Raw genomic sequence first — 68880 nt, 5'->3', positions numbered from 1 at the left:
TCCCCTGCCACCCCCCCACCCCCCCAGGGATCAGACCCGCATTTCCTACATCTCCTTCATTGGCAGGCAAATTCTTTACCATTGAGCAACCTGGGAATTCCCATGACATAAATCATACTTTTTTTTTTTTAGCTGAGTCTCCAAAGGCAATTGAAATTAAAACAAAAATAAACAAATGGGACCCAATTAAACATACAAGCTTTTGCACAATAAAGGAAATCATAGACCAAAATGGAAAGACAACCTACAGAATGGGAGAAAATATTTGCAAACGGTTTAACAGACATGGGCTCAATTTCCAAAACATACAAATAGCTTATACAACTCAACAACACAAAACAGACAACCCAATTGAAAAATGAGCACAAGACCTAATTAAACATTTCTCCAAAGAAGAAATACAAAGGTACATGAAAAGACGCTCAACATCCTTAATTATTAGAAAAACGCAAATCAAAACTGCAATGAGGTACCACCTCACACCAGAATGGCGATCATAAAAGTCTGCAAATAACAAATGCTGAAGACAATGTGGAAAAAAAGGAACTCTCTTAACACTGTTGGTGGGAGTATAAATCGGTGCAGCTGCTACAGAAAGCAATATGGAGGTTCCTCAGAAAACTACAAATAGAACCACTACTATATGACCCAGCGATTCTACCCTGGGCATATAACCAGACTACACTCTAATTCAGAAAGATCCATGCTGTTCAGTCAGTTCAGTTCAGTTCAGTTCAGTCGCTCACTCGTGTCCGACTCTTTTCGACCCCATGAATCCCAGCACGCCAGGCCTCCCTGTCCATCACCAACTCCCGGAGTTCACTCAGACTCACGTCCATCGAGTCAGTGATGCCATCCAGCCATCTCATCCTCTGTCGTCCCCTTCTCCTCCTGCCCCCAATCCCTCCCAGCATCAGAGTCTTTTCCAATGAGTCAACTCTTCGCATGAGGTGGCCAAAGTACTGGAGTTTCAGCTTTAGCATCATTCCTTCCAAAGAAATCCCAGGGCTGATCTCCTTCAGAATGGACTGGTTGGATCTCCTTGCAGTCCGTGCTGTTCAGAGCAGCACTATTCACAGAAGCCAAGACATGGGAACCACCTAAATGCCCATCAACAGAAGAGTGGACAGAGAAGACGCGGTGCACACATGCAGTGGAGTACCACTCAGTGATGGAATGAGTGGACAGAGAAGACGCGGTGCACACATGCAGTGGAGTACCACTCAGTGATGGAATGAATGAAACAATGCCATTTGCAGCAATGTTGCATCTAGTGGATGCAACTAGAGATTATCATACTGAGTAAAGTAAGTCAGAAAAAGACAAATACCGTATTGTATCTCTTATATGTGGAATCTAAAATATGATACAAATAAACCTATCTATGAAACAGAAAGAGTCTCATAGGGAATAGACTTGTGGTTGCCGAAGGAGAGGTGTTTGGGGGAGGGCTGGAGTGGGAGGCGGGGGCTAGCGGATGTAAGGCATTATATAGAGAATAGATAAACAGCAAGGTCCTATTGCACAGCACCAAGAACTATATCCAGTATCCTGTGACAAACCATAATGAAAAATTATTTAGACGAACATATATGTACATATATACATATACACATATATATATACACAAAACTGAATCAGTTTGCTGTACAGCAGAAAGTAATACAACATTGTAAATCAACTATGCTAAGTAGTTTCAGTTGTACCCAACTGAACTATGGACTGTAGCCTTCCAGTCTCCTCTGTCCATGGGATTCTCCAGGCAGGAATACTGGAGTGGGTTGCCTTGCCCTCCTCCAGAGGAGCTTCCTAACCCAGGGATCGAACCTGCATCTCTTATGTTGTCTCCCTGCTTCTCCAAGAACGTTGGCAGGCAGGTTCTTTACCGCCAGCACCTCCTGGTAGCTAGCTCATGGACGCTACAGACATGGCGGTGGTGGTGCCTGGATGACTGCAGTGTGGGGAATACCGAGGGAGAGGAATGGGCACAGACTTAGATGGCAAGCATCCAGGGGACGCACACAGTGACAATGCCGTGTCATTTCCGAGTTGGCACACCTCCTCTCTGTGAATCAGTAACCACACATGAAATGACTGACACACCCTGCTTCCATCCCCGCAGCCCTCATGGTACATGAGCCAGGACTCAGCGTCCCCGCAGAGCCTGGCCCCAAGCCCTGTCACAGAGCTTGCTGCCCTCTGTCTCCCAGACACTCACTACCTTGGAATCTGACACGTCCCCAGCATCTCCGCAGTCATCAAAACCCAGCACCCAGCCAGGGTCCTGGGAAAGCTTGAGACATCACAAGGACTCTGTGGGGTCTAGAGATCCAGCAATCTTTTCCTCTCCTTCATGAAAGTCAGTGAGAAGTGGGAGGAGGCAGGGATGGAGGGTGGTCTGGGGCTGGTGATATCCACTCACTCATTTCTTCCTTCAACAAGTGCATTTAGAACCCTGACTATGAGCCACTGGTCCAAGCACTGAGGAAGAGATGGTGAACTCACTGACAAGGTCTTCAAGCTGCTGAGGCTCACAGTCCTGTGGGGAAGACACTCAGTGAGTAAACAATGAGCATAACACCATGGAAGACAGCAAGACAGAGTGAGGTGGCAGGTAGGGAAGGCCTGGCTGCGGAGGGGAAGTCTCAGCAGAAGTGAGGAAACAAGCCACAAGCTCGATATGTGTATCAGGCAAACTCAGACACAGGAATTGTCAGGTGCAAAGGCCCTGTGCTGGGAACTTGGTTGGTACATTCAAGGCACAGCAAGGAGGTCGTGTGGCTGAAGCAGAGAGAGGAAAGAGAGAGTCGGGGACAGATGTTCGTGTAGGCAGGGGCTGCTTTGCATGGAGTCTTGTGGGCTCTGGTGAGGACTTGGGCTTTGGTTGAGGTAAGAAGCTAGAGAGGGTTTGAAGTGAAGGAGTGATGTGGTTGACTTGCACTGTAAAAGGATCATTCTGGCTGCAGTGTTGAGTAGTCGGGGAACCAAAAGTAGAAGCAAGGGAGCAGCTGGAGAATGCTAGCAAGGGATAAATGAGGCAAGTAGATATATATGCTTTGGGGTAAGAGGTATTGATGGCGGGCTGGGTGGATCATGGCACCAACTGTCAAAATGGGGGATCCCTCTGTGAAAATGTAACTCAGCACAGAAGAGTCATGTCTTCAGCTATTTGGGTGTCTCAAGCCACACACACACACACAGATATATACACACACAAACATATAGACACACACACATACACACAGCAGTAACAGCAGAGTCTCTCCCTATGAAGCCTAAAGATACATTGATAATATAAAATCTCCACTCAGGACATTTACTCAAATTGAAGCAAAAACAGAGACTAATATTTAGATGGCCACAATTTGCTCTTGAGGCAAATGAGTCAATCAACTCAATCTTCAGAGCAACAGTTGAAACCAGAATCAATCCTGATAGGTAGCATGGCATGTTCAATTTAGTTTCAACACCTCTAGCACCTGCCATGGGAGAAGGCAATGGCACCCCACTCCAGTACTCTTGCCTGGAAAATACCATGGGCGGAGGAGCCTGGTAGGCTGCAGTCCATGGGGTCGCTGAGAGTCGGAAACGACTGAGTGACTTTACTTTTACTTTTCACTTTCATGCATTAGGCTTCCCTGGTGGCTCAGATGGTAAAGCGTCTGCCTGCAATGTGGGAGACCCGGGTTCGATTCCTGGGTCGGGAAGATCCCTTGGAGAAGGAAATGGCAATCCACTCCAGCACTCTTGCCTGGAAAATCCCATGACAGAGGGGCCTGATAGGCTACAGTCCATGGGGTCACAAAGAGTTGGACACGACTGAGCGACTTCACTTTCCTTTCACTTTCATGCATTGGAGAAGGAAATGGCAACCCACTCCAGTGTTCTTGCCTGGAGAATCCCAGGGACGGGGGAGCCTGGTGGGCTGCCATCTATGGGGTTGCGCAGAGTCGGACACGACTGAAGCGACTTAGCAGCAGCAGCAGCAGCAGCAGCAGCAGGACCTGCCGTCCTCCAATCTCTAGTATTCTTATCCCTCCCGACCCTCTTGTCAATCAAAAAAGACCTTCAGAGAAGGAAGAGGCAAAAATTCTGTCTACAGTGTAAATGACTGATAAGACAAAGTATTGCTCATACTGGGAACATTTGCACTTTGGATGTAATAAATGCCTTAAGCCACAAGAACAAAGTCTAGTGTTCTTCTGCCTTTGTGATTATATTCTATCAACAGCCACCTGTCTCACAAAAGTTGTCCTAATCTTTCATTCACCGTAGTTGGAAGATCCTTGACTGTTTAAGCACAAGAGCATTTTGTCAAAGGGATATTTTTTTTTCCAAAATAATATTTTTTTATATATTACTTTAAAACCCATTAAGCTTCTAACTTTTAAAATTCTCAAGTTAACAAACTCAATGTGCATCTTCAATCCATCCTTGAACCTCATCCCATCCTCATCCCCCATTCTTTCCTTCAGTCCATTTACGATCCACTGTGTCAGACTTGCCAGGTCAAAATGGCCCTTGAGTCAAACGTTCTGCTTTACTTCAAGTTGGTTGACTTGCAAGGATGAGGCTGTTCTGGCTCACTACATGGTGATGACTGATGAGAGCTTGTGACTGCCAGTGGGGCGCTCCTTGCCCTTGACCACCCTGTCTACCAGCAGCCGTTTCTTGAGGCTTGGGTACTTGCTATGTCAACTGATGAGTTGTTTTTACCTTGGAGAGGGTCTACAAATGGGTTTCAAGAGTCAGTGAACCCCTGAAATCATATAATCTAGATTTGGTGAGTACCTAAATACAAAGGGGAGCAAAGAAATCCAACAGCCACCAAATGTGAGAAATTAGGAGACAGATGGGCCCGTGGGCTGGACAGCTGGTGTTTGTCAAGTGGAGTAAAACTGAAGCTTTGTTCTCATCCAGACACTCCAAGGACAAAGCTTGTGGCAGAAGCTGAGCTCTGTTGAAGTAAAGAGATAAGGGGCCCACTCCTGAGGTCAAGGAAGACTTCCCTGTCTGCACATGTGCAAGAAGGCTCCTTGGGGGTCAAAAAGGGAGGGGTGCCAAGGCATAATAAGTGCAGACACACCCTCACAGGCCTCAATGGTGGGATCCATCTTGGCAAAAAGTTGAACACGCATCTTGGGGAGGGCCCGAGGAACAGTCGGGAGTGAAAAAAGAAATAAGATAACTAGCCGAAGGTAAATGAAGCCCCAGAAGAGCTGCCCTATACAAGTGATTTAAATCACCTCTTTATTACCCAGCTCCTTGTTAGAGAGGACACCCTTGCTCTCAGGTGTGTATTTCTGCTTTGCTTCTGTCTTAAATAAACAAACCGCTTCTCTGTGTGCTCTCCCACCTGTTATGCTGGATCTCTAACAGTAAACTTTGTATCTGTTTTTACAGTGTTTGCCTCCTTGAAACATTCTTGCTTTCAGCGGGGGTAAGGGTCATGGGAACTTTGCTTCTAGATTCTAGCCCCTGCTGGTCTAGTAGCTAGGATTTCTGATTTTCACCCAAGCTACCCAGATTCATACTGTTCATGGGTTCTCAAAGCAAGAATTCTGAAGTGGTTTGCCATTCCCATCATCCAGGATGAGATGGTTGGATGACATCACCGACTTGATGGACATGAGTTTGAGCAAGCTCCGGGAGTTGGTGAAGGACAGGGAAGCCTGATGTGCTGCAGTCCATGGGGTTGCAGAGTCGGGTACAACTGAGTGACTGAACTAACTGACTGACCCAGATTCAATTCCTGGGCAGGGAACTAAGATCTCTCTTTAGGACCGTTCACCGCTGTCTCTCTGAGATCAAAATCATCAGTTTAGATGGGTACTCAGATATTTCAGGTAAAAAACAAAAAACAGTCAACTTTTGAGTATGCCACCTAATATCTGCCCTCACTAGATACACCGTGTTCGGGCCTCATCCTTCTGTTAGGTTTTTTTCGTCGCTATGGGCAACTGGATCATGTAGCCCAAATATTAAGTGAATTTCTTAACACAAATGATGCACTTTGGAGGTAACCTTTGAGGACTAAACAGAGAAGGACTAAGCTGGGTTAATTCTGGGCAGAGAGAAGCACGTGTTTTGTGAAGCCATTCCTGCCTTCTGGAAGGTGACCCTTTTATTCCCGCTCTACTTTGCACCAAGATTCCAAGAACCAGGTCTAAAAGGAGAATGTGGATTCTGGCTTCCATGTTCAGGTGACTTTGAGTTTGGGAGAAGACCCAGAAAGAGCCATGGGAAGTGCAGAAAGTGGGAACTGCTCCTGCTTACCTGGCCAGCTAAGATGTCCTACTACGGTTAAGACCGAAATCGCTCAGCAGCCACACGTTTCAAATTGAGGTAACTCCCCGCTACCTTAAAGGTCAGGACAGCCGCTGTGCTGACAGAGGCCTCCTCTCCCTGGCAGTCTACCCCACAGCTCTTGAGTCATCACGTCTGGATGACTAGGCTGACAAAAACAAGGTTTCAGGGGCTGAGTAGAATTGGTGGGAAGCAGGGCGGTAGGGCAGAGTGGCGGAGAGGAAAGCACTGCCCCTGGAGTCCAAGGACCTGGACTCCAGCCCCTGCCCTGTGAACTTGGGTGGGCCTGCCACGTTGATCTCTTGGCTGTCAGATGCAATCAGATAATGCAAGACATGGTGCATGAACTTCCCAGGAAGTGGAAGGTGCTCAGTGAGATGGATTGTGCAGGACTCTAACTGAGGCAGAAGTCTTGGCCTTAGACCAGGCTATGATCCTCCTGGTTCCTCACAGGAAAGTGTCTTCATAGCTTGTCTTATGGAAACCAGGTTGGTCCCCTGATCTGTAGAGATTTGCATCCCTAACCATTTATTCTACAGATGTTTCTACAGAGCTATGCTGAAGCCCAATGAGGCACCGGCTTGCATCTAGAAGTCACTTCTGCATATCCTGGGAACACAGAAATGGTTGGCTGCCAGAGGTAGAATGCAAACTGTCTGGGTCTGTCCTAAGCTGGGAAGTGGGGATGGATCCAGGAAAGGGAAGGAAGGAGGCGGGGCGGGTGGCCGGGGCGGAGGAGGGGGGTGGGGGGGAAGGGGGGGAGGGTTGTCGACACAGTTCTCCGTCTTGTCACTAGGTGGCAGCACCAACACAGGACTGCTGTCCAGATCCCGTAACCTGGGACTTGAGAAATTCCATCATGGGCACTCAAGCTTGGTAAACAGCTCCAGCTTTGGAGGCAACAAGGGCAGGTTTGAGTCCCATATCTGCCCTTAGCTGTGTGACCTTGAGCAAACCATTTAAGCTCTTTTGAGTCTGTTTCTTTACCCATAATAATAGTCCCTACAATAAGGTAAATGCTTGATAAGTGGCAGACACTGATGTCCCTGCCCTCGGTGAGAAGATTAAACAGCATAGTTCCCTTATTCTTTTATCACTCTTATTTTGTGCCTTTTCCCCCCTCTTTCAAGAGCACCCCTGATGCTTATTTCAAATGAGCATGTAGGTAAACACTGGGCTGGGGGAAGGCAGGGGAAGGTCCACTGTGACTTTCCTAGAACAGACTCAGCTTTTCCCCTTCCTTCCCTCTACCCTTTCTCTTCATTATCTTTCTTCTACCTTGGGATTTTTATATTTTACTTACAAATGTATGTTAACCGCTTGCTCTGGGCAACTGTAAAGCCCTGGGCTAGCTGGGACCAGTAGGGGTTGGATGTGCAAAGGGAGCAGAGAGGACAATTTTTTTTTTTTACTACTTCTCAAAGCATGCAGGATCTTAGTTCCCTGACTGGGGATCAAACCCACATCCCCCTGCCTTGGAAGCATGGAGTCCTAGCCACTGGATCGCCAGGGAAGTCCCGGATGGGAACAGAATTATATACACTGAAGACAGAGTCCTCCTTCAGAAGTGTTCCCAGTCCTGTAGGCACTGAACCAATCCCTAGGTGGTGGGCACCCAGCGCAGCTGAACTAATTATTAAAATATTTACATCGTTGCAAGTCAGTAATCCCTGCCCTAGTGCCGTTCCTTGCTGCAGAGCAGAGAAGGCTCCACTGTGCTCCAGCACCAATGTCCATGCTGATTGGCCGGTGCCTGGCCTGAATTTTGAATATTGCCCCTAAGCAGGTTGGTTGGACTCCACACAGAATGAACTACGGAGGATGGAGAATGCAGCCTGGCGGCTGAGCTGCCAAGTCCCATCCCGGTCATAGTTTTAAAATCAGAGACTGGGGTTCTCACCAGAGGCAGTGATGGGTCTGAATTCAGGTCAGGCACACCAGAAGCTGGTGCAGTGCTGGCTGAACGCCCATTTCTCATGGAGCACAGGGGCATCCCAGAACCCTCTCAGAAAATGATCTATTCCTATTGGCCCCTGAGAATTAAGATCCAGTACTTGCTGCCTTCCTGGGAAACCCAGGTATGAGACATCATTCCTGAGTTTACGGTTCCTTAATAGAAGCTGACTTTAGCTGATTTAGGGGCTTGGATGATAAAGAATTCACCTGCAATTCAGGAGACCCGCATTTGATTCCTGGGTGGGAAAGACTCCCTAGAGGAGGCTATGGCTACCCACTCCTGTATTCTTGCCTGGAGAATCCCATAGACAGAGGAGCCTGGTGGGCCACGGTCCATAGGGTCACAAAAGAGTAGGCACAACTGAAGCGACTTAGCATGCATGCACTAGTTGATTTTTAGGAGAAAGTGAATTTGTTGAAAGGAGATTGTGTGGCTCATAAAATCCAAAGGAAGGCTGAAGAAAAGACTCAGAATAAGGCAGGATTCAGGTCAGTTCTCCAACACAGAACTCTCTAGTCAGGGTTCACAGTGGAAGTGGAGAGCTAAGCACTCACTGTCTTTTGGGTCTTCCTTTGTTCTACTCAAAAGTCATTCCCAGGACACAGTCTGATTGGTCCAGCCTGGGTCACACCATTGCACCTGGCCAAATAAGGCAAGGCGCCTGATTGATAGCTCTACACGTGGGAAAGAAGCAATGCTTTAAGAGGAAATTAGGGTAATTTACCAAAGGAAGGAGGCATGGATTCTGGGTGGTGAAAAATGACCCTGCTAATCACCTGCCTCTCAATCCTATGTCACAGTTCAAGTGACACCCTGTCTTCAGCTCCCAGGGGTTAGATCCAGGCAGAACTAGATCCCCATACTAATGGTACTTTAAACTTCTAGAGGCCACCAGATCAAGCCAGTCAGCCTGGGTTCCTACAGCCTTGTTCTTCCTACCTCCCTGGGGATAAACAATAGGCCAACATCTGAGGGGGCCATAAGGAATTTTTACCTGAAGTAGACAAACTTTAAGACTATCAGAACTCCTTCCTTCCCTCCCTCCTTCCTTTTTCCCTTCCTTCATTTGTCAAACAAATAATAAGGGTCTCCTGTGCTGGGTACTAGGGACACGGAAGAAACTAAGATAGAGACAGTCTCTACTTTTGCTTATGGGCTCTGAATGGCCTATGTAGACAGCCATTCGCCTGTCCACCATTAGTCACCACTGGTGGCTTTGTCCATGATATGGACTTGTCTTCATCATTATCTCTCAGGAGACACCAACGTGGCTATCATGTTTGAGGCTCCAATGGAAGATGCTGCCTGGGGATGTGTCCTCTTTCTTTCTGTCAGAGGACTGGTTTATAGAGAGGGGGTATATGTGTGAGTGTGTCTGTGTGAGTGTGTCTGTGTGTGTATCTGTGTGTCTGTGTGTGTGTCTGTGTGTGTGTCTGTGTGTGTATGTGTGTGTGTGTCTGTGTGTGTGTGTCTGTGTGTGTGTCTGTGTGTATGTGTCTGTGTGTGTGTGTGTGTCTGTGTGTGTGTAAGTCTGTGTGTGTGTCTGTGTGTATGTGTCTGTGTCTGTGTGTGTGTGTGTCTGTGTGTGTGTCTGTGTGTGTGTCTGTCTGTGTGTGTCTATGTGTGTCTGTGTGTCTGTGTGTGTCTGTGTAAGGGATGAGGGGATGGAGAGCCAGCTGAGCAGGGAGGCAGGCCGACTTCCCCTGTATATTATCATGGACTTTGAGGAGCAAAACAGAAACCGAGGAGGGTTGACAGGGCAAATGTCCTTTTGGAGAGTCCTGCTCAGGAGGCCAGCTTGCTTTTGCTTTGATCCTGGTCTTTGGCCCTGTCTGACGGATGACATCTAAATACAAGACAGAGAGCTAGACGGCGGTGTGCCTCAAGAGACACAGCTCACCTATGCTTCCTGTGGCCCCATCTGGGGCTCCTGTCCCCAGTTTCTACCGACTCTACAGGAATGAGTCCCTTCTCTTGATTCCTTTTCTTTAAAGATCTGACTTGTGCTCACTCTCCATATGTTAGTTGAATGGAATTTTGTTGCTTGCATTCTATTGTCAGAATAAGAATTGTCTTGGATTCAGTACAGTGCAATCACTCAGTTGTGTCCAACTCTTTGTGACCCCATGGACTGCAACACACTAGGCCTCCCTGTCCATCACCAACTCCTGGAGCTTACTCAAACTCATATCCATCGAGTCAGTGATGCCATCCAACCATCTCATCCTCTGTCATCCCCTTCTCCTTCTACCTTCAATGTTTTGGATTATACAGTCCTAAAAGGCAGGCACTGTGTGAGCTGAGGGGTAGAGGATGTAAGGTGTCCAGGATCCCATCAAAGATTTGAGTCTTCACTTTAAAAGTCATCTGGAATAACTTTGACCCTCTAATCATGCCCTGTGCCAGCGGGCAGTTGATAAGCAATTGATGTGAATAATACTGACTTCACTCAGAGAAGATGCACCAATAGGGATGGGCAGGACCTGCTGCTGATGAGACAACCTAATTTCACTGTTCCAATAGCACAGCTATGAACAGCTGATCTCCAAAGTTGATCACTGACTGCACATAGCAAGATGGTTCCGAAAGTTTAGCGTCAGTATCTTAAAATGCCTCGAGATGGGGAAATGAGATATGTTGCTTTTCACTTTTCAGAATTGGATGCGTCTCTAGAGAAAGTAGAAAGGGAAAATTTCAGAGATGCTACTGGGCTTCTAAACTTTGGTATTTATACTATATATTTGCTGGTTTTGAAATTTTAAATCTATTGATTTTATATAAATATAGATATATTCAGTTTTGGCCAGCACAGAAGTTTTATTCATCTCTCTCTTACCCCTTTATTCTTGTGTTCAATGCATATTAAAAAGTAACGACATAGAAAACAGAGCAAATATTTATTAATACATAACACGTACATAACAATACACCCTAACTATCCTCCTGGTGGCTCAGATATAAAGCATCTGCCTGCAGTGCAGGAGACCTGGGTTCAATCCTTGGGTTGGGAAGATCCCCTGGAGAAGGGAATGGCAACCCACTCCAGTACTCTTGCCTGGAAAATCCCATGGAAGAGGAACCTAGTGGGCTACAGTCCATGGGGTCACAAAGAGTCGGGCACCACTGAGCGACTTCACAACATGTACATTAATGAATCGTGTTTCTTAATTGACTGTAGTTTTTAGCATATTTCTTTAGATCATTTCACTTTTTATGAAAGTATATTAATTTGTAATGGAAGATGTATATCATCATAAAAAGTGGAAAACCACTAAACTTATTGAAATAAATATACACTGACTAAATAGGTTTTACTTGAGTATCATCTAAATCATCCTGCATTCTAAGCAGGCACTGTGGCGATTGAGTGGAACTTTGAAAAATGGATAGAATTTTAAAAAGCTAAGGTGGCATAATAAAGTGAGGCATCTATGCCATTTAGATCAGATTCACCTCATGCTACTTAAATCAGAAAGGATAAGGAATCTTATTAAAAATGAGGATTCCTGGGTGCCACTTCCAGACTTACTGAAGAGATAATAGCTAGATGAGCAAAGGCTTGATGAAAGGGAAGTTTGAGATGTGGACAAGGACATGAACGAGGACTGTGAACAGCCTGGCCGATCCACAGGGTTTGCTTCCAAGAGACGAGAGGTGGACAGGAGTGTCAGGGTGGGTTAGTAGGCCGTCCTGGACAAAGCGAGGGTTCTGCAGTTAGGTGAGAGGGGAGAATGGCCTTGAGAGGTCAATCATCAGTCTCTGCCACTGTTCCTAACCTTGGTCTTTCATCAGGAATCCTCCAGAAGAAGCCAGACAAACATCCTAAGCATCAGTGAAATTTGTCTCTGTAAATTTCTCCTCTTAAGAGGCAGCTCTTTAGCTCTGCCTGCTGGTAGATTCTTTAAACCAGAATCAACTTTTTATTCCATTTCCTCGAAGTAGATTAACTCAAATCACATATCAAGCAGTTGAGAAACAACATTTTCAGGAGGAAGGGACTTCTCTGGCAGTCCATTGGTTAAGACTTTGCCTTCCAACGCAGAGGGTGAGGGTTCAATCCCTGGTCAAGGGGCTAAGATCCCACAAGCCTTGCAGCCAAAAAAACAAAACACAAAACGGAAGCAATATAGTAACAAATTCAATAAAGACTTTAAAAATAGTCCACGTCAAAAAATGTTTTTAAAAAAAGATTTTCAAGAGGAATATGTCTCTATTCCTTTCCAGTCCCCTGGTATGCACAATAGTAGCCAGTCATCCACATGGTGAGGATTCCATTACATACATACTGGCTACCAAGTCTAAAATGCACCACTGGGCATCGTTCCCTCAGCCTAGGAACCTTGGATACCTCTTAAAATGCTAATCCCCTGAGACAGAGGTAAAGATGACTTCGTCTGTCCCACCTTAGCGTTGGTCTTAGTTCACGTAGCCTTCGTTTTCCCCCTTAGAATTCCTGGGCCGCTTGGGAGCACTGACTCCCGTGAGGCAGAAGGAGGCCAGGGCAGCACAGAGAGCCGGCCTGTCTGTCCCAGAGAGAAATGGAGTCCCCAGCCGGCTGGGGAAACTGCATGCGAAGCTGCAGCTGCAGCTGGGACACTGACTGGAGGTATGAATAAACACTGCTGGGAAGTTTGGGTCCAGCAGATGGCAACCCCGTGACCTCTGAGCTGACTTTACCTCCCTCTCTCTCCCCACCCACGCTTCTCAGCCCGAAGACCAAAATTCTGGCTTTCCTGTAATTTGTTTTGACACGATCTCAGGGAAGAGCGCTGCAAGCAAGAGACGAACACTGAGGACAACAGGAACCCTCTGTCAAACCGACAGACGACGACGTGCCCATTTCTTGCTGCATAGGGCATTCACCTCGCCGGGGCATTCCGCGGAGACATGGTTAACCCAGATCAGACTGACACGTTGGCAGGCCTCTGCAGGGCCACCCTCAGACCTGGGCAAAAGAGGTCCCTGCTCTGGACTCGCCCCATTATGGGAACTCCCCTCCTCCTGCTATACCCCTTCTCATGGGGCCCTGAGTCCTGAGGACTGAAGGGATGTGCCTACCCAGAGCCCTCTGTCCCTTTAGACCATGCTCCATATTCTCAGCACGTTGGAATCCCCTGTCAGTGTCCCTAGCTGTCTTCCAGCAGCTGTAACCTTCTTCCCCGGATAACTCTTCACCAGAGTAGATCAGACCCTGGTAGGTGCCCCCCTGGACCTGAGGGGGTGGCCCACGGATGGCTTCTATGGAGGAGGGGTGTGGGTGGACCGGTCTCGTAGGCTGGTTATGTCCACCGCCATCCACATGAGGCCTCTGTGGAGGAGCCGGAGGAGGGATGAGAAGAGAACTGGTTGCAGCCTCAGGGCTGTTTCTCCCTGTGCTGCCTTGCGCTAATACGAAGTTCTGCAGCATCGCAGGCCTTTATATTCAAACCCTATCTTCCAGGTTGTGAGGAAGGTCCATTTATCAAGGCAAGACAAAAGAGCGTATTTTGTCTAACACAGTTAACATATTTTATAAGTTTGATACCAGTAAATCTTTAGCCATAGGGTACGTGGCCTCTGTACTTTTGCTACAAGCCCTGCAAATATGAGAGGCAAACCTCCTCCACACACACATTTTGTTTGATCGGCAGAGGGTTTTAAAAACTGGAGGAATTCATGTAGAAATTCTGATTTGGGGCTTTTCTTGGAGAATTGGAAGCTCTGGCCACACTGGCCCTGAATTCCAGGGCAGCATGGAATGGTTTGCTGTTTACAGCTGTTTGCTTTCAGCAGGTAAGTGCTCATTGTTCAGCCTGCCACATTCCCAGCCACTCCCAGTTGTCCTGCGTCCAGTGAGTTTCATGTACTTACAGTGCCTCCCTGGGCCCTGGAGGGATTTATATGTGACTGGTCCACCCACCTGAGGGACTATCTCTGTCATGGGTAGGAGGCTGAGACAGAGCCTGGATGGTGGGACATCCGAAGTCAGGGCACTGGAAGTTGAGACCTCTCTGTAGCTGCCCCTCCAATTTCCCTGTGTGGCAATGAAGTCAGCTTTGACACTCACCCTAGCCTTCTGTGGTCTCTGTCAGACTGATCAGAAAGGAGAAGTGGAACTTCCCAGGCTCATTAGAAAGTAGCGAATGAAAGGGGAAGAGAAGTCCTTGCCGAGAGACAGGAGCGGCACACGTGAGCCCTGCATTTCTGGTTATGGCTCTGAGTGTCATTCGGAAGGTGCCCAGCACTGGTCATGTGCCTCCTGCGGGGGGTTTCTGGGGGGAAATCACAGAGCTAGAGCAGGGGTGGGGACAACATCTCTGATTGGAGGGAGGCCCAAGAGAGATCTGGTCCAGGAAGGGCTAGCTGGAAAGTTCTGCTTCCTGAGACTGAGAGAGAAAAATCAAATTCTAGTCAATGCAAGCCATATCTCAAGGGGCCATTGGCGGCTTTGCTTTGCCTGTTAACACAGGTGTGGGAAGGAGCTACCCAAAGCATCAGAGCTACCAGAAACCAAGCCCTGAAGGAAATGGAGGAGAGTTCCTTCTTGCCATAGCCCCTCATCCCAGGCTACACCAAGTTCGTGCACTGGAAGGGGAGTCTCATTTACCAAGTTCTGCTGGGACACCAAAGGTTAGAATGCAGGATTCTGCAAGCAATGCCAATCCTTGGGAGAGGTCTTCCGGCCTGTCTCCAACAAGCTCCAAGCCCCCTTCCCGCATGCCGGGCCTCCATGGGGAATCGACTTCAGGGATGAGAGCTGAATGGTGGCAATGTGCTTTCAGAGGCCCTTGGGCTGCACATCTCCCATAGTTAGGCCACAGGGAGGTCAAGTGGCCACGTGCTAGGACGCAGCACTTCCAGGCCTCTGCAGAGTTTAGTAGTCACACTAGTACAACACTAGCATAATCCCAGCGGGTAGGAAAGACGGGCAGGGAAGGTCCCTGAAACCTTGCCTCAAGTCAACCAGAGCTGTCAGCGGACAGGCCCACGAGATGCTGGCACAGGGGAGCAAGCTTATTCCTCCCTTCCCCCCATGCTCGCTGCATCCCAAGACAGCTACCAGCAGGGAGGCCACAGGCAGCGGCTCTGAAGGACCACGGGGTGGGCTGCGGAGGCTGCTAAGGGGCTGCATCTGACACCTTCCATGCCAGTCCCTGTCATTTTGGGCCCCAGCTGGCTCATCAGGGGCCATGTGTGTGTGTCTGGGTTGGGGGCGGGGTGTGGTGGTAGAGACAGGTCCTGCCATGGCTCTTGGGCAGTGGTATGGGTAAGGCCAGAGGGCACTTGGCCTGGGGATTTCTGAGGAGCAAGTGGACATCCGAGCAGGAAAACCAGAGCACACTGGTTTCAGCTCTGCCAAAATTTGTGAGTTCATAGCCCTGAAGATAATCCTATGTTATCTGAGCCACATAACAGGACTGATGCTGAAGCTGAAGCTCCAATACTTTGGCCAACTGATACAAACAACCGACTCATTGGAAAAGACCCCAATGCTGGGAAAGATTGAAGGCAGGAGGAGAAGGGGATGACAGAGGATGAGATGGTTGGATGGCACCACCGACTTGATGGACATGAGTTTGAGTGAGTTCTGGGAGTTGGTGATGGACAAGGAGGCCTGGCGTGCTGCAGTCCATGGGGCCGCAAAGAGTTAGACACGACTGAGTGACAACTAATCTGAGCCGCTGCTGCCCTCAAACTGTGGAGCCTTGAGGAGACAGCAAAGCTGTGTGTGCGCTATCCCAGCTTCCCAGGGGAGGTGGAGTCCTCAGCAGGACACTGGTGCCTGTGTCTCTGAACCACGGGTTGCCCCGCAGAGAGGAAAGCCTTGCCTTCCTGTGAGGTGCTCCTTGAGTTACTAGTGCTCCTGGCGTGGGGCCAGGCATGCAGCAGTCCCCAGGGCTGGCCGTATGGACGGGGCTGACTCTGCGCAGTCCTGTGAGAGGTGAGTACCAGCCTGAATGACCATCCCACTCCACCGCACCAGCCGTTCTCTCCTGCAGAAAATGACCCTAGAACCGTTTAGAACTGACAATCTAGAAAGCATCATACAATGAGGCATGGAAAGTGGGAGATCACATAGAGGCGATTTGGGGAGGGAAATGATGGAGATGCCTAGAGGGGAAATTGAAGATGCTTTGAGAAAACCCAGCTTCCCAAGTAGATGAACAAGCCGTGGGAAAGAGCCGAATGAGCAGAGTCTCCAGACCTTTAAGGGCTCCTGAGTCCAAGAACCAAAAAAATGACAGAACTTTAGGTTTCAAGCCCTTGCCAGATTGGTTTCTTTTAAGACATTTATTTAGAAAAATAACCCTGCCCTACCCTGCTCCCTCTGGATCACGAGACTTGGGCGTCATGCTTGACCCATCACTGGGTCGGGCCTCCCAGCCAGTTGAAGGTCCAGGCCCCTGGCGGCGTGTGGCCATGCTGCAGGCGCTGCACACACATCCAGCTGCCGCGCGTTCCCGTCCCCGGGCTCTTGATCCTGGGGTCCGGCCTCGGCCTCTGGCTTTCTGGGCGGCGAGAGGGCGCTGACGGAGGACAGCTGTCTGTGTGCTCCTCCCGAAACCCCGGGAGCAGCTGAAGACGCAGGCTCTGCTCTCTGCTCGCCCTCCCTTGGGGGAGCTCAGGGCTGGAAGCGCGGGGAGCTGACGTGAGGCTGGTGGAAGGCGTGGGTGCTGTACACCACCTCGGGGGGCGAGGGCGCGCCGGGGGCCAGCACAGAGCACAGGGGCTCGTGGCTGCTCAGCACCGAAGTGAAGTACTTCATCTCTTCCGTGAGCTGCTTGATCTCCTTCCGCAGCGCCGCGTTCTGCTTCTCCAAGTCTTCACTCTCCTGTGAGCAGAAAGGATGGACATTGCAGGTTACTCTCAGGGCGCAGGGGAAGATTGGGGGGCGTGGAGGAGGCAATGGGAGTTCCGCATTAGATTTCCACTAGTACGGCCAGGCAGGGCATCGGTGACTTTTTCTGCACATGCAAGTGTGTGCACGCGTGCGTGTGTATTTGCACGTGTCATGTGTGTGGATGGGTGCGGTGCTGTGTGCTGTGCTTAGTCCTGTGCTGTGCTCAGTCGCACCCGACTCTTGGCGACCCATGGACTGCAGCCCCTCAGGCTCCTCTGTCCATGGAGATTCTCCAGGAGAGAATACTGGAGTGGGTTACCATGCCCTGCTCCAGGGGATCTTCCCAACCCAGGGATCGAACCCAGGTCTCCAGTGTTGCAGGCAGATTCTTTACCATCTGAGCCACCAGGGAAGCCCATGCATCTGCATAAATACATGTATATTTGTACATGTATATGCATAGCTGTTTAGATCAAACCATATGAAATTGCTGATATTTATTTTGACCTCGGAAAATGGCTGTTGCATTTGGTCCCAACTAACAGAGATGTGTGTGTGTGTGTGTTTGTGTGTGTGTGTGTGTGTGAAGGCATGTGTGAATTGCATTAGTGTGCTCCTTTGCGTGCAGGTACATGCATAGGTCTCCATAAGTGTATATGAGAGTTGAGAGTGGCAAGTGCATGTCCAGGCCAGTGCATGACCAGCTAGAGCTGGAAAAAATGGAAAACAGTTTGTGAGACTGACTTATACCAATTTCACTCTTTTCTGCTCTGTTACACTGGTGTGTTTGCCTAAGGTTCCCAGCATTTGCATTTAGTCTTATGAATGGAGTCCTTGGTTAACTGTCTACTTCACCCAGATTCTAGAACGTTTGGGGTCTTCTAAATGATAAATGGTCAATCTCCAGCAGAGTTCTCTCTCCGGCAGCTTGTCCTGTGGAACTCTGGGTGTGACCCAGCACCTGTGCTTTGTTTCCAGAAACATCTTTACCCCTTGCTTCAGGGAACCATCAGATACATGCTAATCAGAAAACCTCAGGACACCCTGGTGGTCCAGTGGTTAAGAATCCGCCCTCCAATACAGGGAATGTGAATTCAGTCCCTGGTTGGAAAACTAAGATGCTGCAGAACCCCTAAGTCTGCATGCCGCAACTAGAGAAGCCTGTGCGCTGCAACTAGAGAGAAGCCCACATATGCCAAAACAAAGACTCAGCGCAGCCACAGAAATTTTAAAAAGAAAGACTCAGGGTAAAGAGCTCTGACTACCGATCACATCATTAATTAATCAACAATTACACCCTGGTAATTAGCATTTACTGGAAAACAATCCCACCTTCAGAAAACCAGGGGAATTGCATTTCCAATGTGATTTTAATGTTCACATTCTTTGACTCAGATAGATCGTCTTTGCTAATCATTGGTACCCACAGAGGAAGAAAAAATGGCACTGGAGATGCAAATAAATTACATTTCTGTTCAAAAAGTGACCTAATATTTGGATTCTAGGTCTTATTTTTCTTGTTCTGTTTCACTTAGCTTGTTTTCCAAGCTTGCCATGACATTAGAACTAATCTGAGGGCCTGATAAAAATATAGTGCCAGGCACTTCCTGAAATCTAGAGGTTTGAACTCAGTGAGTTTGGGATTTGGGGTTTGAATTCTGGGAATCTGAATTTTTAACAAATGCCCCAGATTATTCTAATCACCAAACAAGTTTGAAAACAATAGCTAGTAATGTTAAATGTGATAATAAATGTGTTCTAACTATCCAAGCACTTATTAAGTGCCTGGCATGGAGTATGAACTCAAGTGCTTATTGATTGGCCGCCTGATGACATCGACCGATGGATCAGAAGTTGACTCAGAATTACAGTAGGCAGTGAGCAGATGTGTGATAACTTGACATTTAAAATTTGCTTTAGAAAACCAGCTTCAGGTTAATGAGAGAGTTAGTTACTCTGCCGACTGCCCTAAGCCCTGCAAATGGGAGTTCTTTTGAAGTGGTAAGGAGAACGTGGCCTTATCCATCAAGGCAGCTTCCGGCGGTTTGTACAGGACAGACGCTAGCGTGCTCAACCTCAGCCTGGCATTTCCTGTGTGTGGCCCGGGGCTAGAAAATGTGTCCAGGTTGATACAAAGGAAAACCCCATCTCTAAAACAGGGTGGGGAGATGGGATACCAAGAGCCACGATGGTAGAGACAGGGGCACTGGCTGCTGCTTCTGCAAGGTGTGACCGGCTCATTCATCTCACCATTTGGTTATTTCCGGGCACATCCCAGAGAGAGGGCATCCCCTCTCTTTACCAAAAGGTAAGATAAAGCAACACATGAGACTGGGGGGCGTTGGCAAGACGGGAACTGGGGGCCGGGAGTCCTGGCCCCTTCCTCTAGCCCTTTTCCTCGCCCCCTCTGAGAGTTTCCACTGGTGACAACATTTACTGTAAGTTCTGTGCTCCGAAGAGCCTGGGCAAACCCCGAGGCAGAAGGGAGGGGCGGGGTAGGCGGGCCGCAGGGACCAACCGCTCTGACCTGCTCTCCGCCCAGAGGCCAGCCGGCTTTCGGGAAGTGACAGCGGGCTCTTCCTCCCTAAGCCAGCCCTGCTGAGCTCCAGCTTTGTCCTTTCCTTCTCCCTGCCCCCTGGGAGATCCCAGAGCTCTAGGGGAGTGTTCAAAACCACCATGGCCTCTAACTAGAAAACAACCAGCTGCGACAAGAAACTCGTCTTTACCTTGGGAAGCAAGACTGTTTCCTGCCAGGGCCCCAGAGAAACCTGCACTGCCAGCCCAGGGGCCCTGCAGCCAGCCAGACACTTCGCAGAGGAAGAGCCTGGCTTCCCTCGCAGAAGCAAGCGGCTGATCTAGGGCTCTCATCCCCACCTACCCCTGCCCGGCCTAGGTCCACTCTGACCCTCCCTGGGTCCCAGCATGCCCTGCAAAGGGTTCACACAGGGACACTGGCTGAGGGACACCTGGGAGCAGCTCTCCACCCAGAAGTACCATGATCACAGCCCCCCTAACTTCCCCCTGAATTCCCAACAGGGCCTGGAAACCAAGAACTCAGCAAGGGAAAAAGGAAAGTAACATTTAGAAAGTAAATTTTAGTTTCTAATGTATGTGTCTTCTCCTAATGTGGGGGGGCAGGGCTGCCCTTGGGCTTCCACATAACCTGCTTTTTACTTTTGGGAATACATTTAGATCCTTTAGGCTCCTTGCAATAACCCTTTGAGGTAGCTATGTAAGGCCAGCCCTTATCATTGTCTCCATTTTACAGATGAGGCCAACTGAGACTCTGGGAGAAACCTATTGCACAAACCCCCTACTCCCATCCCTAAAGGAGTACAGGCTGGTGGCAGCAGCTGCTGAAACAAAGAGCTATAGATTCACCTAGAGACACTTATTTTCTAACTATCCCTTCCCCCACCCCACCCCTGACCCCCGACACCCATAAATTGGTTCTCTAAGTCTGTGAATCCGTTTATGTTTTGTAAATAAATTCATTCGTATAATCGACATGTACACACTGCTATATTTAAAATGGATAACCAACAAGGCCCTACCATATAGCACAAGGAACTCTGCTCAGTGTTATGAGGCAGCCTGGATGGGAGGGGAGTTTGGGGGAGAATGGATACAAGTATATATACAAGTATATGTATGGCTGAGTCCCTTTGCGTCCACCTGAAACTATCAACTAAACATTATTTATCAGCTCTAGTCCAATACAAAATAAAAAGTAAAAAAATAAAAATAAAAAGACATATTTTTCTTGGAGGTCCAGAAAGTTTGAGTGGGTGACTGATCCAAAGGCCCAGAACCAGGCAGATACAGAGCAGGGCTGGGCTCTCGGCTTCTCCATCTTCAGTCCTGTGCTCCTTTTAGCCCACCCACTGCTTCTCCTGAGAGACTTGACGACTCAGGATCTCTGGAGTCACTAAGATCACTAGCCTTCTAAGAGAAAACTGGGTCTTGGTTTGGTGATCCTTCAAGACAACACAAGAACCCTGAGTCGGTCATACTCTTCCAAACACAGAGCTGATCATCACCTCCTGCCCTGAGCTGGGATGGAGTCTAATGTGCAGCTACTCTATGAGAGGGTTGACTTGGGGCCAGACCATCCCCAGACCACAGCGTGGTCTGGAATACATGGCAACGGGGGTCGGGGGGTGGGGGGCTCCATCAGGTAACAGTGGACAGGGGTCTTGGTCCTGGCTCTGGCTGGGTGACTCTCGGTGACATCCTTTTCCTCTCTGAGCCGCAGTTGCCTCACTTTAAACTAGGAAGACTGGACCAACACAGTGATTCTCAATCTTGGTCACACACTAGGATCAGTGGGATCCCTGGAAAGTTTTACTGATGCCTGATTCTGATTTAATCAGGCTGGGGTGCACCTGGGCATTGAGTTGTTAAGGGCTCCCCAGGGGAGTCTAATGTGCAGTGAATGTTGAAAACCACAGGATTAGAAGCCCAAACCCTCTCTAACTTTCAAATATTTCAGATTTTAAATTGACTACCTGTGTATTAGCCAACTAGAGCCTCTAACTGTTTGGAAAGAGTAGTTGTGTGTTGGAACCAGAGGTATGTAGGCTCAATGTATATGAGATAGGTAGTAGAAACCAAAAATTTAAAAGACTAATCCAGTTTGAATTAATAATGACTAACATTTTTTGGGCGATACCATGTGCCAAGTACATTACAGTTACCATTACATTTAATCTTTGCAACAACCCTATGTGGTAGATACTGTTACTAGCCACATTGCACAGAAGAGGGAAATCTAAGGTAGAGAGAAGTTTAGTAACTTGTTCAAGGTCACACAGCTTGTCAGCTGTAGCACCAGTACTTGAACTGAGACTGTCTGCCTTCTGAGCCTGTGCCCACCATCCCCTGTTGCCTTTGAAGTCTGTTTAAATCTTATGATATCTGGTAATTATCTCCTGTGAGGCCTCAGCCTGGTTGACTTTCCTATTTCATCTTCCCTCTCTTCCCGCCTCATGCAAATTGAGATGCTAATGTTCACAATTCACCCTCACCTGTGAGGTTACTTGGTGCCGCCCTTACCATGAACCACAAGCAGTTTGGGGGTGGCTAAGGAGGAGGCTTCTTGGGGGTGTGGGAACATTCTGGGAAATTCCCTAGTGGAGGGGCCAAGCAGGGGGTCACTGTAGAGTGCATCAATGATGGGGAATCCCCAGGCAGGTCCCTTCCCCACAGGGAAGCCAGTTGGGACTGAGGCTAAGGACTAACTCTAACCCAAGGCTCTAGCGGGGACTCTCCAGGCCTCCTTTGCAGGGCTTGGAGCGTCTTCCTGCCAGGTCTGGTTTAGTGCCTTGACCTTCTCCTTGAGTTTTCTAATCACACTTTCCAGAAGGGTGAAAATAGTCCCTGTGTTTTTCTCCTCAACAGAACCTACAGTTATTGGTAGGGTGACCTTTCAGCTCCCACCCACACTTCAATACGAGAGTGGTGTGTGAAGCTCACACCCAGCTCTTGGTTCAATCCCCAGCAGTCTGCAACCCCCCCACCCTCCCAGGCAGAACTAGGCTGGAGCCCACCATTCCTGGAGAAGTCCATGAACGGAGAGATAGGGCACGTCCCAAGCCATAGTGGGATCTGTGCTATGTCTCCCACCAATCCTGGGAAAATAGCCCCACTCCTGTTCCTCACCTGAGGAGGAGAGAAGAATCACTAAACCACAGGTCTTTGCACTGAATTCTGGAGAAATCTATACTTTTGAGCCTTAAAGCTGAAGCTCCAGGACTGTGAGCACCTGGTCATCCAGTGATACTTAACCACATCAGCCACGCCCCTCAGGGCCCTGCCCTCTCTTCTGTTCCTTGGCTTTCAGGACCATGACTTCATTGATCTCATATATGAGAAACACTATAAGATGGCTCACTCAACGTCTATCCAAACTCCTTATCCCTGCTTTCCTCTAGAGAGGCTAGGAAAAGAATTCCTCAATTACCCAGCTTCCCCTGCAGCTAGATAGGACCATGTGACAGATTCTGACCAATGAGACATAAGCAGAAATACAGGGAGGGAGAGGATGAAGCTTCGCTTCCCCGGGGATAAAAGGGAAAGCCTCACCAGAAAAACGCTAACCTCTCTGGACACAGATTGATGCCTGGAGATTCAGGAGCCATCTTGCAGCCTTGAGGATGAGACCCCCCCATCCTGAGAATGACTGCCCAAGAGAGAGAAGGAGGTTGGTTCTTTGATGACATTCTTGTACTATCCCTGGTCTGTCTACTTCTGAACTTCTTATTTGAGAAAAATCTAAAATACAAATGACTTGTTGATGCCTCTGCTGGATAGTTTTTCTATAACTCCTGACTGATACCTCAAGTTAGAAAGGATATCGTCCAGTTTTGAAAAACAAACTAATAATTTCCATCAACATCAAGGTCTGAACTGTTTTCTTTGGTTTTGTTTTAAGCTCCAGGTCTCTGGGACAGAGTGTCTGGGTATCTACTCACAAATTGCCCCAGATTCACTCCACACATTCTACCACATGCATCAGACAGGCTTCTAAATGTCACCACTCCCTGATTCTCAGCCCTGGCTGCACACTGCAGTTTCCTGGAGAGCTTTTTTTTTTTTTTTTTAAATCTTGATTCCTGGATTTTACCACTGAGAGGTTCTAATTTAGTTGTTCCAGACTGGGTTCAGGCATCAAGATTAAAGAAGTACTTGCCAGGTGAGCTTAATGAACAACCAGCTTGAGACGTATGTTCATAGTAGATTCTTCTTGAAAATAATAAAACAATATAAATATATACAGTTTGATGTTAAATTTATGATATCATATTTATATATTTACTTATATTTTGTTTTATTAAATGTATTTATTGTGTAACATAGTATAAATAATATAAAGAACTTTAAAGAAGGAAGAGGATATTTCTAAGTCAAAATTTTTTCTAAAAGTAAATGGCTATTTAAGGCGAAGAGTCTTATAGTTGGTGAAAATTTCAAGTGGCCCAGAATAGTTCACTCTTATAGAAAGGCAAGAGGTAGAGGACTTATTGGAATCTCACTAATGATAACTTCATCAAATTATTTGTCCTATGGATTGTTAAGCTCGGTGAGGACAGGAGCCATCCTTGTCTTCACTGTTTCATCCTCAGTGAAGGACAAAACACGGTCTGGAGTGAAAGACAGTGTTTTGTCCTGGGACTGTGCCTGGCACACAGTGAAGTGATCAGTAAAATCATGTTTCTTGATTGCCAACTTGGAGTCTGTAAGAATTTACCAAAATCTGAAACCTGCATTTGAAGAGTCTGCTAAATTTGTGATATCCATGAAATTTCCCAGGGAGTGTTTAACCAAGCATTTAAGTACTTTTATTGCTTCTGCATTTAACTCTAGAAGAGTTACAAATGAGTGTTTGGTGGTGGTTTAACCGGTAAGTTATTTCTGACTCCTGTGACCCCATGGACTGTAGCCCGCCAGGCTCCTCTGTCCATTGGATTTCCCAGGCAAGAATGCTGGAGTGGATTGCTGTTTCCTTCTCCAGGGAATCTTCCCAACCCAGGGATCGAACTCTGGTATCCTGCATTGCAGGTGGATTCTTTATCAACTGAGCCATCAGGGAAGCAGATTCTTTTTTTTTTTTAAGGCCTGCTTAGCAACATTGTTGTTCCCCAGACTGAAGCTGTGGAGTGGAGGCAGCTGAATTACAGCACTGTCAGAACCCTGCGTGCAATTTCCCTGGCCTCAACTTGACCTGTCCCAACTAAACGAAGCAAAGGAGACCTGACCAACTGTAGTGAAAAAGCCAGCCAAGGAAACAGCGTTCTTAAAGTTTGTATAACCAACTGGAAAGAAGGGCATACGTTTTCATATATGATCTACTTCTGATATCTTCATGTGATTGATTTATAGGAAAATACTGGCCTCTCTGCATTAAACAAATAAAATCTTCTCTCCAATGCAAAACTGACAAATGCGCTATTGCTTTCTTTTAACATTTGCTCTCACATTATTTCTCAAACAGCCCAGTGAGATGTAATTGCTTTACATTTTGTGGATTAGAATTTAGGTTCAGATATATCTGCCCTCTCCCTGTCCCTACTGGATTTGAAATCATTTTACTGAGGACCCCACCCCCACCCCATCTGGTTCCTGCTTCCTGGGGCACAATGGCCTTTTTTCCTGAGTTCCTCTTCTTGAGCTCACAGTCCTGGGCCCCACAAGGCATCTTTCTGACCCTTGACAGGCCCCACAGAGTTTGGCCTGAAGGCTCTGCAGATAGCACTCTCTCCTGAGATCTTCCCAGGCTCCTTCCCATGACTCATATTTGATTTCAGATGTCAGGCCCTCAGAAGGACCTTCCTTGACACCATTCCCAGCCCTGTCCTTAAGTCACTGTTAACACTGCACCATTTGCTTTCCTTTGAAGCCCTCCTCACTTTGTGTGATTAGTGAGATAGTAAATAACAATTGGTCAGTTGATTTTCCAGTGTGACTTCTGATTGAATGTAAGGTCCCTGAAATCAGGGACTTGGTCTTGTCCCTGCTGAACTCTCATCACCTAGGGAAAAAAAAAAAAAAAAATGCCCATAGGAGGCATTTCATATATACTTATACAGCAGAAAGAATCATTTCTGTCAACATGAGCTCCAGTACTAGGAATATGGCCTTTGTTTTTGTCATTTTCTGGACTACTGCACCCTCTTAGCAACAGGCATATTTTTTGTGTCAGCTGAGTAACTGGAAAATATTTTAGTAACAGGGTCATCTCATGCAGGAAATTGCCTTCTAGCACCAGGAATCTAGCCCCCTCTAGTTGGCTCTGAACTTAATCTTTACTCGTGAATTTCCTAAGCGCCTTAGGTCTCCTCCTTGGTTCCCCTCAATCTAGTGTGACCAGATGTTTACTGGGACACTCCCAGTTCATAGTATTGTCCTCGTGTAATTTTTCACTAGTGGCTCTTTTCACTCTCAAAAATGTCCCTGTTTGGAAGATAAATTATGAGATCTTCTGCCAAAGGCTTTCTCCTAAATTCTAACTCAGGGATACCCTCACTGTTCTCATCCTCTGTCCACAAATAGACCACTCAGGGTCTATTTGATCATTTTCTTATGTTTTTTAATAAAAAAACATACAATATAAATATATTAAAGATATATTTTTAAAAAGTATACCCACCCATGATTCTAGTCCTCTAAACACAACCCTTTTCATTTGTACATGGTGCCATCTTGTCCTTTGTAACAAATAATAGCAGCCAAAATGTCCAGCATTTTTGTAAGTGTGACAAAATTATTATGACAGAAAAGAAAAGACAAATTTGTATATATACTTAGAGTATACTTACAAAATCACCATAATTATTATTTTAATGGCTACATCAACAAACAGATGGTCCACAGTTTACCTTATGTGGTTTTCTATTGCTGGAGATTTTGGTTGCTGTTGTAAATAATGGTGTAGTGAACATCTTGCAGTCCTTGGTTAGTATTTTTATAAAAGGTTGTGTAAGATATACAGTGTCATCGGCCTTGAATGTATATATTAATTATTACAACGACATTGTCGGGATTTAGGTGTTGTAATTTTAGGTGATTTTTTTTTTTTTTTTTTGGCCTTTCTGCGTGGCACTGGGGACCTTAGTTCCCCAATCAGGGATCAAACCCATGCCCCCTGCAGTGAAAGTTCAGAGTCCTAACCACTGGACTACCGAGAAAGTCCCAAGTGTTGGAATTTTAAATAATTTATTTTGCTAACAAACTTTTGGAAAGTTTCTTAATTTCATTATAATGTTACAAGTTATTGATTACTAAGAAGAAATACATTTCTATATATATATTCCCTAGTATAGCATTCTCAACCAAGGAAAATTTTGACCCCCCAGGGAACATTTGGGAAGATTTAGAAATATTTCTGATTTTCATAACCAGAGGGATGAGGTGGTGCTACTGGTATCTAGTGGGTAGGTTTTAGATTTTACAGTGCTGGAGACCAACCCCCTCCCACACACACAACAAAGAATTGTCCAACTCAAAACGTCAATATTGCCGAGGCTGGGAAACCCATGGTGTGTATTGTTTTCACAATCAGAATAGAAAATTGGGCTATGTTCATTTCAGTAGGAAAAAGCATTACGTAAGCTTTCTGTTCATAGCCTTTGCCCACTTACCTACTGGCATCTTGAGGTTTTTCTTAAAAAGGCTGTTCTTTCTATACTGTAAGTATTAAATCTGAATTTATTTAATTTGACAGAAATATTCCCCTAGTATGTCATTGTCCTTTTGATTTCGGATTACACCCTTAAGATCTTTTTTAAAATAAATGAACTTTGACTTCCCTTGTGGTCGAGTGGCTAAGACTCTGAGCTCCCAATGCAGGAGACCCGTGTCCAGTCCCCTGGTCAGGGAACTAGATCCCTCAGACCCAGCACAGCCAAATACATAAATAAAATAATGGAACTTTTCAATTTAGCCCCTTTTAACCTGGGACTCTCTGCCTTTCTGGTCTCTTACTATGTGGTTGGGCTCTGTTGCTGAACAGCGTCTGGACTGTTCACATGTCCTGGTTAATGGCCTACTTCTTAACTCACCCTTTGCAAAAGGACGTGTGAGAGCAACACCATCTGCAGAGCAAAGTCCTGCTCAGCAAAGTGGCACAAAAACAAAAGCAAGTGGTGGGAAGGCAAGAGGTTTCGTTTCTTGGGTGTCCTTGAGGAAGACAGCAGCGTCCTCAACAGTAAGACACACAGCAGGGTGACCTGGAGCAACTCTGAGTTCCTTCTTAATTCTGCGATTCCATCAAGAAGGGGGCATGACCACAGTTGTGGTTAGTCCCTCTACGAACTCCCGTATGGACCCATGGCAGGGTCCCCTACAGGTACTCCGCATTCTGAAGGGGACTTTGTCTTGTGGAACCAATCTATGGAATCCCTCTAGGACTCGGGGGGCCTGACTGAGTCCTACAGAGGAAATGGAGAAAACCCCAGAGCAGCTTGGGGTTTGGGGAGACTCCCTCATCCTTTCCAAGAGAAAGTAGTTTGGTAGCCACTGAAAACAGCTTCATGAAGACTTCAGCTGAGTGGGTGCCAGCAATTTCTGACGGGGACATGTAATCGCTTTCAGACAGAAATTCCTTATACTGCCGAATACGCCTGCTGACCATAACCACACTGACCGCTTATTAGTAGGACAAGAAGTTAGCGGGGTGTGAGTTCCTCTGTGTGTTTTTCCTTCCCAAATGAGAATCGTCAAATTTTTATTACAGATTTTTAAAACAGTACACATTTATTATAATAAAAAGAACTACAGAAAAGTACCAGGAGTAAGGTGACTTATTCAAATCTCAACCACATAGAAGAATCCACGGTTAGCATTTTGAAGACTGTTCTTCCAGACATCTCTTTATGCATGCAAACATGCCCCCAAACCACAGCTTTTACATCAAGAGGATTATACTCTGCATATTCTTTGTCACTTGCTTTGTCACTCAATGCCATGTCATTAACATCTTTCTGTGTTGATAAATACAGATTCACTTAGTCACTTTTAGTGCTAGCATAGAATTCTAGTGTATGAATGGTCATAATATACTTATCTCCATAGCTGGGCATATGTCCAATTTTAGAGTATTGATAAAGTGTATGCTGCTGCTGCTGCTAAGTCTCTCCAGTCGTGTCTGACTCTGTGCGACCCCAGAGACGGCAGCCCACCAGGCTCCCCCGTCCCTGGGATTCTCCAGGCAAGAACACTGGAGTGGGTGATAAAGTGTATACTGTTCACAAATAATGATGAACTGGCCATCTTTGTGCATCATTGTTTCTTCAAACTCCTGTAGGTGGAATTGCTCCACCAAAGAGCAGGATGTTAACATTTATTGCTACACCGCTTTCTTTAAAAATGGTCTCAATGGCTTTGATCTAGTGCTTACTTTCTCAGCTAGGCCTAATGGTGGAGGAGAAAAAGTGTCAACTTTGGAGGATGCTGCTTAAAGAACAAAAGAATAAAATTCAGGAAGGGGTTCAAGGAGGATCAGTCTTCACAAGAGTCCAAAGGAAGAGGCTGTGTTGCCTAGTGGTTAGGAAGATGGGTTCTGAAGTCAGACAGACCTAGTTACAAAATGTACGACCTTGGACAAGTTACTTAACCTAATATAGGAATGACAAAATAAGGTTTTTGTGCAGATTAAACGAGACAACTGCAGGTAGAGCACATAATGCACAGTGCCTGGTATATAGTTGTGTGTTCAATTAATATGTTTTTAATAAAAAGAAGTTCAGAGCAGTAAAGGCATAAGAGAAATGTCCTTTCCATGGATAGTTCACTGATTTTACACTGAACTTCTTTAGGCTGGAACCAGCAAGAACATTCTTTCTGTGGTTTTCATTTTGCTTTATTTTTTTTTTAACCTATGACTTCTCTATACCAATAAAACTTATGGTATAATCTCCTAGAGGGAGGAAAAAAAAACTGATAGAATGAAAAAGAACCATAAACAGCCTTCTTGCATGGCCCTTACCAGAAGACCAAGAACAACACTCTCCTCCTAAGGAGGCCTGGGAAGTGAGCATCTTTGCTGAGCTTTGCTTCTTCCATTACTTAATTTTCCTCCAATTATAAAAACTTTATTTCTCACAGCATCAGCTTAATTTCAGACATAATTTACCCTCCTGATATTTGCTATATATGACATTAAAGATCTACCCTGGGCCTGTAAATCTTTCTCTCTTTTTTTTAAACTAGTATGAGATCTTCCACACTAGAGGCTGCCCCAGGCAAACACCTATCCCTCCTCCAATCTAAGTATCTGAAGTTCCAGCTTCCAGATCTGACCCTGTAACTCTGCTTTGCTTCCATTTCCATCCTCAAGGCCAGATCTGACTTGTCAACATCATAGCTCTGGGCTAATACTACTGCCTCTCCATCGCCTCCTCTACTTTGAGCCTTTTCATGAACACAGCTTCTCAACTGATCTCAATTCTCTTTCCCACTGACCTGGGACACAGACTCAAAATCCTTCCTGCTACAAGGCACCAGAGTATCCGACAATTACCAAGATAACCACACAAATGAAACTGATTCGCTGTCCCTTACAGTGGCTTGTTTAGTGCTGGAGACCTTAAGATTACTCATTAGAAATCCCAATTGACTGTTGTCCCGAAGGACTGAGATATTTATGCACAATGTTCAGGGATAAAACATCACAGTGGAAGACTATTCAATGTTTGAGATCAAATTAGAAAAGAAATCATTCTAATGCACATGTAATAATGATCTATATTGGGAATTTAATATCTATATTATATAAATAAAAGCACATAATAAAAACATCCAAACTATATAAAAAAGTAGAAAAACACAAAGTATCTCTCTTCTGCTTTAGACCTTTTGTCCTACTTTCAGAAATATGTATCATTAGCAATTTTGGGGGAAAACCTACTTGAAAAATTTTAAGCTTATATGCATATGCACATATATGTTTTTATTTTCGTTAAAAATATGCATAGAAGAAAACTATACTCCAGACTCATACTTATTCACTTAAGAGTATAGAAGCTTGATAATCTTTTCAGAGTAGCACATTCAGATTTAACTTGTTATTTTAATACCTTCGTGGTATTCCACCGAATAAACCAACTCTAGTCTATTGAATGAGTCTCTTACTGACCATTTAGCTTGTTTCCTGTCTTTGCTATGACAAGCAATGCAGCAAGGATTATATCTACATGTACATAATTGTGTAATCCGTGAATATGTTTGTAAACAGATTCCTAGATGTAAAATCGCCAAGTTACCGTGTGTGCGCACTAGTAACTTTGGACATGGTCAAATTGCTCCCTAATGGAGTTGCACCAACTTATGCTTCCAATACCTGCTTCACCATCATCTTGGCAACATGGTCTTTTAGCAACATTTTCTGTCTTTGTCAGTCTGGCAGAGAATGTAACTGTTGCTTTAACTGTTGTTTTCCTAACTGAGGTCTAGCAGCTTTTCCGTATTTATTTGCCATTTATTTTTCTCTTTCTATAAATTGCCTATTCTTCTTATTATTCATTTTTTCTTTTGTTTGTAGATCATTTTCTTATTCATAAGGGCTCTCGTATATTAAGCAAATATGCCCTTTTTTGGTCATATGTGTTGCAGGTATTTTTCTCAGTCTTCACTTGCTTTTGATTTTGCATATTAGGTACTTTGAACTGTATAGACATTTTCACTTATGTATAAAATACGCTTTTTATTGATAAATGTGTATCAATCTTTCCCTTTATGGCTTCAGGGTTTTTCATTTTACCTGGAAGACTTAATTCCAAGATAAATGTTTTTAATGCTAATTCTTCAAATTTCTTTAATTTTTTCTATATTTAATCTATATGCATTGTAAAAGAAGTGAAGACTCTAGCTTTTTTTTTTTTTTTCCTCAGATGACCAACCAGTTTTCCCAACACAATTTATTGAGTACTTCATTTTTCTCTTGTTTCAAGTGCCATCTTAGACATTTTGCATTTTTACTTGTGTCTTAGGAACTAACACAAATTTGAGTCTATTTGTCTTTGAGTCTATTTGTATTTGGGTCTCAAATTTGAGTTTGTTTGGAGGTCTACTTCTATGTTCTATTCTGTCCAATATTCTATCTTTTCCACATTGTTTTGATTTCTATATTTATAATTCACTTTAATATTTTATTCAGCTAATTGTCTCTAATTACCCTCTTTTTTTAGAATTTTCCTAGAAATTCTCACATGGTTATTTTTCACAAGGTATTTACAATATCTAATTTAATTTCCTCAAATACTCAGAAAATCCTATTTTATTGAGATCACATTAAATTAGATAAATTTCTAAATTAACTTAAGGAAAATTGCTATCTTTATATGAGACATATTTTTTCAATTATTTGAAATTTTAAAAATCCTAGAATAATTTTGAAGCTTAAAAAAATTAAGCTTCAAATTTTTTTGTTAAATTTATTCCTTCTTTCCATTTGCTGTTCTTGGTATTGTAAATAGAATCTTTCTTTCTATTAAATTTTTTAATCTAATTTGCATAAGAAAAGTTATTACTTTTTGTGTTAACTTTGAAAGCTGACTGGGTTCTTGTTATTTTTAATAGTTTTTAGCTGATTATCTTAGATTCACTTATTACTTTTGAAAGTGAATGGCTCAAGATATGACTTTCTCCTTTTTAATCAATACCTATTCTATGCCTAACGGACTCTATACTTGACCACGGGAGAAAATGAACTGAGTGTGCGGAGTGCTGTGTGAGACACCAACCAAATGAGAATTAAAACAGAATGTGGGGGAATTCCTTGGTGGTCCAGCGGTTAGAACTCTGAGCTTCCACTGCAGGGGGCACAGGTTCAATCCCTGGTCAGGGAACTAGAATCCCACACGCCACGAGATGCAGCAAAACAAACAAAAAGACAGAACGCGGATACTGTTGATATTACGCTTATGAAAAGGAGCTCCTCCTGATCTGGCTTATGTGAGTGGTAGTCAAGGCCAGAGATGTTATCACATTGGCATGAGGTTAAACCGCTTGTTGAAAGCATCAGCTTCCCTACTCCGCTATTTTAAAAGCAATCTACACACAGAGTGTTGATGCGAACCACTTATAGGATAGATACTGAAAATGCTAAATAATAGGTATTCCTCTCTCTCACTGGAGAAACAGAATAATTTTTTTGCTATTTTAAGAGAAATAATAGTGACAAAGTTGAAACCAAGAAATCAGTTGTTACCCCAGCATCTAAGAGGCTAGCATACTAATACAAAGGCGGTCCTTATTTAAGACCACAGTACTTTCTAAACCCTGGTCTTTTACATCTTGTTAGGTGAGTCCTATGGCTGTGTCTTCCGGCCAGAGAATGGTTCCAGAGCCTCAACATGTGGAGACAAGCATGGAAAGGAATCGAGGACAAACCACCCACCCAACCCTAAGAATGCTGGTGATAAACAGAAGGCTTTCTACCTGAATCACAAACATGATTAAGAGGATAATGGATGCAGAAGATGGGTGATTATTGTCTGAGAGGAAATGAACATTTCAGATCACAGTCAAGCTCTCTGTTTGACGGTGGCAGATTTGTATGTTGCTGCCAAATTTCAGATCACAGCCAAACCCTCTGCTTGATGGTGGCAGATTTATATGTTGCTACCAAAAGTTTCTGCCCAAAGTCAAGAAACATAAGTCACACTGGTTGCAACACTCAGGCTTGCTGTATAAACTCTGAGGTGTTCTACTCACTGGTCAAAAAGTGAAGGTGAATGCCATGGTGCTCAGAAGAAAGGAGTGGGGAGGAGTCTGTGTCCAGGTATGGCAAAGATGAGAACATTCTAGAGACTGAGGCCAGGGTTTTGAGTGTGGACATGGTGACTACATGACTTGGGTCTCCATGGAGCCCCAAACCCCAGAGCGTATCTTGGTATAGTCTTGACTAGTATAATCAGATGGGCTATATATCTTCTGGCTCAAACTCTTTTCTTGAAAAGAGAGGCAGCAGAGTCAGTGTTGAAAACCTTGCCATAGCAAGGAAGCATGCATATCACCCTCACTGATATGTCCCCAACGAGTTGAAAAAAGACCAGGGGGTTGAGTTCCCAGGGAGACAGTGGCACAGCTCGAGTTAGGGAAGACTCCTCTGCTCCTATCGGGAGGTAGAGGGCTCTCCATCACTAGGCGTGACAGGCATACTTTGGGGATCATGTCTAGAGGGTGTTGTAGAGATTCTTGAGCATCAAAAGTGTGTCTGAACTTTCCAGCCTTTAAGAAATCTTTCAGCCCTGAGATCCTGTGGTTTATATATAAATATAAGTTCAGATGCATAAAACTTTAGCTGTAGTCATCTTATTTCTTATAATGATAACTCTTATTATACTTAAAATTTTTGAATAGTTATGATATGCCTAGGAGGACTGAGCTTGAGCTGTTATATTATATGCACTCCATCTATGAGGTAGTCATTGTCCCATTTTCCTGATAAGGGAACCGCAACTAAGGGAAGTAAAGGACATCTCTGCAGTCTAAGGTGGGTCATACAGACAGTGAATGGCAGAACTGGGACTCACACCATATCCTTATGACGGCGGCACTGCTGAGCAATACATAATTTCCTTTTTAAAAAATATTTCAAACTTATAAAGCCTATAGCAGATTTCCAGTTTCAGAACATTGTCTACTTATACCAAAAGATAGACTTTATCCTTACTAATTTTATTTATTTGTTCATTTGCTTGTTCTAAAGAATACTGAATAAGAATCAGACGCTGATGGAGGCAAAGTGAGCAATCATAGATTTTTCAAGCCTAAAAGAGTAAATTGGAGTGTCATGAGCCCCTAAGCCATGGTGAAATCATGGAGAACATATCAGCAGCAGGGCCACCACCAGCTTAACATTTAGACTACTGATCACAATTACCAAAGAGAACAGGCTTAGTGTTCATTCATTCTTTCTTTCAACAATTATTCATGAGTATAAAACTACGTTAGTATGCATTGGAAGACATGTTGAATACGTTTCAAATAAAACATGAGCAACCAATCAGAGATCTTCACACTACCTGCTCTCTGCTTCCTTACAAAGTTAAAAAGGGTGTCTTTTAACCTAAAACTGCACCTTACTTTTCCTTGATGGGATTAACACAGTTATTCTTTAACTGACCAGTTACCAGGCTAATCTTTCAAGTAAACATAAGCATATTCATTTTTGATGCCAATTCCCCTTTTTATCATTGGAATGAATTCCCAGGATGCTAGGGGTCTGGGAATGGTGTGGGGTCGGCGGAAGCACGGGGAAGGATGAGAAAGGACAGTGTTGCTAGAGGAAGGGCTGACGGGATAGAAGAGAAAGGAGCTAGTGGAATAAGGGTTGATTGAAAAGGAGCAAATTAAAGGGCAGGGTGAAGAGAGGCAAGGTGGTAAGGTGAGGGAGATGAGGAGAAGACTTTTCTGTAAGAAGCACACAGCCACGATTTGTAAACACTGACCAGAATCTTGTGCTGCTGAAAGAAATGCAGTTCTGATCACCCAAGTCCCCTGCTCAAGCCAGGGGTCAGGGCTTCCCTAGAAAGTGCAAGACTGCAGGCAACTCAATCAGGATGGTAACTGTGCCAGATACATGCACTTGCAACTGTTATCATTCACAGGCCATCTTGGGATACCATCAAAACAGAAATTTTGAAATCAAACCTTAATAATGTTCAGAAAAGAAGTTGTGGGGTGCAGCACCCTGTGGACCTCATTGTCCCAAATGCAGGGCCCGGAGTGGCCACCCCGCTGGCCTCCCAGGGGATGGGACTATATACATGTGTTCCTAGCACTGTGAGATGACAGACCCTCCCAAAGCACATAACACCTTCTGAACTGCTCCCAAAAGCAGTCGTGACTTCTGCTGCCTGGGTCCACGCAGAATGGAGCTCTCTGAGGGTGTCCCATCCCTGAGCAGGTGGATCTGCCTTCCACCAGCCTCTGGGCTGCCACACTCAGCCCCTTTCCTCCACATGCCATCCTGGGGCTCGTTTCTGTTTCAGCCTCCTGGCCCATTTCCTGCGACAGAATCACTCCACCTGCATCCCTCACCCCTCCACTGACACCCCACACGTACGTCTCCACAAAGGCAGACTCAAGGCTCCGTCCCGGTGTCCCCAGGTTGGTGGGGAGCAAAGCCTACAGCCCGAGAGGATGAAAAGAGGTCTGAACACTCACCAGGTGGAGGGTGTCGGCTTTCTGTGTCTGCCTCTGCCGGCTCTTCTGGGCGGCGATGCGATTTTTCTCCCTTCTCTGAACCTTTCTCACATCATCAGATGAGTCCTGGGGAGCAGAGATGATGAAAATTAGGGGAGTCTACACCTCTCTTCTGAGCTGAAGCCGCCTCTCATGGTGTTTGGTATCCTGCTGTCCACCCTTCCATTTCTTCATCGTTATTTGCCTGTCCACACCCTGGTGACCAAAACGCTGAACCCAAAAGGGAACTCTTCCCCACACTCTGTGAAACTCTCTTGTGTCTCTGTAGCTTTGGCCAGAAGATACAGGAAGAGAGCAAAAGAGCTTGAGGCCTCAGGAGGGCTGTATTTGGAAAAAGATGGTTAAGGCGATGAAGTATGTTTCATCACCTCTCCTGTTCAGGGCTGCTCCACCCTTACTCTGTTACTTCTGGCCTAGAACCTTCTTGTTTTTGTTTTTGTTTTTGTTTTTGTTTTTTTCCTAAAATGTTGTTGAGCACTCACTATGTGCTTGCTTCTGTGCAAGTGTTTTTCCCTGAGGTGCTCTTGTTGAACCCCCTGATTTGGTGAAGTTGATGTGAGTATTTGCATCTTACATGGGGGAGCGAAGGCTCAAAGAGCTTGCCCAGGAGCTCACAGTACTCTGGCAAGTTGCACCCTCGAGTGCTGAGTCTGATGCCTCTCCAAGCCACTCCCTCACCCACTACCAACTACTTCTTCCCTGGTGTGACCCCTTGGGGCTTCTGTTTCCTACACCCCCACCCCCGCCCCAGTATGAGGTCCCCATCCCAGATCTGCCTCTTTGTCCCCTGCGTTCCCTTCCTTACGCTCAGTGTCCCTGACATCCCCCAGGATGCCCTGAGCACAAGCCCTAGTACAAATTGGAGACCAGGAACAGTTTTAATGATGGAGATGACCTGGCCCTGGCAGGTAGGAGACGGGTGCTTAGAAGGACCCGGGACCTTTGGTGTCATCTGAGTGCCTCCCACAGATGGGCGTGTGCTCTACTTGGGCAGAAAGGTTAGCTCTAGCTTTGCCCAGACGCTACAGGGTAAGTGTAGAAGTTTGACCGAAGCCCTCCTGCACCCCCAGTTCTGTGCCATCTCACATCCCTGCAGGCTAGCGGGACACAGTTCCCAGGACAAGAGTCTGCCCTCCCAAGCATATGTCTCACCAACGGGCCCAGTACTTCCAGGCCATTGCAGTCAGAAGGCAGTGGGTTAGATAGGAAGGAAGTGCTCTTCCTCTCAGGGGTTTGGGGAGCCGGGTTACCATGAAAGCCGTGAGTAATTTCCTTCCTAAGAAGAGCACAGACTTCCAGGCGGTCTGAACAGCTCGATTCGGTCTTGAGCCGAGGACTGGCTTGTCTGTCCTCTAGAGGTCTCCACGAGGGCTCCTTCCTACCTGCCTCTCTTCTGTCAAGTACTGATGACAGAAGCTGTGGTATAAGTTTGTATACTTTTATTCGGGCTGCAGCATTTTCAATGCCCTCTCGGACACCCGTGCGAAGGAAAGAAGGCAGTTTTTAAACCCCGAATTGGAGAAGACATTGTCCTCCACCGTTGTACTGGATGATCAGGGAGAGGGCTTCCTGGGGAGAGGGCTGTCAAGGAATGTGATGAGGAGAAAGCCCCGGGAGATGGGAAGCAGCCAGTATGCTCGTGGTGTTTTGTTTTTTTTTTCTTTTCTTTGAGCAACCCTCAAGTTGAAAATTTTTGAGTTGGAAGTTACAATCTTAGACACCCAGAATCTCCACCCTCACCTCTCTAGTTTCCCCAGAGCTGAGCTACAAGGGAATAATTTCAAGTGCCCAGAACCATCTCCTGATTCATTTCTTTCCTCCTCCAGCCCCCTTCCCCCCTCCTGTGCCAGCAACAGGTTCTGTGCTAGGAGGTAAGATAGATCCTTCCAAGCTGGCCTGGGGTCCTCCTCCTAACTTGCCTCCCCCAACCCCATCCCTTTCCTCTCCTCTTCTGCTGGCTGTCTCCTGGGCAACCATCTAGCTTTCAGGGTGTGCGTGCCCTCAGCCCGCATCAGTGCTCCACCCCACTCACTCTGCTACAGCCTTGGAGAGAGGTAGACTCTCTCTTCTGAGAGACCAGAGTTCTTTGGTGCCCATTCCCCTCGGCTTCCTAGAAAGCTTCCTGGGATGGGACCCCAGGTGAGGTGAAGGCGATGGGTACCATTAGGGGACACGGAGAGCATCCTCTGCCAGGAGGGGCGGAAGGATGAGGGTCTCTGCCTGAGACGCACGGCTTCCCTGCAGCCCTTGAGTCTAACAGGATGCTCCGGCCATCTCCTGGCCCCTCAGCATCCCTGGGCAGAGGCCCAGGAAGCCTGATCCTCTTCCTGCTGCCCCGGAGAATCAGGAGGGAGGAGGAGGGAAAGGCAGGACTCTACCTGTTTGCCGGGGGGTGGAGAGCGGCTGAAGCTGGAGTCGCTGCTGTCGGAGCTGTGAGGCATGGCCGCAGTCTTCCGGGCTCTCCACACAGCCCCAGGCGCCTCGGGGCTCTCCTGTCACCAGCTGGCCTCCCTTCCTGACTGCTCCCCCCAGGCCAGCAGCCCACCCCCCTCCGCAGGGCCCTCCTCTGCCCGCCTTGCCGCTGCCCCTGACCCCTGCGTCCTCCTCGCTCCGGGGTGCAGAGGCTCTGCTCCCCACAGGGACATGTCGCTTGCCCTGGGGCTCGCGCCCTCTCTCTTGTGGTTTCTGGTAACGCGCTGAAAGTCACATGGGCGGAAACTTAAGTTAGAAGTTAAATTGAGAGAAAATACATATCTGGGAAAAGACCCACAGAATTATTTGAAAGAAAGAAAAGACAAAAAAAAAAAAAAAAAGATACACAAAACCCCAGATGCCTTCCGACAGTTTGAAAGGCAGAACAGCTCACTTCAATTGATGAAGATAAAAAGAGAAAAACAGCCCAGGGAGGGAAAAACCCCAGCCAGAATTAGCAAGTCCGTCTTCTGTCAACATGGGCAGAAAGGAGAGGACAGCAAGGAAAGAGTTTCCATTGTCACCCGACTTGATTTTTAAACTGAAATGAAAGCAACGGGCTGGGATTTCTTTCTGGTTTTTCAGCAAAGTGGCTGCCTGTCCTGTCTTGCGGGGGGGCCTTCTCTGTCTCTCCTGCCTTGGGGTGGGCTGGGGTGAAGGGACCCAAGGGCTCAGACCTTTCCAGACAGACAGAAGGGGTGGTGGTAGGTCTGAAAGCCACAGGGGCTAGCCTGGAATCGATGTTCTAAGCATTTATTCATCGCCTATGCCTCTTGGCAGGTGCTCTCTCTAGAGGAAAGATGCTTCCTGTGTTGAAGGTCTTTCAGGGGATCCGGGTCAGCCTGGAATCTTAGTGATTCATGAAGGTCCCAAGGTCAGAGCCCAGAGTGTAGGAACAGCTGAACACACACACAGCCACAGAAATGAGCACTGTACTTGGAGTTGAAATAATCAGGATTTGAAATCTCCCTCTATCCCTTAGTATGTCTGTGGCCTTGGATAGCTTACTCATTTATCTGTAAATGAAGGGTGATAAAATCTTCTCTGCCTACCTCTCAGGGCTGTTTCAAGAAGCAAATAAAAATGGATTACAAAGCCCCAGCAGACTGTAAACTATGCCATGAAGACAATTGGTTGAAGCGCCACTTGACCTGTTACATACATGTTTGATAAGTTCTCAATAAGCAATCCCCCCCCGAATCCCCCACCTAGGCATTCGAGCTTTCAAAAAATGTCTTGTCTTATTCCCCATACGGCTCCAAGCTAAGTATTTGCCTTGCTTAGTCCTCACTGAAAGGAAGTATGGCCCCTGAGGGATGCTGTGTCCACTGGCTGAATTTCTGCCCTAAGACAAAACTGTCCTAGAGGTAAATTGAGCAAAACAAAATCCCTTCCCCCATGGAAGTTGTTTTTGAGTGGGGGAAGCAGACTGTAAACAGAGCAGTTAACATTTAGCACAGCAGAAGGTGACAAGGGGCATGGAAGAAAATAAAGCAGGTATGGGGTGGGGAATTCAGGGGGGTCAGTGGGTTGCTGTTTCTGCAGGGTGGTTGGAAAAGGCCTTCCTGAAAGGGAGACAAGTGAGCAGAGCCCTGAAGGGAAGGAGGGAGTGAATGGTGTGGGTGTCTAGGGGAAGAACATTCCAGCAAGGACCTGAGGTGGGAGAGGAACAGCAGGGAGGCCAGGGGAGCTGGAGTGAAGAGCTGTGAGTGGTAGGAGGTGAAGTCAGTGACGTACCAAGCATTTACATCGGCCTCGGAGGCCACTGTTAGGATTTTGGCTTTTGTTCTGAAAGAAATGGGGAGCTCCCAGAGGACCTGCCCTCCCACTTGGACGCTGTGATTCTCTACCTCAGCCACTGTCTGTTCCCAGCCCTCATCTAACTTAGTAATTATTTACTTTGTTTTCTCCGGGTGTTCCCTCTTTGGAAGGTGAGCGCCATTTGTGAGTTTCATTCAACAAGTGTTTATTGAGCACCTACGCTGTCCCCAGTTCTAAGTAAGGATATAGTTAGTATTTTGACTGTTTCTCTGAATGAGAGGTGAATCCGTTTGTTTTGCTGCATGACAAACCACAAAAAAAAAAAAAAAAAGAAAGAAAGAAAGAAAGAAATCTCAGTGGCTTAAAACAACAGCCATTTAGTCAGCTTTCAGTGAGAGGAACATCTGGAATATTCCCCCCGGGAGCTGGGGGGTCTCAGCAGGACCTCATCTTGTGTCCTCATATACCTGTAGGTTGGTTGATCATCGGCTGGTCTAGGACCATCTTGCCCAGGACAGTTCCACGTCCTGTGCCCTCATATACCCAGTAGGTTGGCTGATCATTGGCTGGTCTAGGACAAACTTGTCCAGGACAGTTCTGCTTCACATGGCTTCTCATCCCTCAACGGGCTCTCCCAGGCTTGTTAACACAGCCATTCAGATTCCAAGAGGAAGGCTAGAAGCATTCAAAGCCTCCTGGGGCCCAGATTTCCCACCACGGTCCTTCTGCCACATTCTATTGGACAAAGACAGTTACAAGGCCAGGTCAGATGCTCTGGGTTGAGAAAGAGACTTCATCTCTTGATGGGAAGAATTTAAAGAATTGTGGCCATGTCTGTGGTCTCCCACAGATGAGGTTTTAGAGCAGGAGTGATGAGCTCTAATTTAGGGTTTTTAGTTTTTTTTTTAATCTATTTATTTAGTTTTGGCTGCACTGGGTCTTCATTGCTATGCACAGGCTTCCTCTAGTTGTAGCTCATGGGCTGTAGAGTGCAGGCTTAGTAGATGTGGGACACGGGATTAGTTGCCCCGAGGCCTGTGGGATCGTCCCAGACCAGGGATCGAACCTGTGACCCCTGCATTAGCAGATGGATTCTTAACCACTGAACCACCAGGAAAGTCCCTAATTTGAGTTTTAACAGGATTTCTCTGGAAGCAGTTGAGATTTAGTGTAGTGTAGAGGAACAGACGGAAGTAGGGAGGCCAGGTAGGATTCCAGCATTGGATTAGTGCAAGAATCCAAATAAAAAATATTGGTGACAGTGACCAGTGAAGTAGTGATGAAGGTGGTGAGAAGTGGGCCATGTGATAACGGAGGACTGTGTCTCTCTTATTTACAATTATATACCCAGGGTGTTACTGGGTCAATCAGTCTTGTCCAACTCTTTCGTGACCCCGTGGACTGTAGCCCACCAGGCTCCTCTGTCCATGGGATTTCCCAGCAAGAATACAGGAGTGGGTTGCCATTTCCTTCTCCAGGGGATCTTCCCGACTCAGGGATTGAACCCACGTCTCCTGCATTGGCAAATGGATTCTTTACCACTGCGCCAACTGGGAAGCCCACACCCAGGGCATAGTAGATGCCTAAGAAATAGCTGTCAATGAAATTAATGTCTGAATAAATTCCCAGAGAACTTTGCCTATAACTTATGGCTCTTATCATGACCACCTTGTCCTGCATCTTTTCTCACTGTTAGTGTACTGAAAGCTCTGTAAGGATAAAAGCTGGCATGTTTGTGTTTCATTCAGTTTAATTTAACAATGATTAATGCCACTTGTGGGGCTTCCCTGGTGACTCAGATGGTAAAGACTCCGCCTGCAGTGCAGGAGACCAGGGTTCTATCCCTGGGTTTAGAAGATCCCCTGGAAGAAGGCACAGCAACCCACTCCAGTATTCTTGCATGGAGAATCCCCACTGATAGAGCAGCCTGGTGGACTACAGTCCATGGGGTCGCAGAGTCAGACATGACTGAGTGACTAGCACACACGCAATGCCTATCATATGGCAGAAATTGGAAGTCTGAGTAAGGCAGAGACCCCCCAGCCCCATAGTAAGAAGGGAAAGAAGTCCAATAACCAGAAAGGCTATCAGAAGTATAATAATAATGTAATAATTGTAATAATGTTCAGGTGAAGTTCTTAACTCTTTAAACTTTCTACCATTCAACAGTGTTTTAAACACTTGTTATGTGAATGACTGCTTTATTCTGTGGTTCCAAATCAATATACTGCTTTAATATTCAACAGAGACTAATGATGATAGAAATGAAAAATTAGCTCTCATGAAGAAAGATGGTCTCCTTCAATAGTAATGATTATTAATTATTTTTAAATATTTAAGATGAAAGAATAATAAACACTTGATATCTACCATTAAGCTTAATAATAAATAAGATGAATAGAACTGAAGGCCCCTATAAATCCTTCCCTAATCCTGTTCCCTCTCCACCCAGATAAGGGTTATTCAGAATGTTGTTCTTATCATTCTTACATGTTTCTCTTTATTTGAACCATATCTGTATGTATACCTAAGTAATACATGGTGCTGCCATGCATTATTTTTAACTTCTTACATTGTCAATATTTTTACATTTAATTTCTAGTTTTTATTACACAGTATCTGAATGGTCACAGCAAGACTTGGAATATTGGCATTCCCACTGAGGTTATTCTGCACAGTATCTGAATGGTCACGACAAGACTTGGAATACTGGCATTCCCACGGAGGTTATTCTGGAGAACACTACAAAGCCACCAAGTGACTGATGTAAAACAGCTCAGTCAACATCAGCCCAGCCTAAGGATAATGCTAAAAGGTAGCTTTCTTGCTGGCTCAGTGGTAACGAATCTGCCTGCAATGCAGGAGACGCAGGTTCAATCCCTGGGTTGGGATGATCCACTGAAGAAGGAAATGGCAACCCACTCCAGTATTTTGCCTGAGAAATCCTATGGACAGAGAGGCCTGGTAGGCTACAGTCCATGGGGTCACAAAAGAGTTGGACATGACTTAGTGACTGAACAACAACAAAGCATTTGCAAGACACTTAAATCCCTTATGCTGACAACTAACATCTGTCAGTCAGAACATTTGCTGGTTCTTTCATGGTCCTGGTACAAATTAGAAAACAGTGCCACCTCTTGGTAGGCAATCCCAGGCCAAAAGGCATGGACTGGTGAACCCCTATCTGACTTACCGTCAGGGCTCTTGTGCAGTAAACAGTCCAGTACCCTTGCTGTGTCTCACTTCCTATGTGTTAGGCACATAAAATGACTCATTTAATCCTCACAACAGACACAGAAGCTAAGTAGAGTTGACCTTTGAACAACTCAGGGGTAAGGGGTGCCGCATATAACTTTCAACTCTCCAAAATCTTTGACTTAATAGCCTACTGTTGACTGGAAAACTTACTGATAACCTAAACAGATGATTAACACATATTTTGTATGTAATATGTGTTATATACTGTATTCTTATAATAAAGTAAGCTAGAAGAAAGAAAATGTTATTAAGAAAATCATAAGGAAGAGAAAATGTATTTACAGGACTGTATTTCATTTATCAATACTGTAAGTTTACATCATCTGTTTATAAGATGAATCGTCTGTCAGTACCTACCTCAATATTGCTCTATGTGATACAAAGATGTTATACATGTAACTAATACTGGACATCAAAAATGGAAAGACCATGTGAAAAATTCATATTTATTACAGGTATAATGATTCATGTACAGATAACGAACAAGCAAGCAATATGACTGTTTTATGGTAGCCTAGCTTATACTCTGGGAGAAGGCAATGGCACCCCACTCCAGTACTCTTGCCTGGAAAATCCCATGGACAGAGGAGCCTGGTAGGCTGCAGTCCATGGGGTTGCTAAGAGTCGGACACGACTGAGCGACTTCACTTTCACTTTTCACTTTCATGCATTGGAGGAGGAAGTGGCAACCCACTCCATTGTTCTTGCCTGGAGAATCCCAGGGACGGCGGGGCCTGGTGGGCTGCTGTCTATTGGGCCGCACAGAGTCGGACACGACTGAAGCGACTTAGCAGCAGCAGCAGCAGCAGCAGCTTATACTCTAATGAGTGAGTGAACTGTTACAAAATTTTTAAGGTATACTGTATTACAGTCATATTTATAATGCAGTATGAGAAACACTGTTACTTTTTTAAACCTATGTTGATAGGCTGATTGGCCACTTCTCCAGTTACTTCAGAGAGAGAGGCATACTATGCTGCTGCTGCTAAGTCACTTCAGTCGTGTCCGACTCTGTGCCACCCCATAGACAGCAGCCCACCAGGCTCCCCCGTCCCTGGGATTCTCCAGGCAAGAACACTGGAGTGGGTTGCCATTTCCTTCTCCAATGCATGAAAGTGAAAAGTGAAAGTGAAGTCGCTCAGTCGTGTCCGACTCTTAGCGACCCCATGGACTGCAGCCCACCAGGCTCCTCCGTCCATGGGATTTTCCAGGCAAGAGTACTGGATACTATAAAGTAGTGTAATTTTTGAAAGCAAATAACTTTTGAGTAGTGGGATCACAGAGGTGGGAGAGGGGGTGGTGCTGAGGGAGAGGATGGGAGAAGCAGAAAGAAAGGCAACTCTGAGAATTTAGGGCAGCAGCCATTTGCCAATATGTGTTTATTTCAGTGTGTAAATAACTAGAATCATAACACATGTGCCTATCAGATGAGCCTTGTTTAAAATTAGCAGGATATGTTGTAAGCAAATGGGCTTCTTATGGTAATTGAAAATAGATATTTTTTAAGTACCATAAGCTTGCTATATTCACACCAGTCTAGTTCTCCTATTCCTTTGCTGTTTCCAGTGCCAGCACGAATATAGACTTCAGCCCAACTCCTACTGAATCAGTTCATTTCCAAGACCCCTGTTTTACAAAAGCTGAGATGCTCTGACCAAATTGTTGAGAAAATGGGTTGAAACTGTGGAACCTAGCAAAGCAGAACCTTCCTGATTGTCGGTGGTGTGCCCCCAGGGGTTGGGGGTGGGAGTCGGGGACTGAACAAACAACTAGGTACTTTTCCTTCAGGATAGTCATTTCAGAAATCAAGCTTCCCTACCTGGGAGGAGGTACAAAATCTCCCAAAGTCGAAAAAAAGGAAGGAAATACTTGCTTGGGACCCCCCCTCAGTTATTCTGATATAACCGGTCTCAGCTCGGGTATTTTTTAAAAAGCTCCCCACGTGGTTCTAACATGAAGCCATTGGATGGAGGGGAAATTGTGGAGCCCATTTCTCCAGGAGGGGTTCCATCATGGCCTCAGAGTCCAGTTAAGCTTCTCCGCCCAGTTCTTTCATCTCTATTCATCCTCTCTCACCGGCCCTGGACACAAAGGCCTCCACGCCCTGGGGTTAACCGGCTCCAAATCCACTTTCCTCACCTGATTTGAGCTGACTCAGGGCCTGTATGTGTGAGCCCCAGGGTCCAGTCCACGAAGCAGATTAGGCAGAAGGGTTGGGGACGGGGCGGCGGGCGTCGTGGGCCCTGGACGGGGATGAGAGTCAGGGATGGTTAGGGGAGCTCCCTCCCCTAGCAGGCACTCGAGGGGCATCGTCGAGCAGCTGGGACCACTGGCTGCACTTTCAGGCCCCTGAGCCTTTTCCTCTGAGAAAAGGAAAGGCCTTTTCCTTTTCACGTTCCTAGAGCTCTCTGCCTCACGTTCCCTGATAGCCCCCTGTCTAGTTAGTAAAGACGAAACCCAGGAAGAGGAGAGAAGACTCTTCTGCAAGTGCAGGCAAATGTCCCCCAGGCCCCCAAGGGCTCCTCACTGGTGGCGATTAGGCGGGAGGCCTTCTCGTCAGCTGCTGCCCACCCTTGCAGGCCACCCCCACCCAGGTCAGAATTCCTGGGTTGTCACCCCTCCCATCTAGACCAGGAACACACTGACACCAAAAACCCACTCTTTTTTCCGAGCTCTCTCTGAGCACTTCGCTGGATGTACCACCTTTGAAATCTTAAGAGCTGACTGCTGCTTGTTAGCTATTTGAGTAAAAATAATAAAAATCCCCTAGCTGCCTTATTAAAAAAAAATTTTTTTTTGGTGGTAAGGCACAAAGCACAGTATGGCACATCTTCAATGCTTACAAGATGGCTAAAGGGGATTTTTCTCAAAGTTTCCCAAACAAGCAGGGAAAATATTTACCTGAAGGCAGAGCACTCCAACAAAGGGGCCAGAGTGGGTGGCCAGGTGATGGTAGGGAAATTCCCCCTGAAGGCATGGGCAGGGCCTGTAGTCCAACCCTCTTCTTATCTGGGCTTTAAGCTTTAAGCCGAGATAGGCTTTGTAGGAAGCCTCTTAGGAGGCAGTGGCCGCCCTGAATATGTCCGCCCCAAAGGGTTAAATCAGATTTCTTAACTCACATTTTGCCATTTGGACAGATTAATCTTTTCTGTGGGGGGCTATTGTAGGCTGTATAGCTGTATCTCTGATCCCTATGCATTAGATGCCAGTAAAATTCCCCAGTTATGAAAACCGAAAATGTTTCCAGATCTTGCTTCAGTTCAGTTCAGTTCAGTTCAGTTGCTCAGTTGTGTCCAACTCTTTGCGACCCCATGAACCACAGCACGCCAGGCCTCCCTGTCCATCACCAACTCCTGGACTCCACCCAAACCCATGTCCATTGTGTAGGTGATGCCATCCAACCATCTCATCTTCTGTCATCCCCTTCTCCTGCCCTCAATCTTTCCCAGCATCAGGGTCTTTTCAAATGAGTCAGCTCTCCACATCAGGTGGCCAAAGTATTGGAGTTTCACCTTCAACATCAATCCCTCCAATGAACACCCAGAACTGATCTCCTTCACGATGGACTGGTTGGATCTCCTTGCAGTCCAAGGGACTCTCAACTCTTTTCCAACACCACAGTTCAAAAGCATTAATTCTTCAGTGCTCAATTTTCTTTATAGTCCAACTCTCACATCCATACATGACTACTGGAAAAACCATAGCCTTGACTAGATGGACCTTTGTTGGCAAAGTAATGTCTCTGCTTTTGAATATGCTATCTAGGTTGGTCATAACTTTCCTTACAAGGAGTAAGTGCCTTTTAATTTCATGACTGCAATCACCATCTGCAGTGATTTTGGAGCCCCAAAAATAAAGTCTGACACTGTTTCCACTGTTTCCCCATCTATTTCCCATGAAGTGATGGGACCGGATGCCATGATCTTCGTTTTCTGAATGTTGAGTTTTAAGCCAACTTTTTCACTCTCCACTTTCACTTTCATCAAGAGGCTTTTGAGTTCCTCTTCACTTTCTGCCATAAGGGTGGTGTCATCTGTATATCTGAGGTTATTGATATTTCTCCTGGCCATCTTGATTCCAGCTTGTGCTTCTTCCAGCCCAGCGTTTCTCATGATGTACTCTGCATATAAGTTAAATAAGCAGGGTGACAATATACAGCTTTGATGTACTCCTTTTCCTATTTGGAACCAGTCTATTGCTCCATGTCCAGTTCTAACTATTTCTTCCTGACCTGCATACAGGTTTCTCAAGAGGCAAGTCAGGTGGTCTGGTATTCCCATCTCTTTCAGAATTTTCCACAGTTTATTGTGATCCACACAAAGGCTTTGGCATAGTCAATAAATCAAAAATAGATGTTTTTTTGGAACTCTCTTGCTTTTTCGATGATCCAGCAGATGTTGGCAATTTGACCTCTGGTTCTTCTGCCTTTTCTAAAACTAGCTTGAACATCTGGAAGTTCACAGTTCACATATTACTGAAGCCTGGCTTGGAGAATTTTGAGCATTACTTTACGAGCGTGTGAGATGAGTACAATTGTGCAGTAGTTTGAGCATTCTTTGACATTACCTTTCTTTGGAATTGGAATGAAAACTGACCTTTTCCAGTCCTGTGGCTACTGCTGAGTTTTCCAAATTTGCTGGCAGATCTTGCTAAGCAGATGTAAACTATTATATGTTCAGTCGCCCAGTCCTATCTGACTCTTTGCGACCCCATGGACTGCAGCATGCGAGGCCTCCCTGTCCCTCACCATCTCCTGAAGTTTGCCCAAGTTCATGTCCATTGCATCGGTGATTCCATCCAGCCATCTCATCCTTTGACACCCTCTTCTCCTTCTGCCCTCTGCCTTTCCCAGCATCAGGGACTTTTCCAATGAGTCAGCTGTTTGCATCAGGTAACCAAAATACTGGAGCTTCAGCATCAGTCATTCCAATGAGTGTTCAGGGTTGATTTCCCTTAAGATTGACTTGTTTGAGCTCCTTGCTAGCCAAGGGACTCTCAGGAGTCCTCTCCAGCACAGTTCGAAGGCATCAGTTTTTTGGCGCTCTGCCTTCTTTATGGTTCAGCTCTCACAACCGTATGTGACCACTGGGAAGACCATAGCCTTGACTATATGGACCTTTGTTGGCAGAGTAATGTCTTTGCTTTTCAACGCATTTGTCTAGGTTTGTTACAACTTTCCTGCCAAGAAGCAGTAATCTTCTGATTTCACTGTAGTCATCATCTGCAGTGATTTCAGAGCCCAAGAAGAGGAAATCTGTCACTACTTCCACCTTTTCTCCTTTTATTTGTCATGAAGTAATGGGACTGGATGCCATGATCTTAGTTTTTTTAATATTTAGTTTTAAGCTGGCTCTTTCACTCTCCTCCTTCACCCTCATCAAGAGACTCTTTAGTTCCTCTTCACCTTCTGCCATTAGAGTGGTATCATTCGCATATCTGGGGCTTCCCTTGTGGCTCAGCTGGTAAAGAATCCGCCTGCAATAAAGGGGACCTGGGTTCGATCCCTGGGTTGGAAAGATCCCCTGGAGAAGGGAGAGGCTACCCACTCCAATATTCTGGCCTGGAGAATTCCATGGACTATATACAGTTCATGGGATCGAAAAGAGTACTGGCATAACTGAGCAACTTTCACTTCACTTCACATCCGCATATCTGAGATTGTTGATGTTTCTCCTGCCTATCTTGATTCCAGCTTGTAACTCATCCAGTCCTGTATTTCTCATGATGTGCTCAGTGTATAGGCTAAATAAACAGGGTGACAGCAGACAGCTCTGTCATACTCCTTTCTCAGTCCTGAACCAATCAGTTGTTCCATACTGTTCTAACTGTTCTTATTCTAACTGTTGCTTGTTGGCCCGCCTACAGGTTTCTCAGGGGACAGGTAAGATGGTCTGGTATTCCTATCTCTTTAAGAGCTTTCCACAGTTTGTTATGATCCACACAGTCAAAGGCTTTAGTGTAGTCGATGAAACAGAGATAGATTTTTTTTGGAATTCCCTTGCCTTCTCTATGATCCAACAAATGTTGGCAATTTGATCTCTGGTTCCTCTGCCCTTTCTAAACCCAGCTTGGATTTCTGGAAGTTCTTCGTTTGCATAATGCTGAAACCTATCATACAAGATTTTAAGCATGATCTTACTAGCATGGGAGATGAGTGCAATTGTCCAGTGGTTAGAACATTCTGTAGTACTACCATTCTTGGGAATTGGGATGAGGACTGACCTTTTCTAGTCCTGTGGCCACTGCTGGGGTCTTCCAGATTTGCTGATCTATTGAGTGCAACACTTTGATAGCATCATCCTTTAGGGTTTTGAATAGCTCTACTGGAATTCCATTGCATCCACTAGCTTATTAACAGCATATACAGAATGGATATATAACAAGGTCTTACTGAATAGCATAGGGAACTATATTCAATTTTCTGTGAAAACCACAACAGAAAAGACTATGAAAAAGTATGTACATAAATGTATAACTGAATCACTTTGCTATACAGCAGAAATTAACACATTGTAAATCAACTATACTTCAATAAAATAAAATTTTAAAACAATGTTTTTTGTCCTTGCTAATTAACTTATGGGACTTTTAGTTCCCCAACAGGGATTAAACCTGGGCGTGAGAGTTCAGAATCCTAATCTCTAGAGTGCCAGGGAATTCCCTCAGTAAAATAAAAAATTTTTTAAAGTTTCTAGACCTTGCCAGATGTCCCCTGGGAGGAGGATCAAAATTGCCCCAGATAAGAACCACTGAATTAAAGACCGTGCACCTTCACGTGGCAATGATCCCCCCATCAGTCTGGACCTGAAGACTTCCTTAAAAACCCTTCAAAGTTCAGGAAACCTCTAGACAGATCTGCTCTATTCCATTCGACTTCTCAGTCCCCAGGTTTTGGACCTCCTTCAGCCAGTGGGTGTAGCTGTACTGACTTCAGAGCCTTGGGCAGCTGAGCATCAGAGCTGCTCCAGGTAGGCTCCCTTCTTTCCTGCCCCTTGCAGACCAGTGAAAAAGGAGCATGGCCTCTCAAGGTCAAGAGAGAGGCCACTCCAGTTTTTAGTTGGTGACTATATTTAAAAATGCAGCTATATCAGGATAAGATAACAAATACGGTGTTGCTTAAAAAAAAAAAAAATTTGTTTGGCTGCAAAATCTTTCAGTGTGACCCACGGACTCTCCAGTTGTGGCACGTGGACTCCAAAGTGCACAAACTTAGTTGCTCTGTGGCATGTGGGATCTTAGTTCCCTGAAAGAAAGAAAATGAAGTCGCTCAGTTGTGTCCGACTCTTTGCGACCCCATGGACTGTAGCCTGCTAGGCTCCTCCGTCCATGGGATTTTCCAGACAAGAGTACTGGAGTGAGTTGCCATTTCCTTTTCCAGGGGATCTTCCCAACCCAGGGATCGAACCCAGGTCCCCCACGTTGCTCAGACGCTTTACTGTCTGAGCCGCCAGGGAAGCGCATAGTTCCCTGAGCAGGGATCAAACCTGCACCCAATGCACTGCAAGGCAGACTCTTAACCACCAGGGAAGTCCCAATAATGCTGTATTTTTAAAGCAGCATGTTTGCACTAAAATCAGATAATTATGGAGTTTATACACTATTGGTTCATGGCTCCCTGGAGGTGGTACCGACAGACAGTGGAAAGTAACTTCAACAATGGGTGGATCCCTTGTTCTCTGGCCTGGCTGAGTCTTTCTGTCTGGATATACGAGTTCACTTGGACATAAGGTGCTTTGAGAACGTGAGACCTATCAAATCACTTTTCAGCACCACCCGCCTCATCCACCGAATCCTGAAAGGTTGTGGAGAGAGTTCCTTGGAAGAAGATGAGAAAAGGGAAACGCTACTTAGCTTTGAATTTGAATACACAATCAAATGCTCTGACTCTGTTGCTTAGTAACCATGTGATCTTGGGCAGAGCACTTAAAACTCTGTGCCTTGGTTTCCTCATCTACGTAATGGGAATTACAGTACCCGCCTCTTAATGGGCTTCCCTGGTGGCTCAGATAGTAAAGAATCTGCCTGCAATGCAGGAGACCAGAGCTCGATTCCTGGGTTGGGAAGATCCCCTGGAGAAGGGCACACCCCTGGAGAAGGAAACAGCTACCCACTCCAGTATTCTGGCCCAGAGAATTCCATGGACTATAAAGAGCTGGACATGACTGAATGAATGACTTTCACATAATAGTGAACATATTTAAATAACTTGGCACAGTGATTGTGCCTAGTAAGCCTTTTGTGCTAGTACTGTTGTTATACTCATTTTATATAGCCCCCAGTAGATCTGGTCTTATTTTGGAACAGTCTCATCCAAAAGAAGCATTAAGAAGAGGGAAGCACATCACGGGTCAGCTTTCTGAAGTCTTCTTGACACAATTTCTCCCCAAAGTCACCCTAAAGCTACTGTGCCAGGCTCACCTTTCTTTTCTGAGGTTTCTACTCAAATCTCACATGCTTTCTGTGACCTTCACTCTTCTCTTGCTAAGCAACTCTCCTCTCTACCTCCCAACCAAGTGTTCTTTGATCCTGGACTAGGTATCTCCAGGCCAGGTCAGAATCACTTACCTTTTTGCCCCATTGTCTTCCTCTCCACTCTCTCCTGGATCCATAGGGCAAAGGTTCAGTAGCCACTGGCCCCTGAACAAAGATATCTCCTCCACGGGCAGTTTGTTATTTATTCACCTGCTGTTGGACATTTGAGCTGTCCTCAAGTTTTGACTATTGAGCAAAATGTCTCTGCATATTAATATACATATGAATGGTGGGTGTATACTTTCATTTTTCTTGGGTGACTACATAGATGAGGATATCTGAAACCTTGCTATAGTCACTTATTCATTCAAGTAGACTTTATGTAGATTTCTTAGGCTTTTCTTTGATGATTATGATTTTTGTGAATATAGTTTTACATTTTCCTTTCCAACCCATTTGCTTTTTTTTTGTTTTGCCTTATGCAAGTGTTTTTGTGTAAAATAAAAGTACTGAGAGTTGACATCCTTGCCTTGTTTCTAATCTGAAGAGATAAACATCTATTATCATCAAGTAAGCTATAGGGTTTTATATTTTATAGATTTTCTGCTATCAGGTTGAGGAAATTCTCTTCTATCTCTAGCCTGTTGAGAGCCTTCATCTTGAATTTTTGTTTCTTGAATTTTGCTTTTTCTTAATCTATTGATATAATTCCATGATCTGTCCCCATTATTTCATTTTATAATATTAATATTAATTGATTTTTTGAATGTTAAGCCAACCTTACATTCCTGGGATATACTTTATTTGCTCATACTTCTTAGCATATCTATTTATTTATTTTAACTTTTTGACCACACCCTGTGCATGTGGGATCTTAGTTCCCTGACCAGGGATTGAACTTGCACCTCCTGCATTGGAGGGTAGAGTCTTAAGCACTGGACTGCCAGGGAATTTCCTTAGCATATTTTAAAATTGAGATATAATTCACACAGCATGAAATTTACCCTTTTAAAGTGCAAAATTCATTGTATTCATAGAGTCGTGCAACTATTACGACTATCTAATTGCAGAACATTTTCCTCACCTCAAAAAGAAACTCTGTACCTGTTAGCAGTCACTGTCCATTCCCTCCTCCCCCCGTTTTCTGGCAATCACTAATACACTTTCTATCTCTGTGGATTTGCCTGCACTGGACATTTTATATAGATGGAGTTGTACAATATGCAGCCTTTATGACTGGCTTCTTTCACTTGGCATAATCTCTTCAAGGTTCATCCATGTCGCAGCATGTATTGCTATTTCATTCCTTTCTACGACCCAATAAAATCCCATTGTGTAGATAAGCTACATGCTGTTTGTCCATCATTCATGTTGATGGACATGTGGATTTTTTCTGTATTTTGGCTTTTATAAACAATGTGGCTAGGAACATCTGTGTACACGTTTTTGTGTGGACATATATATTCAAGTCTCTTGGAAGGGGATTGCTGAGCCATATGCTACTTTTAACTTTTGAGAAACTGTTATACTGTTTTCCACAACGGCTCCCCATTTTACATTCTCCAGCCACATATGAAGGCTTCAGTTTCTCTACATTTTCATCAACACTCGTTTAATCATCTTCTTTATTATAGTCATCCTAGTGGGTATGAAGTGGTGTCTCAATGTGGTTTTGATTTGTATTTGCCCGTGACTAATGATGTCAACCTTCTTTTCATATACTTACTGAATATTTACATATTTTCTTTGGAGAAGTGCCCATTCCAATCCTTTACTCATTTAAGGAATGGATTAAAAAAATATTTACAAGTGAAACTTCTTTATATATTCCAGGTACTAGATCTTTCTTAGGTATGTGATTTGCAAATATTTTTGTGAGTGGTCTTTCATTTTCTTCTTTTAATTTATGTTACATGTTATATTCTTACAAATTTGGGTATAGAAGACCTGCCCAGTTAATGTTCTTTACTCTAGACTGGATTTTTAGTGCGGTTTGGGGAGTTCTTGAATAGGACATAATCCTTTTATGTTAGCTGGGACAAGATTATGGAATAATTTGGAATGAGTGGTTTTGTTCACATATCTGTAGAAAGATAAATTGAACTTGTCTTCCAAATTTAATTATAACTACTACTGCGTTTTTGTTGACATTAAAGCTGAACCTGGATGATGACTTACTTTTCTATTGAATTAATGTCTTTTACTTTCTTGATAGGGTCTTTTTAAGAACAAAAATTTGAATGAAGTCCAAGTCCTGCCTTTTTTTTCCTTTTAGTTGCTTGTGCTTTTGGTGTCATATCTAAGAAACTATTGCCTAAACCAAGGTCAAAAAGATTTACACGTACATTTTCTTATAAGAGTTTTATAGTTGTAGATCTTACATTCAAGTCTGTGATCCATTTTGAGTTAATTTTTACATGTCTCTTTGATGCAACTAAAGGTAGAATTTTCTTAATTTTATTTTTGTATCATTCATTGCTGATGTGTAACAATATAACTGATTTTTATAAATTGATTTTGTATCCTGCAGCCTTGCTGAACTCACTTATTAGCTCTAACAATTTTGTATCTGTATGTGAATGCCTTAGAATTTTCTATATACATGATCATGTCTTTTGTAGATATCATTTGTTTTTCCTTCCAATCTGGGTATCCTTTATTTCTCTTTTGAGCCTAATTTGACTGCTAGAAATTCCAATGTTGAATAGTAATGGTGAGAGTAGATGTCTTTTTCTTGTTCCTGATCTTAGTGGGAAAGCCTTCCATCAGTCTTTCACTATTAAGCATAATATTAGCTATGGGTTTTTAATAGATATCTTTTATCATGTTGGGAAAGTTCTACTCTTAGCTTGTTGAGTTTATCATAGAAAGCTGTTGGATTTCGTCAAATGCTTTCTCTGCATCTACTGAGATGATCTTCTGGGTTTTGTTCTTTATTCTAATAACCATGCTGGTGCTCTTTGCTAAGTCGCATCCAACTTAGCGACCCCATAGACCGTAGCCAAGTTCGTTTGTCTATGGGATTCCCAGGCAAGAATACTGGAGTGGGGTGTCATTTCCTTCTCCAGGGATCTTCCCGATCTGGGGATTGAACCCCCGTCTCCTGTACTGGTAGGCATTCTTTACCACTGAGTCACCAGGGAAGCCCACATTCTAATATGATGTGTTACATTGATTAATTTTTATAAGCTGAACAAGTCTTGCATTCCTGAACTAAATTCCACTTGGTCATGGTGTATAATCCTTTTCATATGTTGTTCTATTTTTGGAAGGTTTTGAAAAGGATTGATATTAATTCCCTTTAAACATTTGATTGTATTGTATTCACCAGTGAAACCTAACTCCTAGGCTTTTCTTGGTGGCAAGTTCTTGACTACTAATTCAATCTCTCTATTTGCTTTCTTTCTATTCAGATTTTTAAATTTCTTGATTAAGTTTCAGTAGTTTGTATCTTTCTAGGAATTTTCTTTTTTATCTAGATTATCCAATTTGTTTTTATAAAAAGTATTTTAGTATTCTCTTTAAACCTTTTTATTTTTGTAAGATCAATAGTTGGATAGTTGGATGGCATCACCAACTCAATGAACATGAGTTTGACCAAGCTCTGGGAGTTGGTGATGAACAGGGAAGCCTGGCGTGCTATAGTCCATGGGGTTGCAAAGAGCTGGACCTGATTGAGCAGCTGAACTGAACAGAACTGAACTGAAGATCAATAGTAAAGCCCCTTTCATTTCTGATTTTAGTAATTTGAGTCTTCTCTCTCTTTTTTCTTGGCAGACCAGTTAAAAGTTATACAACTATGCTGATCTTTTCAAAGGACCAACTTTTGCTTTCTTGAATTTTTCTATTATTTTCTATTCTCTGTATAGTTTACTTCTGCTCTATTGTGGTTATTCAGTCACTCAGTCATGTCTGACTCTTTGCAATCCCATGGACTGCAGCACACCAGGCTTCCCTGTCCTTCACCGTCTCCCAGAGTCCACTCAAACTCATGTCCATTGAGTCGGTGATGCCATCTAACCATATCATCCTCTGTCATCCCCTTCTCCTCCTGCCTTCAATCTTTCCCAGCATCAGGGTCTTTTCCAATGAGTTGGCTCTTCGCATCAGGTGGACAAAGTATTGGAACTTCAGCTTCAGCATCAGTCCTTCCAATGAACATTCAGGACTGACTTCCTTTACAATTGACTGGTTTGATATCCTTGCTGTCCAAGGGGCTCTCAAGAGTTTTCTCCAATACCACAGTTCAAAGGCATCAATTCTTCGGCACTCAACCTTTTTTAGTGTCCAGCTCTCACATCTGTACATGACTACTGGAAATACCATAACTTTGACGAGACAGATCTTTGTCAGCAAAGTAATGTCTCTGCTTTTTAATATGCTGTCTAGGTTGGTCATAGCTTTTCTTCCAAGGAGCAAGCATCTTTTAATTTCATGGTTGCAGTCACCATCTGCAGTGATTTTGGAGCTCCCCCCCAAAATAAAGTCTCTCACTGTTTCCATTGTTTCCCCATCTATTTGCCATGAAGCAATGGAATCAGATGCCATGATCTTCGTTTTCTGAATGTTGAATCTTAAGCCAACTTTTTCACTCTCCTCTTTCACTTTCATCAAGAGGCTCTTTAGTTCTTCGCTTTCTGTCATGAGGATGGTGTCATCTGTATATCTGAGGTTACTGATATTTCTCCCAGCAATCTTGATTCCAGCTTGTGCTTCATCCAGCCTGGTATTTCACATGATGTACTCTGCATATAAGTTAAATAAGCAGGGTGACAATATACAGCCTTGACATACTCCTTTTTCTATTTGGAACCAGTCTGTTGTTCCATGTCTAGTTCTTACCAGCTACTGTTACTTGCCCACAGTAGTAGATACAATGGTCATCTGAATTATATTTGCCCATTCTTGTCCATTTTTAGTTCACTGATTCCTAAAATATCAATGTTCACTCTTGCCATCTCCTGTTTGACCACTCCCAATTTACCTTGATTCATGGACCTAATATTCCAGGTTTCTATGCAATATGGTTCTTTACAGCATTGGACTTTACTTTCACCACCAGTCACATCCACAACTGGGCATTGTTTCCACTTTGGCTTAGTCTCTTCATTCCTTCTGGAGCTATTTCTCTGCTCTTCTCCAGCAGCATTTTGGAGACTTCCTACTCTGTACTGCATGTGCTTAATTGCTCAGTTTTATCTGACTCTTTGTGACCCATGGACTGTAGCCTGCCAGGCTTCTCTGTCCATGGGGATTCTTCAGGCAAGAATACTGAAGTAGGTTGCCATGCCCTCCTCCAGGGGATCTTCCTAGCCCAGGGATTGAACCAAGGTCTCCCGCATTGCAAGCAGATTCTTTACCATCTGAGCCACCAGGGAAGCCCAAGAATACTGGGATGGATAGATTCTTGACTAGCTACCAGGGAAGCCCAATATAGACATTATCCAGCTAGAAAATTCCCTCTAAGTAATGATTTAGCTGCATCCAGTAAGTTTTGGTATGTTGTGTTTTTGTTTTCATTCATCTGGCTGCTGCTGCTGCGTCGCTCCAGTCGTGTCCGACTCTGTGCGACCCCATGGACTGCAGCCCACCAGGCTTCTCCGTCCATGGGATTCTCCAGGCAAGAACACTGGAGTGGGTTGCCATTTCCTTCTCCAATGCATGAAAGTGGAAAGTGAAAGTGAAGTCGCCCAGTCGTGTCTGACTCTTAGTGACGCCATGGACTGCAGCCTACCAGGCTCCTCCATCCATGGGATTTCCGGGCAACAGTACTGGAATGGGTGCCATCGCCTTCTCCCTCATTCATCTTAAATTAGCTTTAGTTTCCCTTGTGATTTCTTCTTTGATCTGAACACTTCTAGGAGTGTGTTATTTAGTATCAACATGAATGTGAATTTTCCTTTTTTCTTTTACATATTTCTAATTTCATCCATTGCGGTTGGAGAACATACTTTGTATGATTTCAGTCCTTATAGCTTTACGGAGACTTGTTTTATGGCCTAACAAATTATCTATCCTGGAGAACATACTTGAGAGAATGTGCGTCTGCTTTTGAGTGGAATTTTCTGTCAATGTCTGGTTTACTTGGTTTAGAATGTTATTCAAAAAAAAAAAAAAAAGAATGTTATTCAGATTTTCTATTCCCTTGCTAATCTTATGTCCAGTTGGTCTATCTATTAGTGAAAGTGGGGTGTTAAAGTCTTCAACTATTATTGTTGAATTGTCTATTTCTCCCTTCAATTCTGTCAGTTTTGCTTCATGTATTTTAAGGAGCATGCTGTTAGTGCATATATGTTTATAATTGTCTTGTCTTCTTGAGGGGTTGATCCTATTATTATTGTAAAATATCCTTCTTTGTTTGCCCCTGTGCTAATATTTGTCTTAAGTTCTTCTTTTTTTTTTTTTTTCCTTCTGATATTAGCACAACGATTTTGGCTTTCTTTTGGTATTGTTTACATGGCATACGTTTGCCCATCTTTTTACATACAATCTATTTATTTCTTTGAATCTAAAGTGAATTTCTAAGAAACCACATGCAGTTGGATCACATTTAAAAAAATGAATTCTGCCGATTGCTACCTTTTGACCACAGTGTTTAATCCATTTGCATTTAATGGAATTGCCAATAAAGCAGAATTTATGTCTACTATTTTGCTATTTGTTTTCTACATATCCTATGTTCTTCTGTCTTTTTTGTGCCTCTATTCCTTTATTATTTCCTGCTTTGGGGTTAAATAGATATTTTCTAACATACCATTTTAATTTCCTTTTTCTTTTAACCTATGTAGTTACCATTACCAGTGTTCTTTGTTTTCTTCACGTGGATTCCAGGCACGCTCTCTCGCATCCTTTCAGTTCAGCCTGAAGGACTCACTTTAGTATTTCTTATAGGTTAGGTCTGCCGATAATAAGTTGTGTCAGTGTTTGTTTATCTGCGACTCTCTTAATTTTGCCATTATATTTTAACTCCTTTATTGAGATGTAGTTTACATTCCCTGATAGCTTAGTAGGTAAAGAATCTGCCTGCAATGCAGGAGACCCTGTTTCAATTCCTGGGTCAGGAAGATTCCATGGAGAAGGACTAGGCTATCCACTCCAGAATTCTTGGACTCCCCTTGAGGCTCAACTGGTAAAGAATCCACCTGCAATGTGGGAGACCTGGGTTTGATTCCTGGATTGGGAAGATCCCCTGGAAAAGGGAAGGGCTACCCACTCCAGTATTCTGGCCTGGTAAATTCCATGGACTGTATAATCCATGGGGTCGAAATGAGTCGGACATGACTGAGCCAGTTTCAGTTTCACTTTACATACCTACAATTGACCCATTTAAAATGCACAGTAAATTATGTTTACTGTACTCACAGAGCTGTGCATCCACCACCATAGTAAATTTTAGAATATTTTCCTTACTCCAAAAAGAAACCTTGTACCCTTTAGCCATCACTCCCCAAATCTCTCATATGCCTCCATCACTTCAAGCCCAGGCAACTGCTAGTCTACTTTCTCTATAGATGTCCCTATTTGTTGATCTATTTGGTCTTTTAAAAGAATAATCTTTTAACTTTATTGATTTTCTCTATTCTTTGTTCATTTTCTCTGTTTATTTGTCTGTTGAGTGTAGTTGTAGTTTGATCCTTCTAACTGATGTTGCTATTCCAATGAATGTATATCATTAATTTATTTATCCATTGATTCTTGACAGAATTTTGGATTGTTATGCATATCTTCAACATTATATGTCTAGCATTCCAATCCTATTCTTCAATTATTTGTATTTCCCCCTTTATAACAGAATATCCACTGGACTGATTTACATTAACTGGGTAAAGACTTGCTGCTCTCAGCATGCTCAGTGATTTTCACTTTTTAATCTCAGTTACTCTAAGTTAGATTTACATTTCTTGTGATTAGTACCAGTACTTCCACTTTTCCAGTCTGTATTTCTTTTTTAAGGAAGAGGACAATGTATTAGTCAAAGAAACAGAACAGAACCTATATATATATATATATATATATGGGAGAGAGAATTATTATTAGGAAACTGACTCACGCAATTATAGACACCAAGTTTCAAAATTTGCATTTGGCAAGTTGGAGATCTAAGAGAGCCAATGATAGGGTTCCAGCCAAAAGGCCAGCAGGGCTCAGACCCAGGAAAACCTGATATTTCAGTGTGAGTCTGAAAGCGGGGGGCGAGGGAAGACTTAACTTGAAGGCAGTCAAGTAAGAAGAACTCCTCATACTCATGATGGGTCGACATTTTGGATTTGTTCAGGCTTCCAGCTGATTGGGTGAGGGCCACCAGATTAGGGAGGTGTTGTATGCGTGCATGCTCAGTGGCTCAGTAGGGAGGTGTTGTATGCGTGCATGCTCAGTGGCTCAGTCCATGTCCGACTCTTTCAGGCCCCAGGGGCTGTAGCCCACCAGGCTTTTCTGTTCATGGGATTTTCCAGGCAAGAATACTAGAGAAGGCTGCCATTTCCTACTCCAGGGGATCTTCCCAACCCAGGGATCGAACCCACATCTCCGCCATTGACAAACAGATTCTTTGCCACTGAGCCACCTGGGAAGCCTCTAGGGAGGTGTTAGGACTTTATTAAATTCACATTTGTTAAATGAAGCACTGGGGGCAGGATGGTTAGCCCGGGTTCAACAAAAGACCACAAGAGAAATTGAAATAGGGAAGTTCATTACTCACAGGTCCAGGAGGAAGCACAGGGCACACCTGGAGAGGAGGTCAAGGCAGGTGCAAGCAGAGAGTGGCAGAACTTGGTGCCCATGCCTATATTAGAGTCCTTGGGTGCAGTGCTTTGAGGCCCCCAGGCTAATGCTTGATTGGTCAACTTAAACCAAAAAGAGCAGGGTTTTGGTAAGCTGCATGGGGGTCTTATCTAAGGGGGGCACACAAAGGGAAGGTGCTGGCTAGGGGTGGGTTGAGAGGGACTGTTACTCACAGGGCTGTTGAGTCATATCAGGAATTCACATTTACTTCTGACTCGGTGGGCTATTCTCTAGGGCATGCGCTTGCCTGAGGGGCTAGTGTTAGTTCCAGGCCCCCACAGGCCACTTGGCCAAGAATGTTGAGGCAGCAATTTTATGGAGACACTTACCTAAACTCTCAACAGAGGGCAATCTGCTTTATTCAATCTATTGGTTTAATTGTTAAACCCACGCAGACATACCCTCACAAAACCACCCAGAATATTGTTTGACTGGATATCAGATTCTCCCCCACCCTCTGATCCCATGATCCAGTCAAGTTGACATCCAAAATTAACCCCCACAGGCAACATGCGATAAAATATTAAAGAAGTGCACAAAAAGATTAAAAATGAATATATAACAGCCCCTCTGTGCTCGTATCACCTTCAAGGATCCATCCATGAAGATACAAAGTATGATTTCTCTCTCATTCTACTGGTCAGTAGGGCATGTGGCCACATGGTAGGGTCAGGCTTAGGGGCTGAGGAAATAGATGTACCAGTGGGCTTTCCAAGTCAGTTATTATCTAAAGATTACTTTCAAAACACCCTTACACCTCTGGTCCAAGATGAACTGAGCCCAGATGCTTGACAGGAAAATCCCATTGAAATGAATTTTAAGTGACTTTTAAGTATCGGTGGGAGATATTGTGAAAAGGACACTATAAAAGGTGACAGATCAAGAAATACAGATTTAAGTAAATTGTTTCAAGTGTTAAAGGTTACCAAGAGACTAAAAACAAAAATGTAAGTAAAAACTGGAAGGGGGAAAAATGAGGTGATATGTTACCAAATTAAATTCTTCAGTATGCAATATCCACATTATTGAAAGTGAGGGGTTCTTTAAGTAATGTTTAAAGTAGATAACGTTGAGGAAGAGAAGTATAAGCATATTTTTGAATTCTGAATGTAACCACTGGAAGCACAAAACCTGTTCGTGATTTCAAATGTTGACCTCCGGAGAGTAGGCCTAGGGGTAGGCGTGGAGAAGTGGAGAACTTGCACATTTTCTTTACCCTTTCTAAAATTGTTTGAAACGTTATGACCCCGTATATGAGCCATTTTTTATGGTAGTTAAAAACAGGAGCGACAGGGCAAAAACTCCACCATAGGAAACTCTAACCCTACCTTAGGAACTGCAAGGGAAAAGTTTCTCTGTTTACCTCCTTACAACAGTTGAACTGATCCTGTGGCCTCTCCCACATCCTTCCTGGTCAGAAGGTACCACCAGGGAAGCATACAATGACCGGGCTTTACAAGGTGCCCTCAGTTTAAAATCTTTTTTAAATTTAATTTTTTATTTATTTGTTTATTTCCTTAAGATGAAGATAGATTGATGTCAGGGGAAGAGGGGTGGTGGGATGGAGAGTTGTTCAGTGGATATAAAGTCACAGCTAGATGCAATGAATGATTCCTGAAACCTGCTGTACCACCCAGAGTTTATAGGGAAAGATACAAGATACAGTGAGTGCTGGGAACTTAAAGCTTGTTGAGAGGTTGTCTTATGTTAATTGTTCGTAACATACACACAGACCACACAAAGCCAATGGACATAAGGAGTCTTTTGAAGGTGATGCATATATTTATTATCTTGATTGTGGTTGATGGTATTATGGGTGTTGGTACATGCCCAAAGTCATTCAAATGTTTATCTTAAATGTGTACGATTTTGTGTATCAGTATACCACAATAAATCTATACTTTAAAAAATTTTTACTATTTCATTTTTAAATTTATTTAACTATATTTTGTTCTACAGCTCTAGAGTAAATACCATCACCATTCTTTTCTGAGTTCTCTTTTCATCTGACTTGGTTTAGTCCTGGCTTGATTAGCAGAACCTGAAACAATAGGAACTTATAAAAGCATGAGGACAGAAAACAAGGATTCCCAAGCCCAGCCCTTTGAACTTCTTGTCAATAGGAAGAGTGCCCAGAGCCTAGGAGTCAGGAACCTTGACTATCCCAGGTCCCCACAGACAGAGACTCAAGGAGTCAGCCACTCCCAGGCCCATTGCTTCGTCTGCAGAGTGGGGCTCGTCAGAGTAGCCACTTGCAGATTTAGTGGGAGAGGCCGATGAGATGATGGCCGTATAAAGAGGCATTCATACAGCGCACGTGGTCACCACGCCACCTGTGTCGGTGGTGTTGGTTTCTCTAGGCTCTTGTTTAGCTGTCACAGCTGTTCCTGGAGTCCTCAGAAAGAACCCAAAGTGAAAGTTGCTCAGTCGTGTCTGCCTCTTTGCAACCCCATGGACTGTACCGTTCATGGAATTCTCTAGGCCAGAATACCAGAGACGATAGCCTTTCCCTTCTCCAGGGGATCTTCCAACCCAAGGATCGAACCCAGGCCTCCCACATTGCAGGCAGATTCTTTACCAGCAGAACCACAGTGGAAGCCCAAGAATACTGGAGTGGGTGGCCTATCCCTTCTCCAGTGGATATTCTCGACCCAGGAATCAAACTGGGGTTTCCTGCATTGCAGATGGATTCTTTACCAGCTGAGCAACCAGAGAAGCCCCAGAAAGAATTCAGGGAGATGCCATTCTGCATCTGAAGGAGCTCAACGCCAAATAAAAAGTGAGGCCCCAGTGTCCATCAGCAGATGAATGGATAAGAAAGTTGTGGTACACACACACAATGGAATATTACTCAGCTATAAAAAGGAATACATTTGAGTCAGTTCTAAAGAGGTGGATGAACCTGGAGCCTATTATACAGAGTGAACTAAATCAGAAACAGAAAAACAAATACAGTATATTAACACATATATATGGAATTTAGACAGATGGTACCAACAACCCTACATGCAGGGCAGCAAAGGAGACACAGATGTAAAGAACAGACTTTTGGACTCAGTGGGAGAAGGCGAGGGTGGGATGATTTGAGAGAATAGCATTAAAACATGTACATTACCATATGTAAAGTAGATGACCAGTGTAAGTTCGATGCATCCAAAGACAGTGCTCTAGGCCAACCCAGAGGGATAAGGTGGGAGGGGGATTCAGGATAGGGGGGACACGTGTATACCTGTGGCCGATTCTCACTGATGTACGGCAAAACCCATCACAATATTGTAAAGTAATTATTCTCCAATAAAATAAACTGATTATTAAAAATACTAAAAATAAATAAATAAAAGAGAGGTGGCAGTTGAGGTTTTGAAATAATGTTTCACCAAGAAACAATATAGAAATAGCAAATAAATACATGAAAAGATTTTTTAAAAAGCCTTTACTCTCAGAGGCAAGAAAAGCTAATGAAAGATGGCTCAATAAGTGAAGAATCCACTTGCAATGTGGGAGACCTGACTTCGATCCCTGAGTTGGGAAGATCCCCTGGAGGAGGGCATGGCAACCCACTCCAGTATTCTTGCCTGGGAAATGCCCATGGACGGAGAAGCCTGGGGGGCTACAGGCCATGGGGTCGCAAAGAGTCAGACATGACCGAGCGGTTAAGTACGCACAACACAGAGTGATGAAACACAGCACAGACAGGAAGACGGCAGGCCAGGTGACCTCCACGCTTCTCTGCCATCCGTCCTCAAGCTATAGAGTTCAGCTTTCAGTTAGCTTTCAAAAAAGAAAAACAAGGCTGTCATGGTGGTGTGCACATCCAGAAATTCAGACTGGGAAATCCAGGCACAAGGGTTTCTAGAAGTCTAGACTGCACCACAGAGCCGGGGCCTACGGCTAAGGTTTCCTGATCTGAGTCACCTGGCATTGAGGCGGTCAGCTGTGGCCGCGACGGCCACAGGCGCACATCTGGCTGGTTCCGAGGAGAAGCCTCCACGGGCTCCTGGTCACATCTGCAGAGCCGTTCTCCCGTGTGCGCTCCCAGGTGTGGAGAGGAGTTTAGAATTTCTACGTGTATTTATTTTTACCCCCCAAAAAAGGTCAGAAGGAAATTGGCTACAGTCATCTTTAACATATTAGTACCAGAGCAAGTATCTCTTTTGTAAATAAATACACAATATCACTTTGCAAACCATTTAACATAAGCTAATTGTCTAAATAAAACTTTTTGGGTGCTCAAAAAAAAAAAAATCAACAGATGAAGCACAGTGGCAAGAAGGTTCAGAGATCACAGTTCTGCAGAACAAAGTCCCAGCTCCCCCTGTAAAGTCATTCTTCTTCCAGCAAGCTTTCTGGCCAGAACCTGGGGACTTCACCTTCCAGCTGTACTTCACTGGTACTTCTCGGCAGACATCATTGTCTTTCTCGACTCTGCTCTTCTATTCTTGTTGCTTCCTCTGGGTTGTCCCTTACCCCGCTGACCTGGCCAACTCCTACACACCCCTAGGCATCTGTTTGGCTGTCATCCCTGCCAGGAAACCCTCTCTGATGCCCCGTGTTGGCTATTCTTGGAGGACTGTCCCTGCCCGGTTACATTTCTTTATCACAGCATTGACATCTCTTCCCATTGCTGTGAAATTCTATTCACATGTCCGCCTCAGTCACTAACCACGAGGCTGGAAGTTCTTATTTGGTCTGTGGTTTCCAGGACCTAGCTCAATGGCTGAAGTGACCACCGGGGGTCTTTCTTCTCCCATTCACACCACAGACTTAGCCAAAAAAAAAAGGTCTTCTCCAGAGTCCCATTCCTTCTGGAACTTGAGTCAAATTGAGACCACCAGGCCAAGGGTCTCCCTTTGAGAAAGAGAAGAAAGTTCCCCCACTTCAACCACATGCCCCCCTTCTGGAGTGTGGTTCCTTCTGCTCGAAGCACAACCAAGGACTTCCCCTGTCAGAGACTGGCTGAGTGAGCCCCTTCTGCAGAAACTTGATAACATCAGAGCATGGTGAGGGTTCCAGGTAACAGACGGCCCTTCTCCTGTGACTGGAAGAGGGGCCTTTGAAAGAGGTGAAGGCTTCCTCTGGGCAGGGGCCTCCCCCGGTGCAGAGCTGCTGGGTCTTGGGGTTTCTTGTCACTGCTGCCCCGTTGGCATCTGCTTCATCTCCCGCCTTTCTGCACCAGCCTTCTCCGTGTCTGAGGACGGCTGTCTCCCACCTCCAGAGTTAACATTGCCTCAGTGGAAATAAGCAGGGGAGCCTGACGAGCCCCTCAAAGTTGTGATTCCCAATTGCGAGAGAGGCTTGTGCGGGTCTGACTTGAGTCTGGGGTCCACCCCTGTGTCTCTCAGTCACTCACAACTCACAGGGTCAGGGAGTGGTCTTACAAATATGAGTGCCAGGGCCCATTCCTATGGGGGCCAGGAGGCTGGATGGCTCTCAGAGAATGGAGCTAGGCACATACTCTCCAAAGGGTCATCCATTAGAAGGAAGGAAGGGAGCAGAAAGGACATGTAAGCTGAGTTTCTATTCAATGCCAAGTACTTCAGCAATTCTCTTAAAATATGGAGTCTGATCTTGAGTGGCTATGGAGAAGCTGGCCTCATCCATCTCTCCAACAGCCCCTTTGTGCCAGCCCCCCACCAGGAACTCAGAAATGGAGCAGAAAACGGAGGAGACAAATGCCTACATCTGGGAGCCAACGGTTCAGTTAGCAAAGCTACAAAGGAGCCTAAAGCTGGCATTAGGAAGCCCAGCCTCTCTTCCAAGCCCACCCACACCCCACGCATCCCTCAAGGTCCAGGCCATGTTCCTCCTCCTCTGTGGAGCCTTCCCTACACCTCCTCTGTGTAGACCGGAATGTAGGGTTGAAGGACAGAGAGAACCAAGCTGGAACGTCAGTTACCAGGCAGCAGGTCCTGCCTTTGCCAGCAACTGGCTGTGTGACCTTGAGGGCATCATTCGTCCAGCCTCAGTTGCCTTGTCTATGGGCTGAGGATGCTCGATGTGCTGAGAAGCCTTTGCGGAGCTTTTAGAGTTCATGAAAATTTTCATCTTCAACTCCTTGGAACTTCTTTAGAAGTATGATGTCTATGTGACACCGTCTCTTTTCTAAGCCATTTCAAGGTGTAAAAATGAGTGGGTCTTGAGGATGAGACTTGTACTGCGATCTACCATCTCTTCTCCTTGCAGAATGATCTAGAGTGGACTTGCTGTTTCCTGAGGTATCGCTGGCTTTGTCCCACTTCCAAGGGTTTCGCACACCTGGGAGCATATCAGCTCTGCATGATCCAGATAACATCTGTGCTTCCTCGGTTACATCTGGTACCAGGGTAGTTGTGAAACTTGGAATGGTAACGTTAAAGAATCCCATCTGTGATAGTATGTGACCGCTTGGGCTGTCATGGGACTAGAAATCTGCCAACATCTACTACTTTGATGCATGAAGAGAGAAATGAGAACAGAAGTCCTAAGTATTTTCAAATATCTTGATACTTTACAGAACAGGAGGAGGAGGAAGGGGGAGGAGGAGATGAAGGAGGAAGCAAGGGAGCGGGGAGGAGGTAAAGAAGAAGAAAATGGCACTGAAATCTGAAATAAAGGAATAAAGCAGTCATAAGTCCTTAGGACCGGGTGGTGACTGCTGCAACCTCATGCAGCTGGGTCTTTTTGGTTTTTTTTTTTTTTTGGCTGAGCTGCGTGGTTTGTGGGATCCTAGTTTCTCGACTAGGGTTCGAACCCAGGCCCTCGACAGTGAAATCGTGAAGCCCTAACCACTGGATCGCCAGGGAATTCCCCCACTGGGTCTTTATATACTGATGATGTTGCTACTTTCTGTGCCTGTAGATAAAAATCTCAAGGTGTCAAATGTCAGCAAACTGGAGAGGCCTTGAAACTCTACTGAGAGGATTAGTATGAAAGGAAACCCTTTTACATTGAGATTTGAGCTATCTCTTATGTCCATCTGTGCACACACTTCATGCGAAATTATGTTAAAAGAAATCAGGAAAGTTTTACTATGTAGAGGGGAAAAAAAGGTTGCCCGCCACTCCTGTTCTACAAGGATCAGGCACAGCCTGAGGGCAATTCAGGATGGAGAAAAGCAGGAAGTATTCCGAGTTTTGTATGTATCAACCCTTAGACAGTTAAGATGTATATTTAAGGAAAAATTTCGATAACTCCAGATTCTTGCATCCTCCTATACATAGAAAAGCTCTAAAATCATTGGCGTGAGATGCCTCTTCTTTGTGGTTAGCAGAAATTTTGTGATATTTGACTACACTTTTTTTTCCAGCAAAAAATTCATATAGCAATATATCCTGGCCCCTCCCTTACCTCTTCAGAGCAATTCCTCAGAGCTACCTGAGAGGCTGTCTCATGGGCTATAGTCCTCAGAAAGTCCCCGAATAAAACTTAACCCCCAACTTTTACATTGAGCGTTTTTATTTCAGTTAACAACTATAACCTCCCACCCAAAAAAGAAAAGTTGGGGGAGGGTGATGCTGATCTGGAGTCAGACAGACTGACTTGAATCACAGCTCCACCCCTGGCTAGCCATGATACTTTTGGCAAATGATTCTGTAGTTCAGCGCCTTAGTTTTCTGTCGAAAGACGAGGATGTTACCAATATATACATTATGGAACTTTTTGGAGAATTCCATGAGATTTTTACATTCGGTGCTCTAGGTGAATGGCAGCCATTGTCATCGCTAATACAGCCACAGGCAACATCCTGCCTCTTCTTCCAAATCGACTAAGGGTGGGAGCCGATCACCGTCATCCCTGGCACTCACAGCAACGCCCAGCGAGGTCTAGGCGCGAAGCATTCATTCAAAGAATTGAATTGATGAAGCCCTGGACCAAATTGCCCTGGCCTCTCTGAAGTCCCCAGACTTAGATTTGGAAGAGGTGTTAATTACATCGTGTGACAAGTCTTGAGAGAAGATGTCCAGCGACCTCCCAATTCCTTCCTAGCGCCAGGAATAATTTAACTCCACGGCTGGTCATTTTTGCAGACTAAATTTTGCTAATGAAATAAATGAGACCCCAAGAGGAAAGAGACTTTGGGTTAACTATCTTGAGTCTTAAATTTCATATCTACTTATATATACATATCTATTTCCCCCCATTATCCTGCAGACAGACCTGTAATCCCATTCACCCTTCACTGGGCTGGCAATGCCAGCACAAACACCTGCAATAGGCACAAATCCCGGGAGCCTCGGGCTCACCAAAGCCACACTTCAAATCAAAGCACCCCCAGCAGCCCACGGCCCAGCCCCGGCTCTCATCTATGCAGAGATGCACCAGTGAACAGTTTCCCAACACCGCCCCTTCTCTGCAGCATGATGAA

The 68880-nt window shown here is 44.8% G+C and overlaps 1 protein-coding gene across 1 annotated transcript; it reads right to left on the bottom strand.

The window, feature by feature from the left end:
• Positions 1–16515: 16515 nt before the first annotated feature.
• BATF (basic leucine zipper ATF-like transcription factor) lies at positions 16516–38429 on the bottom strand. The gene is made up of 3 exons (XM_019969268.2): positions 38171–38429; positions 35754–35858; positions 16516–17075 (listed from the first exon to the last, which is right to left on the bottom strand). Exons 1-3 carry the CDS (start codon positions 38231–38233, stop codon positions 16866–16868), a joined length of 378 nt encoding a protein of 125 aa, XP_019824827.1. The 5' UTR covers positions 38234–38429; the 3' UTR covers positions 16516–16865.
• Positions 38430–68880: the final 30451 nt, after the last annotated feature.

Source organism: Bos indicus, chromosome 10, assembly GCF_029378745.1.
Source record: "Bos indicus isolate NIAB-ARS_2022 breed Sahiwal x Tharparkar chromosome 10, NIAB-ARS_B.indTharparkar_mat_pri_1.0, whole genome shotgun sequence".
NCBI classification, from domain to species: Eukaryota; Metazoa; Chordata; class Mammalia; order Artiodactyla; family Bovidae; genus Bos; species Bos indicus.
Note: the sequence above shows the minus strand (reverse complement) of the source record. Positions and strands in the feature narration are given on the sequence as shown.

Coding starts and splice junctions, on each gene's coding strand:
- BATF (XM_019969268.2), bottom strand. CDS start 38,233: ATGCCTCACAGCTCCGACAGCAGCGACTCCAGCTTCAGCCGCTCTCCA. Junction 35,859..38,170: donor CTCCACCCCCCGGCAAACAG/GTAGAGTCCTGC, acceptor TCTGCTCCCCAG/GACTCATCTGATGATGTGAG. Junction 17,076..35,753: donor AAGCCGACACCCTCCACCTG/GTGAGTGTTCAG, acceptor TTCTGCTCACAG/GAGAGTGAAGACTTGGAGAA.